At 35.0% G+C, this 72089-nt stretch overlaps 1 protein-coding gene across 1 annotated transcript; it reads right to left on the bottom strand.

Moving 5' to 3' along the window:
* Nucleotides 1-40512: 40512 nt before the first annotated feature.
* Nucleotides 40513-42130, bottom strand: LOC115225434 (uncharacterized protein DDB_G0271670-like; the record flags this gene model as incomplete). The annotated part of the gene is made up of 3 exons (XM_029796423.1): nucleotides 40513-40532; nucleotides 41021-41575; nucleotides 41998-42130. Coding segments are annotated over 3 exons (708 nt in total), but the record flags the coding sequence as incomplete, so codon positions are not given.
* Nucleotides 42131-72089: the final 29959 nt, after the last annotated feature.

The raw sequence follows: 72089 nt of genomic DNA, 5'->3' as shown, positions 1-72089 counted from the left end.
AATTATCCGCGATTTGAAATCATGGATGCCGAGTTCAGAGTCCTTTGCAGGCCATTTCATTATTATTTCGATGAGCATAATACTCATATTCTATTCTATATTTCTCAGTTTAATTCTCCAAGAATATTATTCAGACATGCTTAGTTTCAAACTAGAGTCCATTAGCCGTAAACGAGAGCATTTTCCGTTAGTCTTAGTACTTGCCAAACCTAATTCGTGATTATCTGGTTGATGTGTTTCTATACATTAACAGGTTACGTCTGACTATGAACAAGTTATTCCTCATCATCTGACTCTACTTCTAATATGTGAGGAATTCTTCATCTCCAAAGCAGTTTACGCATTCATCAATATGTTAGAAGTGGCAGTCAAATCTCTCTTCAATCGTACCCTAGCATGTTTGTTCGTGATGTAAATTGTCCAAGATGCAATACGTCCAGAGAAAAATACTAATAATAAAACAATAGAATAGTCACACATGAAACACCCTTAACCATCATCATTTTTCGCCTTTTTCAAGCATAGCCAGGCTCATGGGCCCGGTTTCCCGGTTTCTGTGGAGTATGTGCTCCCCCCAGCTGGACGGGACGCCGGTCCATCGCAGCGTTACCCAAGATGCAAGAAAAGAGCGTGAGAGAAAGTTGTGGCGAAAGATTACAACAGGGATCACCACTGCCCCCTGCCGGAGTGTCGTGGAGCTTTTAGGTGTTTTCGCTCAATAAACACACACAGCGCCCGGTCTGGGAATCGAAACCGCGATCCTCCGATCGCGAGTCCGCTGCCCTAGCCACTGGGCCATTGCGCCTCCACTTGCGCCCGTTTAAAGCCTAGCCAGGGAAATGGGCCCGGTTTCCCGGTTTCAATGGCGTATGTGTTTCCCAGCTGGATGGGACGCCAGTCCATTGCAGCGTTACTCACTTTTGCCAGCTGAGCGGACTGGGGCAACGTGAAATGAAGTGTTTTACCCAAGAACACAACGCGTCGCCCAAGCCAGGAGTCGAAACCACAATCTTACGATCATGATGCTGACACTCTAACCACTAAGCCACGCGCCTCCACTAACCATCATCTACTGATCCAGAAGTGATTTGGGTCTTAAATACAAAACAGCATCATCAGCAAGTAAAAGAAAGAAGTCTGAGTTTGTTAAATGAGTGTGGGGAATCATCAGACAGATAATATGACATTTGAAAATGAATGGGTGTATTGAATTTAGAAGAAATTCAAAGTAGGTGTTGCGGCGTTTATTATTTCCCGAACTTTATTCATGTAACTTTTGCAGATTACATTTGAACTACACTGGACACATATGAAGACAGAAAGAGTGCTGGAGAGAGACAGAGACGGACAGACAGACCGATAGACAGAGAACTTTTGAAAAATATGAGCAGCGAAACAAATTACCTATTATCAATTGGATGCGTTTATCTGTAAATATATATGTATATGCAATATGAGTCAGTTTCTTTCTTTATCTATCTCTAAACATATGCATGTAACTGTGTGCATGCATCTATACATACATGCATACTCACACTCAGACACTATTTCTCTCTCTCTTTCACACACACATAAAAAAATAAACAAGGAAAATGGAGAGAACAATTCCTTTTAAAACATCAATTTAAAATTGATTCCTGTGAATTTGATCTCATTAATCTTCTTATAAAATAATATATTATGTAATTATTGATTATTCTCTGATGTAACTGTGCTAAATTTGACTCATCAGAATTAAGTATAAAATACATTTTCTGAACGAACTTTAAGTATCTAGAATTTATATATACACCGAGCTTGATGTCGTTATAGGGTCACATTTACACATTATAAATCAGAGAAACCACTGGCGAGGAATAACGGCCGTGGAAGAAGAAAAATAGAAAAAAATACAGAAAAAGTTTTATGTTTTCAAGTGCTTAATAAATTATTGACTTGTTAGCAATTTTTACATCAGCCGGAGAAATTATATATCTTTTTTCTTCATTCATGTCTTATGGTTCTTAAAGTATACTCGTTCAACAGATATACAACTTTATATTTTTCCGAAAGTCTGCGATCCACCCAATTACACTAGTCTGCCAGACTGTCTGCCTAGTGGTCAGGTATCAACTACATCAATGACCGATGGTCAAATAAACACACATACACATGTACAAAAAATTACAGGGGACACATAAACATGTTTTCAATAGCTTGCATGACCCCTCTTACTTGCTATATATATATATATATATATATATATATATAGATAGAGAGAGAGAGAGAGATCAGAGATATATAATATATATATATATATATATATATATATATATATATATATATATATGTATATATAAAACAATAATAATAATAATAATTCTAGGATGGAATTTATGAATATTTAATATATCGCTACGTAAGTTTCCAGAAATCCCATGATTTTGACACCGGAGTCGGTATCCTTGGGAATGATACCGTATAATCTGTATTATCTCTAGTCAGTATCGTTAGACGATAGCTGGCATAACGAAATAGGAGCTTTATTGCATAACCTTAACGTTACCTTAAATGAATTTAATATATGTATATATATATATACATATATAAAGACCATTAATACTCATCACAGTTATTAATGTTAGTGGCAGCAAGCTAAAGCCATATTGGCAAAATTTATATATATATATATATGAATTATACATATCAAGGGCGCTTTAAAAAAAACCACCAGCTTTGCTAACAATTAGGAGTCAAAACACTCCGAAGCCACAAACAGCAACACTATATTTTCTCAGATATGGTTTGAAAAAAAAATGCGAAATAGGGATTGCGTCTTACCTCTGCAATACTGAAAGATGGAACGTCAGTCAATTTGATTTCATGGTTTCGAATTTATCGCCGAAACTCGCTTGATTCTGCTCAGCCAAGTCTACGAGTAACAATCTCTTATATATCCCTTCAACCAATGCCCGTGTACGTTTCAGTTTCCAAGCTGTACCGAGAAAAACGAAATAGGTGAGTATCACTATTCTTTATATATTTTCCAAAAGTTGCTATTCACTTATTTCGTTTTCTCAATGTGGCTTGGGCACTCAAACGAACAGTCATTGAAGTGATATATAAGAGTTTGTTACTAGTAGACTTGGCTGAGGTCAATCAGCCGTGTTTTGGCGCTAAATTCGAAATCATGACATTCCTTCATGTAATTTTGAAGAGGTAAGACTCAATCCATATCCTACTGAGTTTTTTTTTTTTTTTTTTGGGACCAACAATGCCTCTGAATATATAGTATTAATATTTGTGGCTTCGGAGGGTTTTGACTCCTAATTTTTTATCAAAGCCGGTGTTTTTTAAGAAAACACCCTTGTTATATATAATTCCTTTATATATATATATATATATATATATATATTGATTTTGCCTATTCGGTTTTAGCTTGCGGCCACTAACATTAATATCTCGTATGTTCTTTCTATATTTCTAAAAAATTGTATTCACTTAGTTCGTTTTTCGCAATGCGGCTTGCGCACTGAAACGAACACAAGAATCGGTAGAAGTGATATATGTGTTTGTAACTTGTAGATTTGACTGATGAAAATTGAGTGTCTTTTGGTGCTAAATTCAAACTCATGATATCAAATTAACTGATATTCCTTCTTGCTATTTTGCTGAGGTAAGACGCAATCCTTATTTCACCTAGTCCCCCCACTCCACCCCGCATCATGCCTGTGAAAATCTAAAATTAATTCTTGTGGCTTCGAACTGTTTTGACTACCAATTTTTAGCAAAGCTGGGTACTTAAAAATAAATTGCCTTTGTTATATATAATTCTCATGTTATATATATATATATATTATATATATATATATATATATATATATATATATCATACATACACACTTAAAAGGTAATCTTTTGTTATTTACATGCACAACGACAAATTAACATCTTCATTTTTACATATATTCTAATTGACACACACGCACAAACACGCATACGCATACGGTCACACACACACACTCATACATACAAATATATATATGTATATGTAGGTGTATATTTGCATATACATATATATATATATATATATATATATATATATATATATATATATATATATATATATATATACAGAGAGAGAGAGAGAGAGAGAGAGAGAGAGAGAGAGAGAGAGTACATAAATATATAGGCACTTGAAAGTATATATTTCTGAGTGTGTACGTGTATGTATGTATATGTGTCTGTGAAGGCCCATGTCCTGGCTGTTATGGTGTTGCAGACACAATCGCAAGACCGTAGTTTCGATAATCAGACCGACAGGGCGTTGTGCTATTCGGCTAAGCACTTCATTTAACGTTGCTTCTGTCTACAAAACTGTAAATGGTTATAAAGAGCAGGGTTGCATGGTGTGAAAGCTACACCAATGCAATGAAGCACATTTGTGACAAGCGATGTCTAAAGATTTTGTGTAGTCTGGTCGATGTAGTGATGAATGTATGTATTATGTATGTATGTATGTATGTATCAAAGACACGCGCATACACATACGCACTAACGCACATGCATGTATATATAGATATACATATGGTGTGTGATTGTCTTTAGCCCAAGATCAATCCTGATGGAAAAGGTCTAGGAATAACCTCTCCCTCTATATACCTCTATTGTGATACGGTGATACTGTTCATTGAAAGACACTATGCCATAGAACATATTAAACTGCAGTATGGTTGATCAGAGAGTGATTAGATTGCTATATTTTTTGTAGGCGAATGTTCTCTCATTGGCTTCCGGATATATATCTCTATATATAATCAAATTATATATGTAAGTTTGCATCTCTACGTGTACGTTGTTGAGTATGTTATTTTGTGTGCCTTGGAGAATAAGCTTGTTTGTACGTGTCAAAGATTATCTCAGTTTCTGAGTAGGTGTGTATACGTTTGTGTGTGAAGAAGTATGATTTAAATTATGAGTAGGCACATTTTTTTCTCCAGATTGTTGATGAAGATGTCTGTTTGCTTTTTTATTGTTTGTTTGTTTGTTGTTTTTATATTTCCCCAAAAGATTTGATCTTACTTTGTTGTTTCAAAGAATTTGAGCCATATACTTTCATGTTTTCTTTCTTTGAAAATCAAATACTGACACATTATTCTTTGGATGTTAGAGAAATGGTGGATGTAAAGAAAGACAGAAAGAAAAAGCAAAGAGATGGGGGAAAGAAGAGAATGAGTGAGGGTTAAAATACTCAGAAGAGAGTGAAACGGTGAGTGTCAAGAAAATGAAGGTATATTGAATGAGTGATATATATGTACGCACGCACACACACACACACATTTACACACGTGCACACACGCACACACAGAAACACATACACACACACATGTGTGTACACACGCGCACACAGACACACAGACACACACACTAAGACACACAAAAACGCGCACACATACAATGTGTTCAGGCTAAACTCGGCATGAAGATATATGTATATGTATATATATGGATGGGCATATAAATATTTGCATACATAATATATATATATTAAGATAAAATAGTGTCTCTTTCATTCTTTTGTTGTCTTACCATTTCTTTCAATACGCACGCACACACACACACACACATATATATATATACACACTGTCCCTTGTGGGTAGTAAAGAAATATATATTTTTTCTTTTTCTTTTTACTTGTTTCAGTCATTTGACTGCGGCCATGCTGGAGCACCGCCTTTAGTCGAGCAAATCGACCCCGGGACTTATTCTTTGTAAGCCCAGTACTTATTCTATCGGTCTCTTTTGCCGAACCGCTAAGTGACGGGGACGTAAACACACCAGCATCGGTTGTCAAGCAATGCTAAGGGGACAAACACACAAACACATACACACACACATATATATATACATATATACATATATACGACAGGCTTCTTTCAGTTTCCGTCTACCAAATCCACTCACAAGGCTTTTGGTCGGCCCGAGGCTATAGCAGTAGACACTCGCCCAAGATGCCACGCAGTGGGACTGAACCCGGAACCATGTGGTTGGTTAGCAAGCTACTTACCACACAGCCACTCCTGCGCCTACACACAAATACAGAGATAAATAGTTAAAGTTACTGATATCTTCTTTCTCATCGTATATAAAGACATATGCACATACGCACACGCTCACACATAACTCACGCAGACACACGCAAATACACACATATGAAGACACACACCACACACGAACCTACATACATGCACAAACACACACACACAGATATACGTGTGCAAATTTGAGGACAAAGTAACAGGAACATGAAAAACAAGTAAGAACGTTATAGTTAATAGATTGAAGTTCAAGAAATGGAATTAAGATTATCATTCAAATCTCGAGTTTATGCTCTTCGCCGAGAAGATAGTAACTCTGAAATAAATAAAACATATATATTATGTATAAAATCAGAATTTATATGAAAATAAAAGAGTTTCTTGAGCCGATTGTATTTCTGGTTATTCATATGTATTTGTGTGCTGCAACTTTGTGTATGTGTACATTATTTAATATGTATATGTTTGTTTAACTCTCTCTCTCTCTCTCTCTCTATTTTCCTTTCAGTTTTATGAATCACTTTATTAGCACACGTAAAACAATGTTTAAAGTTTACAGGTCAATATATTACTGCTTCTATACTTAGTGCTTGAGCTTTTTGTTTGGCCAGATTGTGTGCTGGTACATGCTAATTAGGTGTATAAAATTGATGACTGTCAGGGGAGACAACTGTCAGTAGCAAATCACTATTTCCGTTCAGCAACGCATTCTGCGGAAAGTTTATCCGCGTTCATTTAGCCAAGCACAACAGTTACCATGTGAACGGAAATTATTCTTTCCTTTTCCGAAAATTCTTCTCCATGTCATCAATAATGAAACTCATTTTCTTAAACGCTTCTGGCAACCATCTCACGCCCATGACACGCGCACACACAGATATACATGTATACACACACACACACATATATATATATACATATATACATTCATATATGCATATATATATGTATATATATATATGTATATATATGCATATATATATATATATATATATATATATATATATATATATATATATATATATATATATATATATGTATATATATATATAAAGATCCAACATCAGTCTGTTTAATAGTATACATTAAATATTTCATCATCTGTGGATACTGAGAACAACCCTCGGACACTAATTGAACACACCTATATGTAAGTGATACAAGCAAATGCAATCAAATAAAAACATATACCATAGAGTGGAAAGTAGAACTGATTCTGTTTATAAAAGCATTTTAGTTCTCTGCTTTCAGAGTTTTGATTCTCTTCTGAAAATATTCGATTAATTTCAGTTTAAATTTATAGTATTACCAGGGTAACACAGGTCTCTGATATAGCCTGCACTTAAGGTCACCACCGTCACTTCTCAAATTATCGTTTACTTTCTGATAATCTGTAATATATTAATAGTGTTTTTATACCTTTTGATAATAAGTCAAAGATTTCTTCCCCTCTGTAATTGCAGTGAATCTGCCTTGTAGCAGATGAAATTTATCACAAACATATTTTAACTAACCTGAATTTACGTATAGTAATATATAATATAGAATTTTATACAACGATAATAATATATGCCGTCCATTTTGTCGAAATACATTTTGCCTCTACTTTGATGAATGTCTCAGCTACTATAACTTAACACTCTATCAAATGCACATAACACAAAAAGCTTTCGAATGATAGATTTGATACAGTAATACGATAATTGAAACATCGAAGTCTATAATAACCACCACTGCCCTCACCACTCCAAAACAAAATATAACAAACATCTCCCTAAGGTAACTTCGAGAAACAAAAAAAAAACAATATCTTGCTCTCTAGAGATCACTTTCTACTGCACTCATTTATTCACTATAAGCATACAATAAACAATACGCCATCTCTCCCCCCTTCGACAACCTGTCTATCAAAATTTTACTATATTAATACATCAATAAACAAAAACCAAAGTATTTTCAAAACTTAAAAAACTTAAATTGCCCAGTGGAATATCTTTTACCAAGAGACAGAAGTAAAATTCTCAGAAATCAACAACAATAGAACCACCAAAATCGATTCTGCAGTACATTCATTGAAACAAAATATTCCCACAGGATTTCAAAAGACCTATCTCAAAAAAGTTAAATTTAAAATACCACCTTAATTATCTAACTAAAATATTCAACCTAGTAAAAACCAGTGCCAGCTTGAAGCTAGAAGTACAGAACAGAAAAAAATGCAAAGAAAAGTAGAAAAAAATTATATAGTACAATTCACTTATAAAAGTTATTCAATACAGAAAGCAGAGTAGATTATGAAATAGCTACGTACTACACAATAGTAACAGATTTATATCTAATTGTATATATATATATATATATATATATATATATATATATATATATATATATATATATGTGTGTGTGTGTGTGTGTGTGTGTATGTGTGTGTGTGTGTCTGTAAGTGTGTGTGCTTGTTTATATATAAATATATATATATTCTTTTATTCTCTAAGTTGTTTCTATCATTTGACTGCGACCATGCTGGAGCACCGCCCTTAGTCGAACACATTGACCCCAGGATTTATTCTTTGTAAGCCTAGTACTTATTCTATCGGCCTTTTTTGCCGAAAAGCTATGTTACGGGGACGTAAACACACCAACATCTGTTGTCAAGCGATAGGGGGGGGAGCAATCACAGACAAACAAAAATATACACATATACATACATATATATATATATATATATATATATATATATATATATATATATATATATCTACGACGGGCTTCTTTCAGTTTCCGTTTACCAAATCCACTAACAAGGCTTTGGTCGGCCCGAGGCTATAGGAGAAGACAAATGCCCAAGGTGCCACGCAGTGGGACTGAACCCGAAACCATGTGGTTTGTAAACAAGCTACTTACCACTCAGCCACGATACAGGTTTTCTCTGTTTAGAATACACTTCGTGGTGCTCAAGAGATTTCAACATGACCAGATAGAGGAGTAAATGTAATGACAAAAAAATTAGTCAATTTGATATGTAAAACATGTGAAATACATTTAACACAAAGAGTGTATATATGTATTAATACAAAAGAAGTCTGATTTACAGTGAATGGAAATTATAGTAGGAATTAAGGGGTTTGAGTACGAGGTTACGAGTTCAACAGTTGTTTGGTGGGGTACTTGGTGATCCAAAATAATGCCTTGATTCCATCATCGGACACCAGCAGTCACCGTCTTCAGGGAAGAAATTTACCTTTGAATTATTGATAGATGGAATTATTTTGTGGGGAACTAATTCAGGATCAATAATCGCCTCTTGAAAGAAATGCAATCTCCAATACCAATCCTCTGAACACTTAACCTCTCACACTGCACCCCATGTTAAACACACCCACTGCACCACATAGTAGCTATAACACAACCCTTAATAAAAGCCCCTCAATTAGATAATATTAGATTCAAACAACCATTTTACAATCCTACCTACGTGACAACAAATACTAGCTGCAATACCACCTCCCAACCCAATACAAATGCAGATCACACTTCTGGTTCTCCCCCACTTAATGAACCGACTGAGCTCAACTTCACTAGTTGTAAGTCCCCATCACGGAGCAGGTACGAAATTTGTAATTGTCACGTATCTCAATTACGTCCTATTGGAGGTTCTTGTCCACGCATAAATAGGATCTATGCCCCACATTAACACCACGCTCCCATCAAGCAAGGGTAAATATTGGTGGCACTGTAAATTTCAAGTGCCGCTACCGTACACACATGAAATCTTCACCAATCCAAATACTAAATTCTCAACCTCCTTCGCAACGTATATATACAACCTCCAATGCCCAAATATTCCATACACCCTATCCTGGTCTGCAATATGCGAAACTCCACCATACTTGCAAACACCGGCAATTGTAAGTTATGTCTAAAAGAATCATTAACCATTCCCCATCTTGATAACTCCTCATTACTTAATAGATTCTCTGATGTTATTTATTCTTCTAGACATAGGTTCTACTCATCTGTCACGCACTTTACCAAATCCATATAATCCCATAATAAGTTTTCATACCTCTAAACACCTTTAAACAAGACAAACTCAACCCTGCACTACTTAAAAAATACTAAACCCCGCCTTCTACTCTCTCTCTCTTACATACATCTGTTTCTTCCACTTTCTTCAAATCAACTACTTCACACTTCCCTCTTAGCCTTCCCACCCTCCCCACTCTCAAAAAGTACATAATACGCCAACTGACCAATCTACCTCTATATCAACCCTACTCCCACCCCACTATTCAATCCCATACTCCTCTATTGACCATAACTCCCCACCCATTCTGTACCCTCCCAATTCCTTTGTCCCACTAATGACTACTTTTGACCCCCTTCTCGCCCCCAGTTACTGTATCAGTCAACTTATTTCACTCAACCTTTAACTCTATAGACTTCATACAAACTAATACAAAGTTTACCTTTCACATACTATTTAAACCACCCTCCCCCTTCCTCTCACCTTCCACTTCTTCTCTCACGCACCTCATTAATAACCCTAACCCCAAGATCTATTTTCTCCTCCCACTACTCACTATCTAAACATCTCCAACTCCTCTTTCTAATACACTTTTTCTCCACAAAATCATTCCCTCTTTAATTTCCATTCTGTCAACACCTCAAATGTGAGATTCTTCCCTGACGACGGAGGCTGGTGGTATCCGATGATGGAATCAAGTTACAAGCATTATTTTGGACGACCAAGCTCCCAGAAAAAGCTTTCGGACTCGTAAAAACGTTCTCAACCCCTTTAATACCTGATATCTTTGCCAGTCTGTGTAAGTCAGACTTCTTTATTATGAATACGTATGTACGTTCTTTGTATTGAATGTATAAAACATTTTTTATATATCTACTTCACAAACTTACTTGTTCTTACATTTACACCTGTGTGTGTATGTGTGTGTGCGTGTGTGTGTGTGTATGTGTGTGTGTGTGTGTGTGTGTGTGTGTGTGTGTGTGTGTGTGTGTTTTTGTGTGTGTATGAAGATCATTAACTAAAGAATGAAATATAAGGAATGAAGCCAAGCAGAAAAGCAAAAGAAAATATCTGCATCTGATAGGAATCATACTTCAAGCAGCAAAACGGTGCACAAAATAATAATTCCAAGGTTGGCTACACAAAAATTATTTATCAAACACTTGAAAAACAAGAATTAACAGAAACTGGAACATAATATTGTGGATAACAAAACTTTGATTCCTTCCTTCCTTCCTTCTTTCCTTCTTTCCATGAAAATAAATAAATGAAACACAGCAGAGAGTAATGAAACAATCCTAAACCAAATCAGGGCCTAGAAGAATCCTTGCACTTACTAGAATCATCTGATGCCTGTATCAACACCATTGAATTCTTATTTTCTGAAAACTGCAAAAGCATCATAATCGTAAAACGAAACTGCATCAGCGTCATATTTACAAATCACTTTCGTACGTGTACTTTCAAAAATATAAGAATAACAGTACATGACATTGTGTATACATTTCTTTCTGTTTCTCACAACTTGGATTAACTCCCTATTCAAGGAACCATTCTTATAAAAGCGGCCTTCGGACAGATTTGATCATGCATATGCATTTACATGCGTAGTCCAGGACAATCTCTGATTGTTTTTTTAAATCGTTAGTTGCCTTTTTAAAGAGGTTTCATCTCAATGCAGATGCAACCGATTTTGTCCAAGGGAAAACAGGCATTTTATGACCGATATAACTTGGTAGCAGTCTTGACGCACGTACTTATTTCATGATATAAAGAAAAAGAACAGATATTACAAAACATCTCACCCGATGTTTTAAGAGTTTCTCCAATTCAGAGTTCCTAGTTCGTTTGTCTTTTACTGATTGCGAAAGAAAAAGTTGGTCACATGCCATGTTAGGATTTGCAAAGAATCAGAAAAAATACCGTGTGTCATTGTCTCCAACGCCCTATCAACATCACTAATTCATCTCAGCATCAACATATTACCCTCTATATCAGCAAACAACGCCTCCTCTTTCCAGTATCCAGTCATACATAAATGCCAACCATATCCTTTGACATCGACGTTAAGCACTATTTATCAAACCATTAGTCAGATAATTAAGTATAACTTTATACTGCAAAAACGCATTTAAAAATTTGCATTTCTCTGAATAGACACAGCTATAATCCAAATCCTCTGTTAGATCCAGGATTTTTTAACTATGAAGATCTCATATCTATACAAATCAATCACACCAAATATGCAAATGATGTCATAGTTACACAACCGCATGATTTCCTAGACGTGGTTAGCAACTACTCCAAATCGAATATAATCACACAAAATCCCGGATCACACGCAACAGATTTAAATATTCATCTCCTTAATCTACACTGTTACCAGAAACACCAGAGATTATCACATACAACCAAACCTCACACTGAAAAAAAAATAATAATAATAAACACGGCTTACACACATGACAACAAACTGCTAAAAATTATAACATGACAAATATATAAGATTCAAAATATATGCAAATTGCAATAACTAAATAAATAAAAATGGTGCATAAACGAATTAATAGCACATAACGAACGATCGAACTGGGCCAACGTTAAGACTCAACATTAAAATATCGTCAATACATTAGGTTTAATGTGGATTATGTAAGTCCTGTTCAAGCTACTAAACTTGCTTCACACACTCACACACACACACACACACACACACAAACAAGTCAAATAGACTATAAACAAATACAAAACAGCATACAACAAATCTTACGTTGCGCATGGAGGCAGACTACATTAATGGACTACGTCTGTGTTAGAAATAGTGACAAATCTTCTTTGAATCACTTTCTGCTGTTATTCAGAAACGAGACATTTTACAACGTATTCCTGCTTTCCTTGCATATAAGAAATAAGTTGGAAGATCACGTCTGAAGTGGATGCGTCTGATAATGATTTTACTCAAAGAAGGCTTACTGAGGCCAATGGATAACAACAACGGCGACGGCAACAACACCCTCAGTGGAAGCAGTAACCGCGACAACAGCATCAGCATCAATCAATAGCCATAATTTTTGGTCTTAGTTTTTCCTCTGGTTAGAATAAATATAAATAAATATTCTACACAACGACACAAAGTAGCAAACATACACACACATACGCAGAGGCACGCAGCACCGTCCAAACAGGCCCATTCGGGCGTGCACATACATATATACATACATACATACACACACACATGTACGTATACATTAAGTTTTACATTACTAAACTAGCCAAATATTTATTTTGAATTCAATCTTATAGACCATACACACGCGCGTGCTCGAATAAAGATATATGCATACATACATAATACATATATAGATACATACATACATACATATATATATAATATAATATAAATAATATATATATGCATATATGTATATACATACACATATATATACGTATAGAGATATACACACATGATTACATACGTATATATTTCATACAAGTATGTAAGGGTATAGGTGTGTATATATGTATAAGAATATCTATATATATATATATATATATATATATATATATATATATATATATGTATATATACATACACATATATATATGTATATATATATATATATATATATATATATACACACACACACACACACACACATATATATATATATATATATATATATATATATATATATATATATGTATATATATATATATATATATACTTATATATCCACATATATATACATACAAAGGCAAACATACTGAAGTACGCAGGCGAGCCAAATCTCTTTGATCGTCTGTGATGTCAATGAGGCATTAAGTGAGCACAGAGATTGATAAAAAGCGTGTCTAAATGGTAGTTTTCCTGGCCAGGTCAAATTAAGAGAGCATTTCAAAAATATGTTTATTCGGCACTTCTTTCATTTTTTGTTTGTGGTTAAAACAAATTTTATTTTCAATTTGATTTTATATCAGACTTTGGTGAATAACATTATCGCTTGATACAGTTTTCCAGCGATGCAGTCACTGTATTTATAGCGGCGAGTGTGGCAGTAAAGTATCTGTAACTCGGTGCAAAACAAATACCGCTAGGGAAGTGGTTCAAAAGTAACTTTTCTCTTTGTTTACGCTTTTCTAGCTATTTCTATATATCCACGAACGCACATACGCTCACGCCAACACGTACATATATATACATACATATATATATATATATATATATATATATATATATATATATATATATATATATATATATATATATATATATATATATATAAATGTATGTATATGTGCTAACGTACACAAACACACACATGTATACACACATATACTCACACGCACATATACTCGCACACACATATACTTATATATACTTGTGTAAATTTGATCTATTAGAATAAGCATCTATATAATATTTATGTTTAAATAGTCATCTGAATGTCTTCAGTCATTGCTGTCTTTGTGTTTGCATATATACGTACATACATATATACATATACATCTACATACATACACACACACACCCATATATATATATATATATATATATATATATATAATATAAAGGGGTTTTTAAGATTGTGTATACAGGGATATATATTATTCAAAGAAATTCCAACTGTTTTTTTAATGTTTTATTTATATTCTTTATAATATTATAATATTAATGTAGAATATAGAATATATAGTATAAATATACAGTATAAATAATAGTGTAAATAATAGTATAGTATAAATATATAGTATAAATTATATATATATATAAATATATATATATATATATATATATAAATTATAAGAGAGTTACCACTACGTGGCCACTTGGTGTTAAACTGATGGTATTATTAAATTAATATCAAATTTTTCACCCTCATTTATAAATTTATATATATTTATACATACATATATGTATATATATATCAGTGTAATATATATATACATATGTGTGTATATATACATATATATGGATATGTATGGATACATATATATATATATATATATATATATATATATATATATATATATATATATATGTGTGTGTGTGTGAGAGGTATTAGTATCCAGGTAATGCTATCTAAGTGCTATGGAAAGACCGTAGTTAAACTCCCGGTTCGATAATGACATGAGTGACGTGTCTAAATCGGGGCTTGTATTAGGATGTTTAAGTTAAATAAAATGAGACAACAAAACCAAGGTTGTGTGAAGTTTTCAGGACATTTATAAAGAGAAACTTAGTTTTACAGCTGTTTCTGGGATATTAGGGATATCCATTATTAATTTAACCATCTCACATCGTCTTTGATGAAGGGATATCCTTAATATCCCAGAAACAGCAGTAAGATTAACTTTCTCTTTATAAATGTCCTGAAAACTCCACACAGCTTTGGATTTGTTGTCTCATTTTATTTAATTAGCTTTAAATATAGCAAGATGTATAATATTAGATTATTACAAATACTTTTATTAGTTCCTATTTAATGAAATTTAAGTGTATACTAGTCACTGGCAATTTAATATTATAAATTGTAGTTGTTATGTATGTAGTGTAATGTGTATGTAGTATTTTACTATTAACTTTTGAATGATGAAATAATGTATTTCACACAAAAAAATATTACTTAAGTGAATTTCAATCATGTTTTGTTCCAGAAAGAAAAAAATATAAGATTTCCGACTTTATTATAGTAGTATCTATGGAAAACCGGTGTGATTGTTATTCATATAAACTTAAAGATGGATCGCAATTTAGCATATAATTTAGTTATTGCAGCTTACTATTCATAGCGATACAATGTACATTGGTTTAACTGGTTCCTGTTGTAGTTTCAGTAAAGTTAGTGTTTTATCCTGCCTATATATTGATTGATTGAAATAATGTGGTTATCAAGCTTTACTTTAACATTACACTACGGAAGACGGTATGGATTATAAAATTTTATGACTCAATAGAGGTGTTGCTGTTTTGTTACGTATTTAAGAGTTTTTTAAATTTATCTATGGAATATATATCTCGATTTTATCGATACGGTTGTACATTGGGTAAATGTGCTTGAAAGTTGTGGTTTCTTTGGTTTGTTTGTTCCCAAACAACACTTATTTCCGCATTGCTGACACCACCGGATTTAATGGTACTGCACAGGTGTCGAAACCATAATTATATCCGTGGAGTAGCTGACGATGGAGGTCTGTTGGGCTGTGGGTATGGCTGGGGAAAAATATTGTAACATATCCTTTTGATATATATATATATATAAATTCTAACAGGGACCCCCATCTGCAAAATATTGCACCGTTTGTCGAGATATATGTCGCGCACATATGGTTGTGATGCATGTGCCTGGTGTACACTTATCAGAAGAGTAGACATGATGGGTATATTAGACTCCGTATATTTGTACCCCAGTGTCAGTTTGATGGTATGTGCTACTCTCTCACTCAATAAAACAACAGCAGCAATTATAAGTATTAACCTAAACAATAGCTGCTGCAACAATAATGATGATGATGATAATAGCAATAATAATAATAATGATACTACTACTACTACTACTAATTATGATGGTAATAATAATAGTAATAAAAATAATAATAATAATAATAATAATAATATAATAATAATAATAATAATAATAATAATAATAATAATAATAATAATAATAATAATAATAATAATAATAATGATAATAATAATAATAGGATGAAGAACATTGAAAAGGCAAAATACACAAGGAAAACGTAGATAGTAACAAGACAGCAATGCCAAATAATATAAGCACTAGGAATGTAAAACACGAAGACAGACGTAACATGTCTAACAAAAACGAAATAACGAAAGACAACAAACTCAGACCGTAGGAATGTATAATGATAAGCAAAATGCACCAAACCAGAACACCACAGACAAAAATGTGAAAATGAGGGAACAAATCTAAGACCTGGAAACAGTGAAGGTGAAACTAATGATTGTGATACTCTAAAAATGAACGGACCACCGATTGTACCTCCCAAAACTTCAAATTGATAATGAAACATCAATAATAAATAGCATGAACGTGGACATCACAGAAATTAATAGCCACAGAAACTAATATCAATATGAGCAGGCTAAATGATATAATATATGCAGCAGCATCTGGGTGCACGGAAGAAGCTGGATACCCCCTCAAACCAATCCAAACAGGAGTATCACCACCCAACAAATCCTGTGGATAAATAAAATTCAGAACAAATAGAAAATAAGAGATAAGATCTGTTATATATACAACGTATGGAAAGTGATAGAAGCCTTATACAGCTAGAAAACTATTACAAAATAGCCACCATTAAACTACAGAAATACCTACTTCAGAAGCAAAGAAAACTAAACTTGTCTGAAAGTATGAAAACAAGGAAGCATCATACTCAGTAACAAAACAGGCCAAGAAATAACTACGTGAATTCCAATTCTAGAATTAGACGTACTAGAAACATAGAATGAGCTAAACCTATGAAAACCCGTGCTAAAACTGCTATCTTACATATTCTTACTGATAAATGGTAAGAAAAATCTCTCAGTGGCAAATACCCAAAGAGAGATAATAGTGTCTAGGTTGACAAAACCCTTACCCATCAATGGTTAATGGCTTCTCGGTTAAAATCAGAAACAGAAGGGTTTATCGTAGTATCGTAGCAGCCCAAGATCAATGCCTAACTACAAGGAACTACCAGGCCAACATATTAAAGAACGGCAATAGCCCAAAATGTCGTGTATGTCAACAGCAAAATGAAACCACTGATTATGTTGTCCCCATGTGCAGTCTTCTTGCGCCTACAGAGTATCTCAACAGGCATGATAGAGCAGCACAATATATTCACTGTGTAATTTGCAAAAGCCTGCACCTGCCCTATGATAAAAACTGGTAGGAACACAAACCACGTAAAGTGCTTGAAAATGATCACACCTCGCTCCTATGGAACTTCAACATTCAAACTGATTGAAAGATAGATGTAAATAGGCCAGATATTATATGGAAAGACTTCAAGCAAAATCTTACCTCCTCATTTATATGTTTGTACCAGTCGACATAAATGCATCTGTCAAGATCTACCAAAAACTGAGCAATTATAAAGATCTTGAAATAGAAATTGGCAAAATGTGGAATCTGAAGACTAAAACAATACCTTTTGTCATAGGTGTCCCAGGAATGATAGCAAAAGGAGCTGATTCTTACCTAGCTCAGATACAAGGAAATTCCAAAATGACAGAAATTCGAAAGATAGTTCTCATGAGAACTGCTCATATCCTACGTAAGATACCAACTATGTAATCTCAAAGTTTTGAAAAAATACTCATAATTTTCTTATGTTTTCTTAAACATTCTCTAGAACAATACTATGTGCAAAACCAAATATATGACACTGTAGGCATAACATCAACATGAACTTCTAACTTGTTGTCTCTTTAGGTCTGTGAGTGAGAGTTGGAGCCAACTTGTATAAATACAAAACAAAATTCAAACATATAATAATAATAATGATAACAACAACAACAACAACAATAACATCAGCAAAAATACCTTAGGAATCAGAACCCAGGGTTGAGTTCAAAATTCTACCAGGACACCTGATGAAGCCTGTAAAATCAGCCGATATTTTGTGATAACCACAAAGAAGATGAAGACACATAACCATCCAATGTAAATAATGTATATGATGTACAGAATTCCTCATCTCAAAAACCCAGAACAGTATTATACCTATATACACACTATAAATGCTATATGATAGAGAAAATGAATTATACTTAATACTTAAAATCATTTTCCCTGCGAATGGTGAACTAATGAGAAAGCAGCAGTTTTTGCATCACGATTATAGATTTAAATTCCAACCAGTAATTCTTGCTGGTTTTGATCCCTTGAGTAACAGTCGCAGTAGCTATCTTCAGACGCTGGGTTTAATAAAACCAGAAAGATCGTGCCTACTCAAGAGAAAATTTATGAAACACACTGTCAAAATATGTAAAACATATTGCATATTATGTAATCTACATAAGTAAAGGAGTTAATGCTTGCACGAATGGGTGCAGGTGCTTAAAACTACGCTTATGCCTACATATGCATATTCACACATGCATGTATGTGTACATGTATGCATGTTTACTTACACACATATATATATATATATATGTTTGTGTGTGTGTGTGCGTGCGCGCGCGCGTGTGTGTATGTATACATATATGCATGTATATGTACGGATATACGCCCATATAAATTTATTAAGATGATAGTAAAAGCCAAAAGAGAATGCGTTGTTTCCAGCCCCCCTTCTCTGTATATATGTATATATATATATATATATATATATATATATATATATATATATATATATATATATGGGTATAAAAAGCACGAAACACGTGTGCACCTATGTATGCATGCTTATGCTTATATGTATACATAAAGATACATCCGTGCATAGGTACATATATATGTTTATATATATGAATATATATATATGTATATATATATATATATAAATATATATATATATATATATATATATATATATATATATATATATATAAACATGTATATATATAAACATGTATATATATAAACATGTATATATACATGTATACACACACGCACATACTTTTGGACAGCCAAATAGAAAAGCGGAAAAGTCGCTGATCAATTACACTTGACATTTAAAGTCGAAACATCATTTGATATAAAATGGAGGGAAAAAATTTTTCATCTAAACTGTACACTACCAATAAAACTCCTTGTCAGTTTCGCACTTATGAATCGTTTGAAATCTAAACATCAAAAACTTAAATGTTATTCAAAATTACTTTCATCATATAAACATAAACTTCGAATCATTTTTAACCAATATTTTTTTTTTATCTCTCCTAACAGGCATACTCAGCCAATGAAACAGTCATCCGTATACAGAAAATGTGAACAAAACAACTAACGAAACGGTACCAGAACTATAAACCCATGTCACTAAGTTTATTAGTTTTACTGGTATCAGCAGCAAAAAATATTTGTTGGTAATTGAATTACATCGTTAAAAGACGCATTTATTTTCGAGAAATTGCCATGAAATGTCATTGAGCTAATGATAAATTTGTGACTATTTTTTACTCTATTATTTCCACATTTTAGAATTTCTTTTTATTTTGAACCCAGATATAAGGCACATTTATCATTACACATATATCTAACAGTAGTAACATTTCTATTAATATCAGTTGATTGGTATCATACAAACGTTTAACTCAAGGAAACCTATATATAGTACTTAGTAAGTTTTCATTATACAATCATTAAACGATTCAGTACTTAATTTTTCATACTAAGTCTTTATTAAATTTCATTTTAACTAAAGTACTTCATTTTCATTAATTGTAATGCTTAATCTAAATGTATTCCCAACTCATATAATAATTAATACTAATCTGACAACGGCATATTCGTCACTCTTTTTGCGAAACACCAACAAATTATACTTTTACACATTCCCAATTTCCTTCCCAATATCTAATGGAAACCAAATTTAACTTTCCTGTTAATAGTAGAAACATATATATCTCTAATTCTAATCTAAAAGAAATTATTTCTATTAATGCATTATAAATTCTGATTTTCCATCTATTTCCTCACATCGTTTTCTCTTTTGGACTTTGTATTGTTTGCATCGATAGCATTTAAACTCCACACATAAATATCTCCGCTGTTATAAAATATATTGACTTTTCCTTGTTTATATGTCTTATATTTATACTTAAATTCAAGTATGTTTGAGATGTTAATTCATGAAAATAATGAGATATAATACTAACACAGTCCATTATCATATTTCCATCTCTCTTCATTTCCTACAATTTTAATTAGAAGTAATTTTTAGACACTTCTTGTTAGAGCACATCCTTTAAACAATAAAATTATAATCATCTGCTAATTCCCAAAATAATATTAGCTAGTGAAATATAAGCATAAATTATTCCTTCCTTTTGCCTTAGAAATGCATTAGGGAATGTATTGCTTCTATAGGAAATTTTTCAAAACTTATCACCAAAAATATGAAAATTGTTTTAAAACTATTTATTAATGAAAATGTTGGTCATCCCATAAATAATGTGGTTTTGTCAATCATTTGAAGTAAAAGTCGGAGGGGGACGGAATAAGCTACCTGCATCAGCTTGCTATAAAAACTGTTAATAATTTTACCTTGTGCTTATTGTTAGTACAACTTTTGAAGAGTGCGCTTCGATTGTAACATTTATTTTTTCAAAGATATAATGAAAGTTATAAAGGTGCATATTCGGAATATTTTTGCTTTATGAGTTCAATAAAGGCAATGACACAACGGAATGTGCGAGGAATGCAGCATATGGGGATCGGACAATAAGCATAAGTCAGTGTCAACGGTGGTTCCAGAAATTTCGAGGCTGAAACAACAGCCTAGACGATAAGCCTCGTCCTAGAAGATCTGTAGAGCACAACGAGGAAGTCCTGCAAACACTGGTGGAACAAAATCCCATCATAATTGTTGAGGAACTAGCAGACAAGCTTGTATTTGGTCATTCAACCTTTCATCGACATCTTGCGTGCCACTGGAAAAGTCAACAGATGGGGTCAATATGTTCCTCACATGCTGTCCGAGTTTAATCGCGCGCAGAGCGTAAATGTTTGCTCTTCTTTGCTGTCACGTCTCAGGAATAAACCTTTTTTGAACTGAATAGTAACTGGTGACGAGAAATGGGTTCTTCAAAAACTTTGAACTTTGAACTTTTAAACCCAAAACAAACGGTAACAAAGGGGATCTACTGCGAACAGATTGAGCGGCTTAAGTCAGCGCTAGAAGAAAAATGACCATCATCGTTTTCAAGACGAAAGGTGTCTTCCATCAGGATAATGCTCTGCCACATACAACGAGGATGACATGCCAAAAGCTGGAACTAATTTGAATGAGAAACGATGTCTCACCCACCATATTCGCCGGACAATTCCCCATCTGATTATTATTTATTCTGCAGTCTTCAAAATCATTTGGAGGGAAAAAATATGAATTCTGTAGACGCGGTCAGAATAGAACTGGAGGAGTATTTACCGTCATGGACAAGTGAATTCTGGAAGAGGGGTCTTACAAGACTACCAGATAGATGGAAGAGCATTGTCGAAAATGAAAGAGAATATATTTTAGGGTTAGGATTAGGGTAAGGGTTAGGGTTTTGGTTAGGATTGTTTATCTTAATTTTGAAAAATAAAACAAGTATAAAGAAAGGCATTATTATGACCCCATAATAGTTTGCATAATTTTCTTTCGTGCATTTAGTGTGAATTCAAATTTGCGATATACTCAGAAATATTCATCTTATAAAGGAACGTCATTTAATTTTTTATCATTCACAAGTTCATTGTTTATCTCTAACGCATATTAGTGTTTTCTTAAATTCCAGAGGCAATTAAATCTTTCAAAAATTTAAAGTATTTAAAAGGTATTTCCACTCACATATAACCAGATACACCATTTGAAATGTTTTATAAAAGGATACGTATATTTTGTTTAAATTTTAGGATTTTGTTATAATTTTATTCAAACTAGTCATCTATTTCATTTCATACATAAATTAATTATGGCATAAATACGTACATACATAACTATATAAGTGTGTGTATGTGTATCTGTGAGTATGAGAGAGAGTGGAGAGAGAGAGAGAGTTCTTAACCACAGAATAAGGCTCGTACACTGCATTTAATTATACTCTGTAATATTATCTCACGAAAATTTCCTTTTCCAGAAACCTTGGGCTTCACAGAAATTTAATTGCCAGTAATATACAGGAAATTGACCATACAATCATTTAGTGAAATGTGGTGTTAGATATTTTTATATGAATAACACCCATTATTATTTACAAAGCTGCAGATTTTGCATCTGATTTATTTTGAAATTTTGAACCGATTTTAATGAAATTTGCAACATATTTTGAAAAACACACAAAGGACAATATGTATAATGAAGAGCAACTCAGGCTGACACGAGAAATTCTTTAATTTATATTTATTGTATGTGTATAGAACTTATTGCTTTCAAAAGATTAATTATCTTACTACAAATTTCTGCCCTGAATAAATACATACAAACATACGTACGTACATGCATGCATACATAGATACATATATACACACATACATATATACATACATATAGGCATACATACATACATATAGAGATACATTTATATGCACATATATATCTATAACCATCTATCTATCTATCTATCTATCTATCTATCTAAATATATGTCCGTCTATCTATTTGTCTGTCTGTCTCTCTCTCTCTCTCATTCTCTCATTATATATATATATATATATATATATATATATATATATATATATATATATATAAACATTATTATTAAAGCTGCAAAAACATCACAGCAATATCATAGAAATCTGGTACTCAGAGTTTCACGTTCCCGTTCGTCGGATAGTTTTGATTCTCAGACAAGCAGTTTTTTGTAATATTTGTCTGATGTTTTTTGCAGCTTTAATAATAAACACATTAATCTACCTTCGGTATTAGTGTATTATTTTTTCTTCTTTGTTTCATACTATATGTATCCAACATAGGTTTCTATTTTCATTCTCTTATTTCCCTTTCTGCTTCCTATATCTCTCCCTCTCCAAAATAACGTCTTATATTGAGCTCTAAAATTTCTCTCAATAAAACTCACTCGTATCGTCTCTGATGAAGGGATATCCCTCATATCCCTGAAGCAGCTGTAAAACTAATTTTCTCTTTATAAATGTCTTAGAGATTTCACACTGCTTGGTTTTGTTGTCTCTTTCTTAATAGACACACACACAAAAGCACACACGCACAAGCACGAACACACACACAAGCACGCGCACACAGACACAAGCAGGCACACACATCCGCAAGCACACACACACAAGCATATATACATACATGCTTACATGCATACATACATACATACATACATATATATATATATATATAAGTATATGAAAGAATGGAGTTGAACGACTAGTTAACAAATATCCTTTATTCTCGACATATGTTTCGAAGGCTGCATATTCCTAATTCCGAAGGAATAAGGAGTACGTTATGCAGATTTCTCATCAGGATGAGAAATCTGCATAACGTACTCCTTATTCCTTCGGAATTATGAATATGCAGCCTTCGAAACATATGTCGAGAATAAAGGATATTTGTTAACTAGTCGTTCAACTCCATTCTTTCATATACATATAATTTTAAAATAAACATACAAATTTCCGCACGAAGACACGTAGTCTATGCCCTAGGGACGTAGCTTCAACCGTGTTCTTTCTGATGTGAATTTGCTACCCTGGTATCGGTTATCTTTCGAATTATCCTTAATAAGATAATTCATTCAATTATTCAAATATATATATATATATATATATAGATAGATAGATAGATAGATAGATAGTTATGTTTCTTTATTAGCCACACAGGGCTGCACACAGACAGAACAAATTACAAGGTAGAGCTTTTCTTTTGGGGGTAAAAAAAGGGGGTTGGTTTTCGATCAAAAGGGATCGTAAAAGGAAAGTAAGAGGACAAAAAAAGGGGAGGAGTTAAAAAATAGGGGAGGAGAGGGAAAAAAAAGAAAAGGGGAGAGGAAAAAAAGTTGATCAATAGGGATTGTAATCACAGAAATGTCAATGTGAAGTGTAAAGGGGAGGACAGGTGACGTTTATCCGTGGAAGGAAAAGCCTACGGAAAAGACCACGGTGACCTCGGTCAATGAAGTCACATGTTATATTTCTTTCTTTTTTTTTTGCAAATAAGCAACTCTCTGTATTAATTTTTACGGTTCATAGTATCATAGACAAGGTGGCTTCGTCATTCATACGTGCCATCCTTGCTACATTCACCCATCTTTTTTTAAAACATTCACTAGACAAAACTTGCCTCTCTACTCTCACTTTCCTCTTCAAGTGATACTTGAAGAAGTTGATGAGAGATTGACCAGAGAGAAAAGTGTTTGTCTCTAATCCTCGCGGTGCCATTCGCCCTTACTCGGCCTCTTTTTCATCCACGACTGCAGTTCGGTCATGGAGACGAGTTGCGGGAATGCGTGCCTCACAAACGGCGACCACACCTGTTCACCATCGTCTACATAGAGCCAGAGATGTCGCAGTCTCAGCGCGTGTCTGCGCATCATCAACCACGGCATGCCCAGCCCTCCTTTCAACGGGTGTTGACAGCAAATGGATCACCTGACCATCGGGACGCATCCTTTCCACAAGAAGCGGAAGAGAATGCGTTCTAGTTTGGTGATGGTAGGGTCGGGACAAGGTACGACGTTCAGGCGGTAGTAGATGATGGACGCGATGTACGCGTTCACCACCTCCGCCCGACCTTTTAGGGACAGTTTCCTCTCGGCCCATTGCTGGGCGAGAGTGACCACCCTACTCGTTATCCCGTTCCAGTTCTTCTCCATTTGGAGGTCCGGACCGAACCAGACCCCGAGCAACTCAACCGGGCCGTCTGTCCAGCGTCCCACGACGGAGGTACTGGTGGACGGCATGGGCTTGCTTCTCCAGGTGCCGAGCCGCAAGCCCACTGACTTTTCCCGGTTGATTTTTGCTCCTGTCACCGCTTCGTAGTCTTTCAGTGTCTCGCCGACCCGCTCGATGTGCTTGTGGCTTGACACTATGACGGTGACGTCGTCCGCGTATGCAGACACGCTCGTCTCGCATCCCAATTCTCGCGGGATGCCCCTCAGAGTCGCCAGCTTCCGCAGTAGTGGCTCAAGAATCAATACGTATAGAAGCGCCGAGAGGGGGCATCCCTGACGGACCGAACGTGCAATGTCGAAAGGTCTCGATAGATGTCCATTTACGCGAATTACCGAACGGATGCTTCTGTACAAGGCAGCTATCCAGCCGCGGAAGACGGGACCGAAACCAGCCGCTCTCAGGACTGCCTCCAAGTATCGATGGTCTACCCTATCGAAGGCTTTCGATTGATCCAAGTTGATCAGGGCCCCACCCATGCCAAGTTCGTTAACTACCCTGTCTATGATGTAGCGCATCAGATGGAGGTTGTCATGGATGCTCCGGCCCGGCACGGCGCACGTTTGTGCGTTGTCGACTAGTTTCTCGCTGACAAGCGCCAACCTCTTGGCTAACACCTTTGTCAAAATTTTGAGGTCTGCATTGAGCAGAGTGATTGGTCTAAAGTTATCTATAATGTTCCCCTTGTTTGGATCTTTCTTCAGCAGTGTTACAGCTCCTCGACTCACAAAACCGGGTGTGCTCCCGTTTTGCTGCCAGTTGCAGTATACAGCTGCCAAGACGTCTCCAAACAAGTCTGGCATACAATTGTAAAACTCGTAGGGCAGACCATCCAAATCCGGCGATTTGTCTCTCGAGCATTCTGCCATCGCGTCCCGCACATCCGCCGCCGTGATGGCATCCTTCGCAGCACTCTGCCTCTCTTGCCGAGAGTCGTGGTAGGCTGTGCAGGTAGGCACTGAAGTCCACCCTGCGTTCACGCTCACTACTCGTCCCGTACAGTCGGGCAAAGTGCCGCTGAAATGTCTCAGATAGATAGATAGATAGATAGATAGATAGATAGATAGATAGATAGATAGATAGATAGATAGATAGATAGACAGATAGATAGATAGATATGTGATAGATAGATAGATAGATAGATAGATAGATAGATAGATAGATAGATAGATAGATAGATAGATAGATAGATAGATAGATAGATAGATAGATTGATTGATAGATAGATATATACACATACATATGCACGTGCGTACATGAACATGGAATATTTATATGCGCATATATATCTACATAAATATCGGCGCAGAAGTGGCTGTGTGGTAAGTAGCTTCCTTACCAACCACATGATTCCGCGTTCAGTCCCATTGCGTAGCAACTTGGCAATTGTCTTGTACTATAGGCTCGGGCCGACCAAAGCCTTGTGAGTGGATTTGGTAGACGGAAACAAAAAGAAGCCCATCATATAAATGTGTGTGTGTGTGTTTGTCCCCCGAACATCGCTTGACAACTGATGTTATTGTGTTTAAATCACCGTAACTTAGCGGTTCGGCAAAAGCGTCCGATAGAATAAGTACTAGGGTTACAAAGATTTGTTCGAAACAAATATATTGAATATATTGAAACAAATATAAAAATCTACACTATTCCAATATATGAAGTGGTTTGGAGATATAATATATATCTCCGGTTACCCTATAATAAATTCAATGCGAACTTTTAATGTATCCATAAATTTCTAGCCATCCCAAATACATTGCTGGATGCTTAGTTAGAAATATATTTAACACAATTTTTTCAGCAATTGACCAAATTTCCATCCATCCATCCATCCATCCATACATACATACATACATACATACATACATACATACATACATATATATATATGTAAAACTTTATATATTATATATACTTTTATATATGCGCGAAATTTCGATATAGGTATACATATACCGTAAACGAGAAAAAGAAAGACATATCAATGTGTATGCAAGTCTATATGCGCAGTAAACTGTAACATAAAAAAAAAATCTAACGGATATGTTTAAAGAAATAGTAATAAATCGAGACATATATATATAAGTGTGTATATATATATGACCTCGTGAGTACCACTGGCGATTTATTTCCTCTGTCTTCCCTTGTCGGGATCTTTACTTCTCCTATGTTTCCGACGAAGAGCTCCGCTCGAAACGTTAAACCCTCCTTCTTCCCTTCTTTCCTGAGCGTCCAATAATACTTTATCTGTTCCACGTCCTCACGTTGTGTTTTTTTTTGTTTTTTTTTGTGTTTTCTTGTTTGGATTAACTATATATATATGTGTGTGTGTGTGTGTGTGTGTGTATGCATGTGTATATGTATGTATATCCGTCTTATGTGAATACGTACTCCTTTATTGTATTATTTTACTTGTTTGTATCTTCCCTTACACTTGCACCCTTATATATGTATGTGCGAGTGTATGTATGTGTGTATGTATGTGTGTGTATGTGTATGTATGTCTGCATATATGTAAGACTGTATATCTTTATGTGTTAAGTGTATAGGATTTTTAAATCACTTGTAAATATATATTTTTCTCCTTCATACATTCGTTTTTGTTCCTATTCTTTTTTTACTGTCTCCCCTACCCCGGGTTAATTTTTGAGTAAGGTAACTCTCTTGAATACACCGACCGGCCTTGTCTGTATTTGTTGTTTCTTTTTTGTTAATTTCGTTTTGTTTTTTTCTCTGCTTGTATGTACATTGTTACTTAAATATTGCATTTTTTCAAACGTAGCCTTGTCTATCAGTTTTAAGCCTCTTGTAATATATATTTTTTTCAATATTAATATGTATACGTATAACTCTCTATGTTTCTTTTTTCTGCTAGTGTACCTGTTGCGGTCGGTGTCAGGGCATGCAGTAAAACTATTAGGCATGATGCACCCCTAGCGAGGATATCCCTAGAGGAGGCAGAAATACACTTGGCTGTTGCCACGATGCTTAGTAAATCCAAAGGGACTGACAGACCCTAGTTATTGTCAACATCTTTCTGGAAAGGGGACAGTCTGGAGTAGAATCTGCGGTTTCATGTGATTACTGGTCGTTTTATTGTCACTAGGTATAAATCAGAAGACTCAATACTGCTCATGTCGTACAAGCGTTTATCACTATACGTGTTCAATGATGTACAGATGCTTCTTTACGGTGACCTCATATCTCATCTTATCTACTGGAAGATATATGGTGATAGAAGAGTGATGAATTGTAAGGACATAATTAGTTGGAAGTGCACAAATTTCATACGGACTGAATAGTCATCAGAGATTTCATGGATGGTAAGTCGTGAAATATCATAGACAAAGGAGAAATACAAGGTGATAGCAATCATGTGAAGACGGTGCAATCACCAAACATATATACATACATACATAGGCATAGGAGTGGCTGTGTGGTAAGTAGCTTGCTTACGAACCACATGGTTCCGGGTTCAGTCCCACTGCGTGGCACCTTGGGCAAGTATCTTCTACTATAGCCTCGGGCCAACCAAAGCCTTGTGAGTGGATTTGGTAGACGGAAACTGAAAGAAGCCCGTCGTATATATGTATATATATATATATGTGTGTATGTGTATATGTTTGTGTGTCTGTATCTGTCCCCCCAACGTCGCTTGATAGCCAATGCTGGTGTGTTTACGTCCCCGTAACTTAGCGGTTCGACAAAGGAGACCAATAGAATAAGTACTAGGCTTACAAAGAATAAGTCCTTGGGTCGATTTGCTCGACTAAAAGGTGGTGCTCCAGCATGGCCACAGTCAAATGACTGAAACGAGTAAAAGAGTAAAGAGTACATACATGCATACATACATACACACATACATACATACATACATACATACATACATACATACATACATACATACATACATACATGCATTCACGTATGTACATATGTAAGTGTGTACGTATGTATATATGTATGTATGTATGTATGTATGTATGTATGTATGTATGTATGTATGTATGTATAGATGTATGTATGTATGTATGTATGTATGTATGTATAGATGTATGTATGTATGTATGTATGTATGTATGTATGTATGTATGTATGTATAAATATTATCTTTTATCAGTCATTAGACAACATCTATGCTGGCGTACCGAACTGAAGAACATTAGTCGAACGAATCGACCTCGGTAATTATTTATTTTAAACCCACTACCGCTGTTTATTATATCCATATATATATATATATATATATGTGTGTATATGTGTATGTGCGCGTGCGTGTGTGTGTATCTGTCTATGTATCTACACACACGCACACACACACATACACATGCACTTATAGATCATGAAAATAGATCATGATAATCCTGGCTTATCAGTGTTTATCTGACAGATGTTTATTTTTTGGTCTACTCATATATAGCGTTTTGCTAAGGTGTTCATATGGAGGATGAAATAATAGAAATGAAAAATAGGTGTGGTATGCTTATAAATTCGGCGGTGAAGAAGAACAGGAAGTGAGCATATGTTTTAGTGTATGTAGGTGGAGAGGAAAGGATGGTTTGGTAAATGAGGTTTGTTATTGTTTGGGTTCAGTCAGACCTTCATATAACGGGAGGTTTTTAGAAGTAAATTTTATGGGAGTCATGTGGTCATTTTCAGCTCACAATTTTTGTGTTGGTTGAATGTGTTCTTACGACAAATTAAGATTCTTTGATTACAGGATGGTCTTATGCTATTTCAATTTCATAAAATAACGTTTATAGAAAACGGACGCAGGAGTGGCTGTCTAGGCGCAGGCGGGACAGAACGGTGAGTAGCTTGTTCCCCAACCTCATGGTTGTGGGGGCGCGTAGCCTAGTGGTTAGGGTGTTGGAATCATGATTGTATGATTATGGTTTCGATTCCTGGACCGGGTGATGCGTTGTGTTCTTAAGTAAAACACTTCATTTCACGTTGCTCTAGTTCATTCAGCTGGCAAAAATCCTGCGATGGACCGGTGTCCCAGTCAGGTGGGGGTTACATACGCCACGGAAACCGAGAAACCAGTCCTATGTGTCTATATGACTCGGGAAGGAACTCATACTTACAGCCCCTTTGTTCCGGGTTCACTCCTACGGCGTGGCACCTTGTACAGTGGTCGATTCATTGGACTAAAAATTTCTCAAGGTGGTGCCCCAGGATGGCCTCAGTCTCATGACTCGAAAGAGTAAAAGATAAAAGAACATCAGTTCGATTATTGCCTCATCAATATAATCACACCATGTAGGTGGCAAGCTGACAAAACCGTTAGTACGCTGCGAAAAATGCTTAGCAGCATTTCCTCCGATCTGACGTTGTCATTTCAAATTCCACCGAGATCTACTTTGCCATTCATCTTTTCGGGTTCGACAAAATCGTACCAGTTGCACACTGGAGTCGATATAATCGACGTAGCCCTCCCTCTAAATTGCTGGCGTTGTGCCAAATTTGAAGCCAATAGAATGCTCCCAAGGAATGTAAAGTTCTAGCTAACACTACTGCTTGGATCCTTCCAGGCTGAGTTCTATTTTAGCCTTAACCATGCTGGGGCACATTTTCGAAGAGCTTTCGCGGCACACTCCGTTTTCTAATGTATACGCTATATCAGTGCTCCGCAACCATTTTATTCGTTTGCGGCACAGTTATATTCTTTTCAAAATTCGGCGGAACACCTGAACAAAAATTATAACTGAATGTATAAGGGGAAAAACATTATATTCAGGTTACAATGTGTCATACCTAGCATTCTCTCGTGGCACACCAGTGTGCCGCAGCATACCGGTTGCGGAGCACTACTCTATACGAATCGTAAAACCATCATCATACAGCAGTCTGTGCTTTCTTGCTGGCGAAATCATCACGTGTTCACAAGCAATTATGCATATACACGAATCTATCCTGAGATATTAAGTACTTGTTTTAGAAGTCACTTTCTATTTTGAAGTATCTCTAAGTTTTAGCTATAATTATGAATCTGTCTCTCTCCCTCCCTCCGCCTCTCTCTTTCTTCACACACTCACACTCACACACACATAGAGTGATGGAGAGGGTGAGACAAAGATAGCTAGATAGATTAATATAGGTACTTATATACGTACATACAGACGACTAAAGCACTTGTATGTCTATATATTTTTAATGTCTTACATATTCGGTTGCTACAATATATGTAAATATATATAGTAATATCATCACATAACTACATACGCAAACATAACACATCCCCTATACATATATAAACACAGATACACACACACCACACACACACACACACACACACACACACATAAATGCGCACACATTAGTATTTGCTTTTCTCTGTGTTTATATGTATGAGTGAATGTTGTGTGTCAGTTGTGGATGCATGCATACAATTAATGGGGTTTGTATATGAAAAAGAATGAGGGAATATATATTACCGTTGTGTGTGAGCATAAAAGACAACAAGCAAGCAGACAAATAACAACCTCCAACTTTCTTGAAGAATATAGTGAACATTTTATAGTAGGAAGACAGGTGTATGTTTTATACATGTATGAGTCTATACATTAATTTGAATCATAACTGCGGCCGGCGCCACCACCATCACCAGCCCTTCTCCCTACTACTACTACTACTACTACTACTACTACTACTACTACTACTACTACTACTACCACTACTACTACCACTACCACACTACTATTACTACTACTACTACCACCACCACCACCACCACCACAACCACCACTACTACTACTACCACCACCACTATTACTACTACTACTACTACTACTACTACTACCACCACCACAACCACCACTACTACTACTACCACCACCACCACTACTACCACCACCACCATCACCACTGCCACCACCACCATTATCAATACTACTACTACTACTACTACTACTACTACTACTACCACCACTACACCACCACCACCACCACCACCACCACCACTACTACTACTACTACTACTACCACCACCACCACAACCACCACTACTACTACTACCACCACCACCACTACTACCACCACCACCATCACCACCACCATTATTAATACTACTACTACTACTACTACTACCACCACTACACCACCACCACCACCACCACCACCACCACTACTTCTACTACTACTACTACTACTACTACTACTACTACTACTACTACTACTACTACTATTGCAGCTGTCATGATCATCACTGGTACGAACCTATTGTGACTAGTTATTACAGGCTACAGACTATCTCCGTCATCACCGTCACGACCACTAACACCACCGTCAACTCCACTATCAGAACTAATAACGAACTTCGCTAGAATCAGTAGCTTGACGACCACATCCACTTCCATCGTCATCTGTACTACTTCCACCCCCAACAACTGCTGTTATTACATTCCCGCGAAATTCCGGGGTAAGTCAAACAGTCACTCTTTCTAAATCCACTACCACCGTCCCATCACCTAACATTCATCAGCCTTCGCATTCGTCCTATCTCCACTACTTTATCGTCATTACATCTCACAAACCAACTCAGCTACCTTCATCCACTGGCATCATCATTTCAGCAGCAGCCATTGCTTGGCACCGCCGCATTCACTAAATCACAAGCATTACGACCCCTCTTCTCTAACAACATCATCTATACCCCCACTTCTTTTACCAAAATACAACCACTACCCTCTTCCATCATGAAGCCCTCACTACCGCCAGCATCACCACAACTAGCAACCACCAAATGAACCAAACTACCACCGCTGCCACCGTCTTAGCATCAGCAAGAACAACACTACCGCCATTGCATACACTCAACCACTACATCCAACACCACCACCACCACCACCACCACCACCACCGCTGCAATAACAAAAATCACCACCACCACAACCACCACTACTCTTTCCACTACACGACTACATTATTGGTATATTCTCTAGAAATTCGGAAGGAAAAAAAATATAAGACGAAGCAGTCACGAGAGAATATGTAAAGCGTTTTGACAAGGCACATGCTGTTCTGATACGTTATCAGAAAATCTTCAAGCGTGGTATTGTGGGACATTGTAATTTTCGGAATGTTAAGGTGGCATATGGTAAACAGTTACGTTTTACTATCGGCTATATTAATCCTTCCACAAACGTACGAGGTTTTCAGTAGTTTTTTTTTTATACTTGCCTGCTTTCTACGAAGTGAATAGAGGAGAAAATACTATCGACCTTGGATGGGCCAACAGTCCTTCACAAACCGCTATCTTACAACTTCTGCTGGCTATTAAAATTTATGCTGCATGATAACGCATAATACGTATTATGTTTTACTATATCTGCCTTCACATAAAAATGAATTTCGAAGTTTTCGAATGATTTCTATAGACGAGTTGTTTGTAATGGGTTATAAAATTATGGAAAGAATTTTTCCAGTTAGAAACCATAAAGAATTCGTGTGTCAGTCTGTTTAGATAATTCCCTTTAATTTCAAATCCATCCATGAATTAGCTTTGGTATAATGGAAATAACAAAGTACATTATTTGAATTAAACTATGTGGACATTGATATGATAATTAATGACTATTTGTAATAGCATTGTGATGTGATAATCATGTGATAATTAATCAAATAAATCGATTTTTCTTCTAATATTATCTTTACTGAATATAATGATGGGACAATGAATTAAATTGTCCGTGATTCATTGGGTGGAGATTCAAATGAAGACGTCCCGTAAACTAAGTGCGTTGTTGGTCCACTATCAAAGACTTCCTGCTCAAATAGTTTCCTTGCTGACCTAATCTCATTCTGTGCTACCGATTATAAATGTAAATATATGTATATATGTATATAAAAGATCTCAGAGCGAGTTATAAACAGTAGTTACAACAAATCGTGACGTTTATTTGCCATATAAGTATGGCTAACCCCTAAGGGTAGATGCTACTGTAGTTTTTAGCCCTAGGAGGACACCTCCTCCAGCCGGCTATAGACACACTTTCTGTGCCCTATCAGTATTTGCAAAGGGAAGCCATCCTTCCCGTCTTCAACTTATGATACACACGGACTCGAGTTTCTGAGTATTGACCCGTTATCGACGTGTGACAATCACAGTTGTTGATGAGAAGCAGGTTCCCTTCACAAATACTTAAACCTTTTTCCAGTATCGATAGACACTGATATCGAAAAAGTGTAAACAAGCAATAATAAATCTCAGAGCGAGTTATAAACAGTAGCTACAACACATCGTGACGTCTATTTGCCATATAAATATGGCTAACCCCTAAGGGTGGATGCTACTGTGAAGCATTTGTGAAGGGAACCTGCTTCTCATCGACAACTGTGATTGTCACACGCCGATGACGGGTCAATACCCAGAAACTCGAGTTCGTGTGTATCATAAGTTGAAGACGGGAAGGATGGCTTCCCTTTGCAAATACTGATAGGGCACAGAAAGTGTGTCTATAGCCAGCTGGAGGAGGTGTCCTCCTGGGGCTGCAAACTACAATAGCATCTACCCTTAGGGGTTAGCCATATTTATATGGCAAATAGACGTCACTATATATACATACATATATATATATATATATTCAATATGTGACCGCGTGTTTATCGTTGGCGATTTTCATTCTCTGTCTTCCCTTCATTGGAAATTTCCTTTTTCTATGTTTCTGACGAAACGTTAAATCCTACTTTTCTCTCCTTTCATGAGCGTCCAATAACACTATACTTGTTCCACGTCCTCGCGTTGTTGTGTTTTCTCATTGTTCATGTTTGGATAATATATATACATATATATATGATCAATACGTATCAGACTGTTTCTATAGTATCGAAGCTAAAGCACGCAGAATAAAGCCGCTTGGCACAGAGTGACCATGAACGCTGTTGTGCATGCGCACTACGTTTTCGCGTTCTAGTTCACTTCCGCTGTTTACAGCAGCGCTTGGAAGGAAGATGTGTAACGGGTGAACGTCGTAGTGAACGTGGCAGAGAAAGTTGTCATGGTGATACCTGCTCAGAGGCCTACGCAAAGTTGCAGAAAGTGTATGGAGAGGAGTGTATGAAATTCTTAGAAGTGTACAAGTGTTTCAGACGTTTCCAAGATCGCCGAAAAATGTCGATATTGCTGAGGGTTCTGGGCGACCCGCAATCAGCAGAACTGAGGAAAACATCACAGATGTGCGAGCAGCTGTGAGGGGAAGACGTCGAATCACCATCTGTGAGTTATCAAAGGATGTGCAGATTAGTTACGGTTCCGTTCAGTCCATTAAAAGCGAAGATTTGAGTATGAGGCACGTGTCTGCCAAGTTTGCGCGAAAACTGCACTCAGTTGACCAAAATAACACTCTGGTTTCAGTTGCACAAGATCTCCTTGATTGTGTCGAGAACGATGTAACCTCTTTGAAAACTTTGCGTAGTCTTCTGAGTAGGTATTACCAAGCTTATGGCAAAATTTGATGCAGGTTCTCTGCCCAATTTTCTCTGCAATAGTCATTGCGACAATCACACGCTACACACTTTCCTTCCACGTATATATCAGTTAGTAAAACGAAGCAACTGTAAAACAAAATTGAATCTTAAAGAGTTTACTTCTGCTTCTATCTGTAAAATGCAAACGAGTGCAAATTCCTCGATGCACTGGTGGTTGAGCTGATAAGACAAGATTATTTTGTTTTTTCATCTAAACCGATTGTCAGCGGGTGTTATTCAATTTAGTTGTCAAATAATTAGGTCGTGGTGTGTTCAGATTTACAACTTGTAATGTGCTGAAATTACTTTGGAGAAGAGGATTTGATCCTGTCGGTGATTCTTCACGAAAGCACAAAGTTCGCACAATATTGTTAGCCTTTTCGATTTAAGCTCCAAGTAAATAAAAAATTAACACGGTTTCACGGAAAGGACGCTTATTAGTAACTATTTCATATATTAGTCACTAAAACACTTATATACGCATCGCCTTTAGATAATTACATTTAAATTTACAATGTATTAACATCTTGTTAAGACAAGGCAAGAGATTTAAATCTCTAATTAGAAAGAAGCAAGTTTTCTGATAGGCGATATTTGTAATCTTTAATATATCTTATATTAGATATCTTCCATAAGTCATCACATATATATTATATAATAAAAGAAGCTTCCAAGGTATTTACATTATAAAAATAAAGTGGATTTTCGTCGGTTTCGACAATGAATATTCCTTGGTCATAATCTACAGAACAACTTCTTCATTAAAGCAGCATGTGATTGACTGAGTATTTCATGCACAATTGTTTTTCTCTGCTAGAAACAGTATGGCATCATACGACAAAACTGACCTATTGAAATGTACGTCCAGTTAGTGTGACGTACCTCTATACTGTTTCAGACAGTGTAGAGGTACAGATTTGAGTCAACTTTGACGTTGCTTGTGAAAATTACTTGTTTGATGCTTGCCTTGTCTACGATGCTTTCTGGTTAATGTTTCAAGCCGATAATAAATATTCGTAATTTGTACATTAATTACATTATTTACAGTTGACGGATATTTGTCCTTATTTTGTTCCTTTTCGTCTGTTACACACTCCAGCCTTCATCAGGTGTCTTTTAGGAAATTTCGAACCTGGCTTCTCATTCCTAAGCTATTTTTCGAAGTTGTTGTTGTTGTTATTATTATTATTATTATTATTATTATTATTATTATTATTATTATTATTATTATTATTATTACGGACATATGGCGTAGTGGTTAAGAGTTCGATTCCAGGCAGTGACCTGAATAATAATAATAATAATAATAATAATAATAATAATAATAATAATAATAATAATAATAATAATAATAATAATAATAATAATAATTATGATGATGATGATGATGATGATGATGATGATGATGATAACAACAACAACAACAGCAAAAGCAACATCGAAAAATACCTTAGGAATGAGAATACAGGTTCGAAATTTTCCCAAGACACCTGGCGCAAGCTGTGGAGGGTATATCAGCCGAAACGTAGTGTTAACAATAGATAAGATGAGGACAAAAATCTGTCAACTGTAAATAATGCAAATAATGTACACAATTCCTCATCTCTTAAATATAGAACTGTATTCGTAATTTGATTCTGATGTAACGTAAATTTCTCAGAGCTGTAAGAATCTCTACGAGGCCACCAAGTTAGTTGGTAAATAAACTCTCGAAGAAATCTGCACAATTCTGGTAAAAAAAAAGTTAAATTGATAAATTCTTTGTCATGAAACCACCTCAATTCTGGGAAGAGGGTATTTTCAAGTTAAAGGAAAGATGGAGAGGCATTATGCAACAAAATGTTTCATATTTGGTTGTTTAAAAATGTAATGGCAAGTATTTGTTGACCTTTTACTTTCCTTTAAATATATGCACTAATTTTCCGGACAACCCAATACAAAGTGGGCTAAAATTACTCGGTGCAACGTGGCAGTAATGTCATAGTAAAGAGAGGACACTCTCATAAGGTGATGACTAAAAACGCTCTAAGTTTTACCTGACAGCTGCTGAAATTTTTTGTTTCTAATATTAATACGCTAACACGCATCAAAAAAATAAACACGTATGTTCTGATATGAACTCTAACGGTAAAAAAAAATTGAGCGAAACAAACCAATCAACACGTGACTACTGACGTATAAAGCTAATGCGACAATGACTTTAGCGGAAAATTCCCCTTGAATTAAAGCACTCTATAAGAAACACTTCTTGAAAATGAGACCATGTGGTACTGAAAAAGTTGAATATGGATTTAGGAACATTTTTGTTCGAAACTGTAAAAAATTAATAAGTAAAGGCGAAAAGTTGAAAGCAGAATAACTGACAAAACTTGGACACACCCATGTATTTAATGAGGCAGACACTCACACACATATTCACATCACCAAGCACACAGTCACATATACATAGATACATAGGTATATACTTTTTCATATATAAGTATATAACATACAGGCACACATACACACATGCACACGTTCACCACACATACATATATATATATATATATATATATATATATATATATATATTTTCGTTTAATAATGAGTAAAACTGAATCAGTGGGTGTATCAATAATATTGGCATAATGACTCTACCTAGACACAACAATATATATATATATATATAGAGAGAGAGAGAGGGAGAGAGAGAGAGAGATAGATATAGATAGATAGATAGATAGATAGATAGATAGATAGATAAATATATATATATATATATATATATATATATATTATATATATATATATATATATAAATAAATATATATATACATATATATATACATATATCTTCCATCTGGAAGATCCTGGAGGGAAGTGTCCTGAACTTTGGCATCGAGAGTTACGCAAATGCCAGAACTGGGCGCCACTGCGTGGTGCCTAGGACTCCAAACCTGCCATCAAGATGTAGGACAAGATTCTGTGATAGCCTGGGCTTCCGAGGCCCACAGCTCTTCAATATCCTCCCGAAGAACCTGAGAGACCTACATGGGGTGGATACAGATGTCTTTAAAATGAAGCTGGATCTCTTCCTGTCAGGTGTCCCAGATGAACCAACTTCAAGGCAGGAGGGGCAGATGAGGGCAGCTGCATCGAACTCTCTCATGCACCAAATAGCAGTTGCTAGAAAGCCTCCATGAAGTGAAACCAAGTAGCAACACCAAATGGCGGTGCCCCAGCATGGCCACAGCTCATAAGCTGAAACTAGAATCAATCAATCAATCAATCAATATACGAGGTAGCATTGAAAGGTTCCCAGCCTAGTTATGCTGAATAAAAAATAGGTTATATCCCTAAGCTTTAATATTATCTTCTTCGAAATTGCCAACTTGCATAGTAATACACCGTTCCCAGCGATCCTGCAAACTCTTGGAATTCGGCTTGGTAATTGTACTCTGTAAGCGAATCTTAGACCTTCTGCGAATTGCTCCCGATCTCGACAACGATGTTAAAACGGTGACCTTTGAGCTGCATTTTCATCTGGGGAAGAGATGGAAATCTGCAGGTGCTAAATGTGGTGAGTACGGTGGGTGCTACACACATACACACACACACACATACACACACACACACACACACACACACACACACACACACACACACACATATATATATATATATATATATATATATATATATATATATATATATATATATACATGTATACATATGTATATATATATATAGAGAGAGAGAGATAGATAGATAGATAGATAGATATATACATATGTATACATATATATACGTACATATATATATATATATACATATGTACATATGTATATATGCATATATATATATATAGATAGATAGATAGATATACATATATACATATGTATATTTATGTATATATGTATATATATATATATATATATATATATATATATATATATATATATATATATATATATATATATATATATATATATATATATATATATATATATATATATATATATATATATATATATATATATAGGTAAACAGTAAAAATAATTACAGACATGGACAAGAACATGAAACACCACAGAGACGACACAAGAACCACAGGACGGGACATACGAAGCCCTCAGTCATCAGTCAAGAACCAGATCATCTTAGCAATTTCGGCTGATTATATATATATATATCCGACATCTAGCATTTTACAAAATATCCGCTTCTTATGCTTAGCTACGAACACATACTCATATATCAAAAGGCTGGTCATTCTACCAGTTAATGGTGGAAGAAAGGCAAGTTGTCATATCAATTCCACCGTGGCGTCCATTTTACAAGAAATATGTATCTACAGCAACTAAAACTACAACTGTTATATTGATGTTTAGAAGAGAACGTTGGCGCCTGTAATAACAACAACAAACAAAATATACTTAAATATAATAAAATAATAATCATTGACGACGATAATATTTACATCGATGACGCCATTTTCAACAACGACGACAGTGATGGCAAGAAGGAAAATAACATCGTCTTCGAAGATGACAAGCTTATCACTAACAACGGCAGCAAAATCATTGGTAAAATGATGTTAAGTAGCAGACGACAAAACATCGTTAACAACAAAGAAGATCAACAAGAAGATCAACAGCTCCGACGATGACAACTAGCGACGCAACTAAAACAACAACGGTAAAGATAGCTTCATTTACGACGATCACTGTGGAAACAACAGCTGCAACCAAAATGACTAAAACTGCAAAGGCATGACGATGATATAACGATGGCGGTCCAACTAAACCAACATCAATAATATGAGTAGGGAAAGAATAGATATCTAATGGTTGGTAGAGAATTTGAAGGGGTATTGAGAATGATGATGATGATACCGATGCTGATGCTGGTAGAAGAAGAAGAAGAAGAAGAAGAAGAAGAAGAAGAAAAAAAAGAAGAAGAAGAAAAAGAAGAAGAAGAAAATGAAAAAGAAGAAGAAGAAGAAGAAGGAGGAGAAGGAGAAGAAGAAGAAGAAAAAGAAGAAGGGGAAGAAGAAGAAGAAGAAGGAGGAGGAGGAGGAGGAGAAGAAAAAGAAGGAGAAGAAGAAGGGGAAGAAGAAGAAGAAGAAGGAGGAGGAGGAGGAGAAGAAAAAGAAGGAGAAGAAGAAGAAGGAGAAGAAGAAGAAGAAGAGGAAGGAGAAGAAGAAGAAGAATAAGAAGAAGGAGGAGGATGAGAAAAAGAAGGAGAAGAAGAAGGAGAAGAAGAAAAAGAAGAAGAAGAAAAAGAAGAAGAAGAAGAAAAAGAAGAAGAAGAAAATGAAAAAGTAGGAGAAGAAGAAGGAGAAGAAGAAGAAGAAGAAGAAGAAGAAAAAGAAGAAGTAGAAGAAGGAGGAGAAGGAGAAGAAGAAGAAGAAAAAGAAGAAGAAGGGGAAGAAGAAGAAGAAGAAGAAGGAGGAGGAGAAGAAAAAGAAGGAGAAGAAGAATAAGGGGAAGAAGAAGAAGAAGAAGGAGGAGGAGGAGAAGAAAAAGAAGGAGAAGAAGAAGAAGAAGAAGAAGAAGAAGAAGAAGAAGAAGAAGGAGAAGAAGAAGGAGAAGAAAAAGAAGAAGAAAAAAAAGAGGAAGGAGAAGAAAGAAAGAAAGAAAAGAAAGAAAAGAAGAAGAAGAAGAAGGAGGAGGAGCAGGAAAAGAAGAAGAAGAAGAAGAAGAAGAAAGAAGAAGAAGAAGGAGGTGGAGGAGAAAAAGAAGGAGGAGAAGAAGAAGAAGAAGAAGAAGAAGAAGAAGATTGAGAATAAGAATAAGAAGAAGATGAAGAAGGAGAAGAAGAAAGAGGAGGAGGGGAAAAAGAAGGAGAAGCAGAAGAAGAAGAAGAGGAGAAGAAGTAGAAGAAGAAGAAGAAGAAGAAGGAGGAGAAGAAGAAGAAGAAGAAGAAGAAGAAGAAGAAGAAGAAGAAGAAGAAGAAGGAGAAGAAGAAGAAGAAGAAGAAGTAATACGTGAAAGAGGTGATTTTTTTAATTACCCACAAGGGGCTATATACAGAATGGGATAATACAAAGCAAGACAAACAAACTCGGTGAACTTAAAATACAAAAAGAAGATGAATTAAGACGAAAAGATTTAAGAAAACGAATGGAAATATGAAAAGATATAAATGAGGCGCAATGCTCACTCGACTTCTGAAGTCGAGTGGTTACATTTCGACATTTTTTTTTTTTCATAAATGAATTTCACAAAAACTACAATTGTATTTTTCTTTTTAGTTTCTCATAGGCCATTGTGTGAAAGAGGGATAGTGAAAAGAGGAGGTAAAGAAATAAAATCTTTTAGCGAAAACCCTATTGTGATAAAAGTTAACGATTGTGTATAAGTTATGGAGAGACGGTGCTGGTGAGAGCGGTTTTAGTGGTTGGGGTTTATTATCTCTTTTCTTTCTCAAGAAATTAATTTGTGACCCTTCCTTGCGATTTCATTTAATACCCGTAGTCTTTCTCTGTACTCTCAGTTACTTTCACTTCCTTTCCTTCTAATAAATACACTCTATTACTCACTCTCTCATTCTCACTTCCTCTTTTTCTCTGGTGCCTTTATTCAATTGCTTTCATATACTATGATTACAAAGGTCTTTTTTTTAGCTACTTTGAGAGACTATTTCTGAAATTTTTTATTCTATAACTATTTATCCAAATTACTTGGAAACTTTTCCCTTCAAGTCATATATATATATATATATATATATATATATATATATATATATATATATATATATATATATATATATTATATTTGAAATTTTATACTTATATCTCTTTGTCTATTTACATTTACTGTATATTTTGTATAATGCCTTTACTGATATGTAATGGTATAATAAAGTATTGATTGGGTATCATCTGATAGTTGATGTTTTATTGATTTAAGTATGTTTCTCCATTTTCTAATTTTGTGGTATATATATATATATATATATATATATATATATATATATATATATATATATATATATATATATATATATATATATGTATATGTATATGTTTCACTTCAAGATATTGGCAGGTATGCGTATCATAGCAGTTTCTTAAAATCAAATGTAACATGCTAGCAGAAAACCGTCTGGGAAGTTTTTTGCCACTAAGTGTAATGACGCATCATTTAATGTACATGATAGCAAAATAAGAATAAAATGAAGAAGAATGACACATTGACTATGAGATTATTCAGAATAATAGCACAGGAAACCATATTGTTGCTGTGAAAGAAGTTTGATCTCATCCATTTAGACTGTTGACCTAAAGTATGTAAATAAGTTACTTATATGCAAAAACATTATAAGGAATAGATTTTCATTAAAAAAGTATTACTCCGACTAACCTATCAAATATTTTTCGGATGATATATAGTATTTCGTGTTTCCTCTTAGTCACTTGCCTTTTGTTTAAAATAATAGGAATTCCTCGTCTTTCAACAATCCTTGAACAGTATTTCAAAAAACTTGTGTATGACGTAAATTTTGTGGAACTTCTCATTACTGACTAAATTTAGACAGGATCATGGGAATGGAGTGGTGACATATTCTGATTTCTTATAGCCGGACATGAAATATATACTTTTTCATTTAACTCTTGTCGTCAGATTTCTTTTCAAAAATCAAGAAATTATTTTCTGTGGTGTTTCATGAATGTTTGTTCTTAAGCTTATACTATTTGTATAATAAGATATTTCGCTGCATTTTAACACGAATATCGGCTTCATGATCAATTTTCTAATTTTTCTTGAGAATGCTATATATATGATAAAAATGTAAAAATACAACCAAATACTAAATCATGCTAATAGGAGCATGAAGGCAATGATTATCACGTATAAATATGAAATGGTATTTATAATATCTGCTTCATGAAAAGACTTTAACTATTACTTCGTCACACAAAACATTAAAATCACTACAAAAATCTATTAATTCAACAACCGCAATGCTAATCAATAAATGAATATGCTAATAATTTAGTAAACTAGCAAACAATACAGAAACAAAATTAAGACAATAAACACGACAGATGCAACGCCCAGGAAAACAAAAACATTGAAAAATTTAAATACATAACCTCGCAATAAAATGAATAAAATGCCACTTCGAAACTATCATTAAGCAACATATCGCGCATTACATATGATCAACCAACGCATATTAATAATAATGCACTAGAAAAATAAATACGTTAACAATCATTTCAACATCAACAAACCGCAGTGGTGGGAGCCACCAAAAGCACATATACGCGCACTGAAACACCCACAAACACACACACGAACACATACACGCATTATCTTACGCGCACACAGACACATGCACACGCACACACGAACACATACAAGCACGCACGCATGTGCGCACGGACCGACGCACGCACACACATTCGACGACTATCACTCACAAATTCATCCGCAATCCTGCTGTATACTTCACGGTTGTAATTGTTCTGTTCGATAAATATATATCCATATTATCACCATAATTTATCATACCTCCACATCAAAGAGGATTAGAACATGCTCCATATGATAAGAAAGAAAATAGGTTCAGAAATGCTTGGTTGATAACAAAAGTAAATTATTTTAAAAAATCTCCGATATCGGATTAGGAATTCAGGAACAATGAATCAGAAATAACGACAGAAACCCCTTTACATAGAAAATAGAACTTGAAGGTTAAGATTAGCAATTTTATTGTTTCAAACAATTTGGGAATATAATAAAATTCCTATTAGCAAAGATGAGATTTGAACATGCATAGTAGTGATTATTTTTAAGAATAAATGCAAATATAAATACAAATATAAATATAAATACAAATATAAATATAAACGCATACACCTATGTGTGCGTGACTGTGTGTATATGTGTGTGTGTTTGTATGTATATGCATATACATACTCATGTATTTACGTGTGTATATGCATGTATGCTTCGTAGCAAATATGCATTTAGATTTTCAGTATTTGTGTGGCAGTTGGATCGATTCTTGTACTGGTAAATTACCTTAAATTTACGCTTAAATTGAACTAGAAATTATACTAGTCCTTTAGGAATGTGCCTCCAAACTAATGTTCACTTAAAACCTAATTACTCACTCTACGACAAGCATATATACACAATTCTTAATGCAATGGTAATCGTATTGTCTATTAATATATCTACAACAAACTGCTATAATCTGGAACTAACATGCTGCCGATATTAAGAGTAAAACATTACTCATCATATTTATGACCCGTCCTAAAAAGAATTGGAGTAATTATCTCCCGAACAGGTTCATATTTCTCCTGCTGTTTAACCGAAAGTAAATAAAGGTCAGCAACATCTGCACATGAAGTAAAGTGTTGCTAAGAAAAATATTGGAAATATATTGAAATCAATTCAGAAGCAAATGAAATCGATATGCAGTTACCAAGAAATATATTTTGGGATGTTAACATGCCAAAATTTAGACGACTCTACAAACAGCACAAAAGTGCACGTTAAAATGTTGTTTACAAGAGCATGCCAATTAGTTTTATTTTTGTGAATTACACCCTTAGAACTTTTGAATATATTTAGACACAAAGACATAGAAGAAAGCAACACCACCATTGCATGAACACTGCTAAATAAACTACAAGCGTTTAAGAATGTACTGACATGCCTTGACATATTGGAAAGTGCATTTCATTATATTTTCTTTCTAAACTGTTTTCCCCGAATTTCCTTTGCAAAGAAACGATCTCAGTTGCTCGATAGAAACAATGTTAAATTTAAATATGTTTGTATGCGAGTTTTGAAGAGTAGTAACATATCCAGAGGAACTGTGTCTTCTGATTAAAAGAACTTCAATGAGGCTCCACCACAGTAAGTAACCTCCCTCAAATCGCATCATATAGTATAAAAATAAACAGCGATATACTGAATATGAAGTCTCCACTATAAATGAGAAGTATATTAGAGGTACGGCTGGAAAGGTGTTCATCACAGTTCGGATTCATCAGGATTTACGGTGGGTTAAACAACTATAATACGAAAGTAACAACAAACTTTTGATAAAGTGACATTTCACCAAACCAGTTTGTTCTTGTATTCTATAATAGAAATGACTTAATATACAGGAGCAATGCCACGAATTGTGAAGAAAGACAGAAGTCTAAATCAACTTTAGCTCTTATTCGATTTTAGTGAGATCATACATTCAAGTAGAAAGTCGAACTTGATGTACTTGAAATAAGAACGTAAAGGGATGTAACTAAATTTCACAAAGTAATTTTCAACCATTTGCTCGTGGTCTTTAATATTGTGCTCAATTACATTGATCCTTACCATAGGCACATGGCAAAAGATTTACGGATGAACCGTTTATTAGATCGATAACAGTACTTGAATAGTGTTTAAACAATGACACTTAAGGAAGAAATACAATAAGGTCGAATATACTTCAGTTTGAACTCAGAAAATAAAGGCATATAACTAAACTCGACCAGTCATTTTGTCCGCCGTTTTAACGATTCTAACACTGACTACTATTTCTAATGTTGCATTGGAATGCAGCCAAACTAATGGAAAATTATATTATATAATTAGGAAAATAACGAACCAACGATCTAGACACCTTGTTTTACTTCCTCTATAGGGCTGTCATAAAGGTGTTATTGTAACAAAACATAATGACTTGTAGTAATAGCCCTAATTCTAATGGCTAAACTCATGTCTCTCTTCCCCCACCGTCTCACCGCCGTCTCATTTCCCATCTCACAATCACCATCATCATCATCATCATCATCATCATCATCATCATCATCATCATCATTTATTCAGTGGTTCCTTTGGTATTTCACGATTTCAAGTATTTTCACACTCCGACAGCCTCACCTTTAATATGCACTTTCTGTTTCAGCAATACCTAGAAAGTAATGATTGTTCTCACACACTTCTACTTGCAGTTTTTATTATTCTCTAATATATAGATAAAACTTAGAACTTAGATATGTTTCGACCAGAGATTGGTCCAGGCCATGTCTAACTTAATAGCACCACCTGATAGGATTATTCGAATCCTGTTTAAGTCAAGTTTTGTTCAAGTAGTGAGTTCTTGTTGGGTGAGTTGTATCCAATTATGGGTGGCTTATCTGGTATTCTTTGAAGGAATCTATCCAGACTCTGTTTGAAGTTGATGGGATCCTTTTCCTCTTTGATCTCCCTCGGGACAATGTTAAATAGGGCAGGGCCTGTTGAGGAAAATAAATTATGTTGCAGTGTACATGTATGTTGTGATCTTGAATTTGGCAGGGGACGCATAGCCCGTGGTCCAAGTCTCGGATGAACCTTGAAGCTAATGTTTAGGTCGTTTGGGCAAAGTTGGCGGTATATTTTCCACATCGTACAAATGATGTACCGCTCACGGCGACGCTGGAGGGAGTAAAGTTTCAAGGCTTTAAGGCGATCCCAATAGTCGAGAGCAGCCATGCCTTCAATTTGTTTAGTGAGAGCCCTCTGGGGTAACTCAATTCTGGAGATGTTTTGTCTTGTGTGAGGAGACCACAGTGGGCAGCAGTATTCAAGGTGTGGCCGTACAAAGGATGAAAAAAGTGGTATGATGACACCTTGTTCTCTGGACCGGAAAGTTCTTAAGATCCAGGAACTCATCCTACGAGCTGTATCGACCTTCTTGTTGATATGTGCACTCCAACTGAGATCGTCATCAACAATTACACCCAAGTCTCTGATATTGTTAGAGGCTGTGAGCGGTTCCCCTGAAGGAAGAGAGTATGGTTGTTTTAGTGAGGAATTTCTTCCAAAATGCATCAGCTCAAATTTTCCCTCGTTCAGTTGCATTTTGTTTCTGTCTGCCCATTGACTCACAGTATATAGGTCAGACTGGAGTTGAGTCCGGTCTGCTTCTTCATTGACGATTTGCTGGAGCTTAGTGTCATCAGCGAATATTTTCACTTTGCAGTGATGTACGACACTGGAAAGGTCGTTTACATAAATTATGAAGAGTAGCGGACCCAAAACAGTTCCCTGGGGAACACCGCTGGTGACTTTTGCTGGGTTTGAGTGGACTCCATCAACTACAACATGTTGTGTTCTATTCGCTAGGAAATACTGAATCCAGCGTAGAACTTTTCCACGGATTCCAACATTTGCCAATTTTGAGAGTAGGATGTTATGGTCTACCCTGTCGAACGCTTTACTGAAGTCAAGGTATATGTCGTCAGAGTTCGAACCTGTTCCCAAGGCTTTGAGTACATCTTCAATGTGGTGTAAGAGCTGTGTTAGACAGTCCCTGCCACAGCGAAAGCCATGCTGATTTGAATTTAGGAGTTTGTGGGTCTCCAGGAAATCAGCTATCCTTGATCTTAACACTCTTTCAAACACTTTAATGATGTGGGAGGTGAGTGAGATTGGGCGATAGTTGACTGCGAGGGATCTGTTTCCCTGTTTGAAAACCGGGATGACCGACTGGGATAGAAACTTTTTCGGTATATAACCTGCGTCTAACGAGTTTCTCCAGAGGTTGGTCAGAGGGACTGCAAGTTGATATCTACATTCCTTCAGGAGACTGGCGGGAAATCTATCAGGGCCTACAGCAGAGTAATGTTTGACCTCATTTATTGCTGCTACGATGTCGGTGGCAGTGAAGGTCATGTCTGCGATTTTGTGTTGGGAGTCAGCTTCGTTCGTTTCCCTCACATCAATATCAGTGGGAACACTGAAGACAGAGCAATATTGTTTCTGCAGTATTTCTGCCATTTCTTTAGCATCGTGTTGGGGAATGCCGTTTTCATCAATCAATGGCCCAATAGGTGAGACAGTGGTTCTATGCTTATTTGCATAAGAATAGAACACTTTTGGGTTCTGTTTGATGTTTTTGATTACCCATTGTTCCTCCACAGCTCTTTGATTTTCAATGGAGGTTTTCATGTTAGTCTGCAGATGAAGTTTTTCCAGCTCTAGTCTTTTCATTGTTGTTGAATGTGGATGTTGCGTGTGGGAATATTTTAATTGGTTGATTTTTTTGTTGAGTCTTTTGATGCGCCTGATGAGTGTTTTTTTCTTTTTAGGGAGCCGGTTTCTGTTTGTGTTAGTAGATTTCTTGGGAGCGTGTTTAGAGCATGTGTCGGTGACAATGGTTTCAAAGTGCTGCCACGCGGTCTCAATATGAGGGGAATTGAGAGTAAAAGACCAGTCGATGGAAGACAGATCCTTTCTGATTGTTCCCCAGTCCGCTTTGTGGAAATTTATGTTGTCAAATGGGTGCCATGGAGTGGGATTGGCTGGTTTGGTTTTTATACGTCGGGAATTGAGATTGCAGAGTACCATGTCGTGGTCTGAGAGGAGAGTTTTTTCGACTGAAATGCTGTGAACGTAGCTAGAGTGATTGGTCAGTACCAGATCCAAGATCGTTTTATTCTGTCTCGTTGGTTCAAGCACTAGCTGAGTCAGGAAATACTCATCCATCAGATTAAAGAGCAGTTCTGCTGCTGCTCTATCTGATGTAGAGCACTTGCCTAACTTCGGAGTATTTGTGGGCCAGTTCACATGAGGGAGGTTAAAATCACCCATCACTATTATGTTTCCGGAGTGGTACTTCCGAAGGAAGGACTTGACTTTGCTAAGGCACTCTTCAAAGTACTCTAGAGGTGCCTGGGGAGGCCTGTAAAGACCAACAATGGTTATGTCCTTGGCTTTGTTGTATACTGATACCGATTCACAGTAGCCATTGGGAAATGTGTCCTTGGCATCAAGTGAAAAGGAGTCATGGATAAAGATGGCTGTCCCTCCCTTATTTCGGTCTGTGCGATCCGCACGAACAATGGTGAAATCTTTTATTTTCACCTCTGCGTCCATATGGGTGTTGTTCAGGTGAGTCTCGGTAAGGATAAAGAAAGGGAAGCAATGTGCCATTTCGGCAAGCCAACTCTCTATATATGGGATCTTCCATTTTTGGGCAATAATTGATGGGTTGATGCCACGTACATTTAACAGGAATGTCGAGGTAAGGGAAGTTGGTAATGGGTGAGTGGTCCTTGTGATTTGCATAGATGGTTGGTGATGGCTCGCTGGATCTCCTGGCTTAGGTCGGCCTTCATATTTTCCAGGTATGTCAGTAAAAAAGAGTTACTTGTTTGGTTTGCCACTTGGTCAGAGGATACATATTTCAAGTTGGCGTTATTTGGTGTTTTTTCCTGGTTCTGTCTATAAGTATATAAGTATATATAAATGTATATATAATCGAAAACCAAGAGGAAGGTGGAGATTTATTCATATCCCAAACATTTTTTCTTAAAACGTTTTCTACAACTTATACAACAATGACCAACATATGTTTCTACTGCAGCAACGACACATTACGCTGTATGCAATTATGCATCCTGGTCACTGCAATTTCAACAAAAACCCATCACGACGTTTTTCAAAATGAACTAATTCAAACAAGCTTCCTAGCCTTATAATTACTTCTACTGGTATTACAGTTGAATCGTAGTTTTAAAATGTGTATCTATATTACAGTTAATTGTAGCAGTTTTGTTTACGTTTTAAGGTATGGAGCACATTATTTATTCAATGATATTTCATGTATTTTGGGTTTATAACTCAAGTAACATTGCTGTCTTCATTATAATTTTATTTATTAGTATTATTTGCATAAATATTAATTATTACAAACATTATTTTAACTAGTATAATTATTATAGACTGTAAGTTATGTTTCTTTAAATCATTTAAACGTATATTTTATCCAGAGCGGATATCTCATAACCTGATCCTGTCTACTGTTTATAAGAGTAAATTTAAAAGTGAAAATTTGGTACATTTCTTACACACAAAAGTCACATCGGTTATTGCCTATTCTCTAAGGATTTGCTTAACTAATCCTTTACCAAGCAGTCCTCCGTGTGTTAACATGGGACTCCTTACGAAAAAGTAAACTTCATATTATCAAGATAAACTTAGCCTACGGTATACACCTCGCTTGGATATTTATCACTTCCGCATTTCCTCTTGATATGAAATATATATAGCCTGGATTTTATCTACTCCATTCCTTGACATTTTGATTTACACACACGCACACACACACACACACACACACACACATACACATATATAAGTATATACATATAAATATATATACATACATACAAATCTGTATATATGCATAAATATGTATGTTTATATATACACATATATTTATATATATAAACACACACACACATATATATATATGCGTACTCAGACACGCATACACACACACACTCACATACACACACATATATATATAAATATATACACACGCATACACTTTCATATATCGAGCATGGCCACTCACTTCTTGCAACTGTGTGTAGATTTATTATCTTTTTAATGCGTTTTTACAATAAGCCTTAAGAAGACCTGCTTGCACGACACGGCCTTCAACCTTTCAAGATTTATATAGTATATAATTTAGTCAATGTCATGAGCAACATTTTTTGCACACTTGTGCTTTTGTCCATAATGTATTTCCAATTCAGCAATATTTTTGCAGATCTTGGGGCATAGAGTATAGCAATGCCTACTTGATGACCGTCGGGCTAGGTGAACATAAGCAAGTTAGTTTCGTCCTACGATAATTGATCCCACCTTTTTAACTAGATCGGCTTTTTGTAGGACTAATATGGTCACATTCAGTGACAAGAGAGACCCAGGGATTCATTTGTCCAAGATATATATTCAGCACGGCAATAAATACCATTAGCTTCAATAATAGACGTAAGTAGTGCTGGTATGGGGGTTTATGTGCAGAAATCCCTTCAGTTAGCCTACTGAAATATGATTTCTCATGGTAAACAAGACCAACATTTGAAAGAATCATGCGACTATTCTTAGTACAAATGAAAATACTTCTGCATTCTTCCACCGTAAGAAATTTCAGTATCTTCAAGTTTTTGGAAATTTCTCTCGATAATATTCCTAAAATAAGTGTTTTCCAAAATCGAGGACTATGCTCCCTTCTTACAGACATCCGTTCATTTATACTCACTGCAATTTATTGTAAATTATTAGTATTCAAGTACGTTAGATTTTCTTTTATGATGAAATTTCAGCTGTGCACTACTGGCTAGGTTGTAGTCTCGAGTGGTAATTTCATATCTATTCCCTCTGGTCTTGCCCACTTCCGCCACTTCAAGTGTTATTCAGATCACTCATTGTTGTTGTGTAAATGCGTTTACACATATAAATACATACTTCTCCACAAATATGCATGTTTACGTGCATACGTACACGTTATGCGTACATAAATATATAAGCGTGCGTAGACACACACACACATACGTATATACATGCATACATTGATAGGTGCGTGAAAATACACTTTCACACACAAGCAAACACATACATTGTATATGTGTATGTACATTTATATATCATTCATACAAACATGCATACATACACACAAAAGCACACATATATATATATTTGTACATATATATATATACATATATATACATACATACATATATATATATATATATATATATATATATATATTTATATATATATGAAAATACATATTGACACACACACACACACACACACATACACTCACACTGTGTGTAAGTGCGTTTGTGTTTAAAGCCGAGAATATTAGATGACCCTTGAGGAGAAAGGAATTCATTGGAAGTACATGAAAGTTTTAATTATAGAAACGATGCTTGAGCGGGATTATAAGTATTAACCTAAACAATAGCTGCTGCAGCAATAATGATGATGATGATGATGATGATGATGATGATGATGATGATGGCAATAATAATAATAATAATAATAATAATAATAATAATAATAATAATGATGATGATGATGATGATGATGATGATGATGATGATAATAATACTACACCTAATAATAATAGTAATAATAAAATTTTTGTTTCAGGCAGAAGGGCATCAGATTTGAGATGAGAGTTAAATATAATTGTTGTGCTCAGAGTTTTGATTATGTTTCCTTTTAGAATAAGAATATATTTTTAGTGTTGTCAATTAATATTTAGAGAATTTTTATTTTACTGTTCTGAAGTACCTACTTTAGCTTTTGTGCTACAGTTTTCTATTGTGAGTATGCACACACAAACACACACACACAAACACACACACACAAACACATACACACACAAACACAAACGTAAAAAGAAAAATCAGGACGGAAATGAACCCTTTGCTTTAACGTAAAAGAAAATTTCTTTCCGATGAAAATACTTACATACTTATATATCATGTGTATAGATATATGAAACCGTAGTACATACAAGAAAATACTCAAGCACACTCACACACAAGCATGCAAACGCTAATACATGCACAAACACATGTACGCAGAGAATAGGATTATAAAGAAAGAATCAGAGAATATGGTTTATCATGGCATATGTGACTCTTTTCCTCTTTTACATTTATATATATGTGTAAACTAAACAGGGCAAAGAATGCACATTACTAGCATATATATATATATATATATATATATATATATATATATATATATATATATATATATATATATATATATATACTTAAATGCATGTACGAATATATATAGTCGGCATGATAGATCGGTAGCCACTCACATTTTTTCTCTCCTTGTTTTTTCTGTGTCCCTTTCTGTAGAAGAGCGTAGGCTCGAAACGTAAAAGACTTCTTCAATTTCTGAGCGTTATACTAATACATCTGTTTGTTTTGTACACCACCTGTCTTCGTCTTTTGTTTTTTTCGTGAACTTTCCCTATCTATCTATCTATCTAACTATCTATCTATCTATCTATCTATCTATCTATCTATCTATCTATCTATCTATCTATCTATCTATCTATCTATCTATCTATCTATATATCTATATATATATATATATATATATATATATATATATATATATATATATATATATATATATATATATATATATATGTAAACATATATATACTTATACATGCGAAAACATATAGTCTGATATATATATTTATATCACTTTTAGTGGATTCCCTCTCATATATGTATATATATATATATATATATATATATATATATATATATATATATATATATATATATATATATATTCATCATTAAAATGAATGGATAATTTAGCAGATCGCTAATGAGTATGCAAAAAGTTAATAAAAACAGCTATTTGCAATATTATACCGTAAAAGAAAATTATAGTCGCCAAGTAAACGTGACTAAGGGTGTGAATAACACCTACATTGCTAGAAATAGGCGCTAAAACGTTCTAATGCTGTTACAAAGCACCTAACATATACTGTAGGGCTGCAATCGCTCCGATATAATATATATGTATATATATTTTATAAAGTATTGATCTTTTATAATTAGATTACGATAGCTACTTTTAAGTCTTGAGCGTCACGTAGCTTATTATCATCCAGTCTACTTCTCGTACAATGGCGTGATTATTACCGTACTAATTAGAATTAATGAGCATAATATACAGAGGAAATGTAGCACAATTTACAATTCGCACTAGTTTTTACTATTTTTTCCCTCCGTACGTTTCTCCATCGATGTTAGCGCCAATTTCTGCATTGGACGTTCAAAGTGCAAATCAGTGCTGAAACAGATTACCAGAGTAGTACTACATTGTATTATGTTGCAAAGATTAAATCGGAGGCATTTGATCTCTGTAACTTAATGAAATAAAGTGATCCTCTAGTGAGATGCTGTTGCTGAGCTTTAAACTGACCTTCCTACTTCGATTGCAGATATTACAGATAACCATAATGGGAAAACATACGTAGGGAATAAAATGGTAAAAATGTGTGTATATCGCAGTTTCTTTTACATATATTATTACCTCTGTCTGTACATAGAAGTGTGGTTCTTTGCGTCTAAGAAGCTTTTTACCTCTTATTTTTGCAGCGTCAGTCGCAATTAGTGACAATTCAATTATTCCTTTTTGATTTTATATTGCGTATAGCCGCCTTTATTTACAGTTTTCACATTACCATTTTGCCCAATCAGCCATTGATTCATATAAATACGATACACCGACAGCCGGGATTTTACCAAACCATTCAGCAATAGAGTAGCTATCACTGAAGAGCTTTAATTTCAAGTGAATCTTGATGATCTCATTCGTTGTGGGGCGGTTAACTCCCCTGTCAGTACATAGACTTGTCCTTCTTTGCAGTTAAATGGCTTTATACATCTTATTTCTAACAATGTAGGTGATATCCTGCTCTGTCAGTTACATTTTGCGACAATTGAATTCTTCCTTCGTTTTTATATTATTTATAACTACCTTCGTTTTATATATATATGAGTTGTAGATTGAATGAAGAATTTTTGTTTTGCATATTCAAGTGCTACCAGTCGAAAGCTCCGCATACCGGAAGCCAGCAAGTGTATGGGATCATCAGGAGAGAATGTGCGCCATTTCGAGACCTACCTCTCGACGGCATCAATGCGTACTGTACCTCCTATACACACTCACTGATATAAAACCCCGCTTGCTAGATCAACTGGTTACCAAATAAGCTCATCGTCTCTTTTTACCCAAATCCAGTGGTTAACCTTTTCCACTGTAGTCTGGATATGGGTCATGAGGATATTTACTTAACGATGAGCTAGGCCTATCGATAACAACAGTCATCTCACGCAGCGTAATTCTTTTCCTGTATCGTATATTGAACTTGTTAACTTTCCCAGTTTCTCCACTGTAGACCCAGTCATTTTATAAAGAGCTCGACATACCTTGTTTTCAAACTCTTTATAATTTCCTTTCTCATTAGCAGCAGGCCACAAAACCAACGGTTTCCTCCGAGTACTATCTAATGCACGTGTTTCATAACCTTCAGTTTCCTGACGAGAAGAGGTCGTTGCTATAGCAATTATCGATCCGCTGTGGTTTGAGTCCGGGGATGATTTGCAACGTGTTTTATGATCAGATTATCTACACTGATCTGTCCTCTTCTTACAAGCCTTTCCCCGATGTATCTTCAAGCTTCTCTCGGTTGCAAAGGTCCTACAGCACAGCTTACATCCAAAGTTGTTTGCACTAGGTTCGCTGTTCGAAGGAATAACCGTATTCATATCCAAGGTCATTTCCGTTTTTACTGGGTTTGTCTGATTCTCGACTCCCTACACTCGGTCAGTCATGGGGTTGTCATTCTCATTGTAATATCGAAGAATGTAAAAAGAGTGAAGACAGACAGCTTTTGACAATACGGAAAGTTTAATAAAACCTTTATATTTCATGCTCTCAAAGGCATAGAAGTAAAGTACAATCTAAGAAAAGTCCAGTTATGTATAATCCGTTAATCCATTCAAACTCTCCAGCGTTTATGTAACGGCAGCAGTCGCACTCCAAACGTAGGTGTAATCGACGTCCCACACATTGGTGTAAACAAAAGACAAACATCCAGCTGTTATCATAAACTACTCACCATTTGTAGTATGACGGCGTAATATCAGTAGCAGCAGTGGAAGTCACCCTTTAAGTGTTGTCGGCTGTCCGACTGTTGGTGTAAACAAACCTCGGCTACTGTTGTAAGCCATTCACCATCTGTAGGTTTGCTGTTATAGGAACCACCGGCTCAACTATGATTGACAGTTAATTTTTGGTTTCAAGAAGTGGATCAGCAGAGCGTCTTTTAGAAATAAATTGCCAGTGTTATTCTCAGTGCCTAGTATGGAGGCGTCTATCTCCTTCGTGGTGTTGCTACATATGGTCAGGTATTTGCAGAAGGAGGATGCGTCGCTGGTAAGACACATCTTAATTCGGATGTGGAGTGGTCATGATGTGCTACTGATGTAGTGGTTGCCGCATTTGGAGAATCTTATTTGGTATACCAGGCATGTACATAAGCATATGTTAGTCACGAATGGGGTTGTTTGTTAGGTGCAGAGCTGTTGTAACGCCTTTGACCACCTCGTTGATAAGTGTTTGCGTAGGAAATATCTTGAATGGGCCAAACAATTGTTGAGCCATACCCTGAAGATAGCCTTACAGTCGGCGGACTTAGGGTCATTGAAGTGGAGTTCTTCAGGAAACAGATTTTAGAGAGATCCCTCTTGCGATATTTAGCCGGCCTGTGTTCCTGTACCGTTTGCTTTAAATATCAAGTACAGAGAGGAAAAAGAAAAGCAGAAAAACTATCTGCTTCGATGCTACGTTGGTGTTTTGTAACTATTTGAATATTTTATACTACAAACTATGGAAGAAACTGAGTATGTCTTCTCTGAGGAACGGTCAACAAGCAATAAAATGGTTCATCACGGGATACGTTTCCTTGTCCATCAAAAGAATAGAATGCGCTTACATAATCAGTTCACACGCAATAATCTATATATATATAAAGCAGAGTTTGTGTGTGTGTGTGTGTGTTTGTGCTTATCCGCCCACCGCTGCATGACAACCGATGTTGGTGTGTTTATGCCCATGTAACTTAACGTTTCGGCAATAGACACGATAAAATTAGTACCAGGCTTAAAGAGAATAAGTCTTGTGGTCGATTTCTTCGACTGAATGATCACTACAAAGTGGCGTCCCGGCACAATCGCAGTCTAATGACCGAAACATGTAAAATATAAAAGATACATGAATTCAGGAAAAATAATATGCTGCAGAAAATGTGATAGACACTATGCATTTACTCCATTTTCAAGATAGAGCTGCTAAATATTACCCATATTGAATGTATTGTTGCTGAAATAGGCTGTAGTGGAGAGCCACGACTAGAACGCATATATGAAACTAAAACCAGTATCATTCAAATTCAGGCTTGTTTATATAAATCCATAACTATCTCTATCAACAGAGTGACAAACACAATCACGCATACACACATACATGTGTATATATATATATATATATATATATATATATATATATATATACGTATATATATATATATATATATATATATATATATATATATATATATATATATATATATATATATATATATATATATATATATATATACGTATATATATATATTTATATACGTGTATTTATATATATATATATATGTATATATATATATATATATTATATATGTACACACAATATACAATGCATACAAAGCTAAATAATTATTGCGGAATAAAATAGAAAGAACAGAAGCGTAATATAAGATATTATGTTACAAATAAGTATAAAAATAATAGAAAGTATTGGAATAAAATACATGCAGCTGTAAATTTTTAGATACAATTATTGGCATGTAATATAAATATTTTATTGTATTTTATTCTGTGGTGACAAACAACAAGTTCTGACAGTCAACATATATCAAATGATATTATGTTGAAAAGGTGATGGTGCAATAGTACACGTATGAATGAAGTATGTATGATTGGAAGGATATATATGTGTGTGTGAGTGAGTGTGTGTGTGTGTGTATGCGTGTGTGTGCGTGTGTGTGCGTGTATGTGTATGTGTGTGCGTGTGTTTGACTTTTTATGTGTGTGTGTCTATACAAATAAACACACGATCAGATTCCTCCATGTATTATTAGCTGTGAATTGCTGAATCGGTATTGCTAGGAAACTTCGAAAGACTTTCAATTCTACTGGCTGACCTCACTGAAATATATTACTAAATGTATTTTGAGAAGTAAATGGGATAAAGAGTAACTGGCTTCTTTTAGAGAAACTATTATTAATGGTATTACTTGCTGTACACAGTTTCAGCATCAGTCTGACGATACTTTAAATAAGGTTCTTGTTTCTCTTTTTTCCCCTTTGGTTAGGGAGAGGATTCAACTACAGATGTTATACGCCTTAATGAACCTGGAACAGTCGAGCGGTTGAGAATTTCGCGTTTCAATCAAGTAGTTCGCTTGTCAAATATTCTCATTACAAAACAAAACTGGATGTCCCCTTGTCAAGATGTCCCGGATGAATCTACCTCACGGCAGAAAACACAAATGCGGGAAGCAAACCCAAATTCCCTCATTCACCAAGTTCTACATATCAAATGAGGTTTTGAGTAATAAAAGTGTAGCAAAATTAATGGCGGTGAGACTGAAATCGGATCATCGATTTTCCAATCCGATCCCACTACGAGGAATGCTTATCAAGTTTCTTTTAATTCAGGTCGAGCTATAACTTGGGCATGAACCTAGAAAACTGTAGAAGCTCCTCACAGGAAGTCTATCAGTGATTCAAAGAGCCAGCATTGCCCACTATGTCTTATACCAACTCTGCTTAACGGTTACGTTAATCTTTTCCTTTCTACTAAAGGCACAAGGCTTGAAATTTTTGGCGACGGGGCTAGTTGATTAGATCGACCCCTGTGCGTAACTAGTACTTAATATATCGACCCCGAAAGGATGAAACGCAAAGTCGACCTCAGCGGTATTTGGACTCAGAATGTAGCGACAGAGAAATACTGACGGTTACGTTAATGTTGGAAATGTAAGCGGAATGCTCAGTTAAACTATAATTCATTGAGTGGGCTGCTCGCTATCACATCTGACATATGTTATATATACATTCACGCTATTGTTATTAATGAAGTGGGGGTAGCGGGGTGGTCTTTAAAATCAAGACATGAATAGTGGCTTCAAATTTTAGCACAAGGCTAACAATTTCCGGGGAGGGTATTTGTCGATTGCAACGACACCAGTGTTGTACTGGTACTTATTTAATCGAACCCGAAGGGTTGAAAGGTAAAGTCAACCACGACGGAACTGGAACTCAGAAAGTAAAGATGGACAAAATGTCGCTAATCACTGGCCTGCTAATTATTCTGCCAGCTCTCCGCCTTCAGACAAACCTAATGTTGGCTTCAAATTTTGGCACAAGGCCAGGAGCTTAGTGAGAGTGCTAAGTCGGTCAGTTAACGATTCTGTCAGCTCGCTACATTAAGAAAAACCTAATATTGCTACTGCGAAAATAACTAAAATTAAAGATGAAAATTTAAAGGAAGGCGTAATGGTATTTAACAAAGAAGCGTACATAAATGTATTAGTTGAATTCTGAAAGAAAAAGTGGATAAACAAAATACAGAAGGAAAATCAGAACAAGCAAAAAAGCTCAACATATTTATTAGACCTCTCGGTCTAATACATATGTTTCGCCTCCCGCGTCTTCTTTAAATATACATTTTTATATTTACTTAGTGAGTTTCTCATAACAGCGTTGGTAAATATATTTAAATCTATTTGGTGCTCGGGTTTGTTTAATAATATTAAAACCTTCTATAACTGTCGAAGGAATGAAAATATATATTTAATCGATGACTTGTTTTCTAGTTAGTTGTCCAGTCGTTAACACGACTCCACTATTAAATATAATTTAAAATTCAAGCAAATCTTCTAACTCTTCTCTCCATAATCACACTTCTCTCTAAGAGTTGTTGACTTTTGTCGCGCCTGAAAATCATATGTCCTCACGTAACGCTTTCAGAGGGACGTGATACTTGTCTGACCTCTTTCTTATTTTTTTGTATAATAGTCCACAACATCGCATTTTCTGATCATTTGAACGTAATTTTCCTTTGCTTTTTGTCCAACAAAATAGCTAATTATGAATGAAGTCAGAATAAAAAAAAAAGAAGCACAAATTTCGACCAAAACATTGTATACATCTAATAAGATTAACGTCACCAATTTCACTTTATCGTTCCTTTAAAAAAATGTTGCTTAGTGGGCATTTAGCTCTTCCACATTACAATCACAGATGTTTGTGTTTCATATTACGAAAATACGTGCTTCAAGTAGTTTTATATTAGATTTGGTCTTTTCAGGAGTTTACTCGCCAATAACACTGGTGAAATCATAGTGTTTAATTATAATTTCTATTGTAAACATTTGACATTTAGAACAGCTTCGATAAATTATATCTTATTCCGAATACTTTTCACTGTATCCATAGCATTTAAACTGTAGAAATATAAGTATCATTCACAGCTTCTTTTTTGACAGTAAATCAAAGTAGACACGCTGACATGAGACACCTTGGTGCGACTGAAATTTCTCCCAATGAAATTCAAGGTGTTGACAGAATGAAAGTAATATTGACTTTACAAAGGAATTCTTCCAAGTTAAATATCTGAACTGAAATGGAGCTCATTTTCTTAGACAAGCTGAATCCCTAATTGACTGCTGATTAATGCTTTCAAAATGAAGGATATCAAAAGTGTTACGTAATCTCTAATGTATTTTCAAAAATATTTTTTAATAACCTAAATATTTATGTTCTTCGTGATAACTTGGTTTATTTCATACTCGATTATATCTCAATGGGTCACTTCATACATTGCTACCGTTCTTAATTCAGATGTCAAATGAAACACCAAACATCTGACTGAGCGCTTCTAAAATCGATTTATAAGATGTACGAAGGCGTCAACTGAAGGATTATTTCAGACAATTATTGATATCCTTCATTTTTTAACGTAAAAGAACTTAAATTATTTTACAGCAAATTGAAAAATATAATATTACAGTATATTGTGCTGCACATTAAATCAAACAAAATTAACCTCAAATTTCAATCACTGGAATTGATTTTCTTGCTTCATAAACAATGATTTTTCCTTTTTGTCAGTACAGATCAAGTTCTTGTTCGTCATTGGGTGTGGTTCGTTATTCTAGAATCCTCATCCAATTAGGCAGCGTTAATTTTGCCACACTAGCTTTCTATGGAATACACGTAATTGTATGTTTCCATGGACATTAGTAATGACTTTGATTAACTGAATCGATACCATTTCTCTTTGTGACCATCTCGAAACTAAATATTTCTTGATGAAATGAAGGCACAAATAACATAAATCTCACATAAATTTAAACGCCATTTTCTTCAGATTTACCACTAATAAATATATTTTTCTCCCTTAGACACAAAGCTGAGTTTCATAGAAAAGTAGTGTATTCGGGCAACATAACTAGTATTTGATTCAGTGACTTCTTAATGGCCTTTGTTGGATTGTTGATGAGAGTGAGAGACAGCAAAAACTACAGTATACCATTTAAACTACTCTTCCGTTGAAATTATCCCGAACCTAACGAATTCACATTTTGCCTGCATTATAAAATCTGTTTACAAGTGACATAGGATGGCACCAGCGCAAGTATTAATTCGGATAATTTTTCATATTCTTCGTTTGTCTTAACAAAACACAAAATCAATTATTTTGCAACAAATTAAAAAATAGATTATTACTGCACATGGAAAGAAAGAAAATTAATCAGAAATTTCAATCATTAAAATTAATATTCTCTGTTCAAATCTAATGATTATCCTTAATACAGAAAAATATTATTTTCATCCTTTCGACAAGTATGGTGTACTTTTATGTAATATCAGAAACATATCTGCGACCGTGGCAAAGCAGAGTTGGCCATACAAGCAAAGAAGTACTAAGAGAAACACAAAATAGTTATGAAATATGATACACAGTTGCCAATGAAAAAATAGATAACTTCAGATAATAATCTTGTACAATTTAATAACGTAGCTCTACATATCCTTAAAAAGCTGAGATAGTCATGGTTGGATTGCCTTTGATCATACATAAACATGTTCAATCAGATTTTTATTTTGTGCTAAAGAAAAACCGCATAAACAACAGTCACATACGAAATTCTCTAGTAAATAACAAAGCTAATATGAGATTGCAGCGATACATCAATTATGAAGTTAAATGTTACTAACATATATCCTGCTAGCTGCCATATTAGCTTCCTGTCAAATCCATTTCTTTTCTCTCTATGGGCTTTTTTAACTCTACTTCTATATTATATTAACTTTCTTCTTTATGATGTCTCAGTTTCTTTAAGTCACCAACCGATTTACATCTTTTTCTCTCTTTTGGACCTCAGGTCATATTCTACCTATTTATTTGCATCCCAACTCATATATTCTGCTTCTTTCTTTCCTTCATCTTTCGTTCTTCTTTCTTTCTTCTTTCTTTTTCTTTCTTTCTTTCTTTCTTTCTTTCTTTCTTTCTTTCTTTCTTTCTTTTTTTTTCTTTCTTTTTATTTGTCTCCTTTTTCTATATATATATATATATATATATATATATATATATATATATATATATATATATATATATATATATATATATATATATTTGTATATATGTATGCATATGTGTGTATCTCTGTGGCTATGTGTATGCAGGTGTATTTATATTTATTAGTAATGTAAAAATATATTTCTTATTATAAGAAAACAAACACCATGTCTGAATTTTAGAGAACTCAATGTAGACAAAAGCTACTATCTATTCCAGAGTGTATAACACTCATGTGTATATGCATGCATGTATGTATGCACACACACATACACACACAAACACACACACCTATATATATATATATATATATATATATATATATATATATACATTGGCATTTACAGTGGTAATATTAATAATAATATTAGACGGATTATTAACAGTGGTAGTGTTAGTGGTAACAACGACAGTATTTCTAATAACAGTGGTAGTATTGATGATAACAACGGCAGCATTTCTATAGTCAGGGATATTACAGGCGATAGTACAATTAATAATAATAACAATAATAGAAATAGTATAGTGGTCAGTGCTAGCAGTTATATTAACAGCAATCATAACAATAAAAACTCCGTCTTAGTCTCGGAGATAAACCCTAACAGATTAAAGTTGTTGTCCAGTAATTCCAAAATTAGAAATTCCATTTACCAGTGTAGGATTTCTTCCGGTACCGGTGTCTTCTTCTATGTTGGGGCGACTTCTAAATTATCCCAGAGGATTTCCAATCATTATTCAACTTTCCGAGATAAGAGGAAACAACAAAGAACAGGACTAAGTAAATTAGTTTGGCGTCTTAAGGACAGCAATATAACTTTCAAGCTGGAATGGTCCATATTGTCTGTATCCTATCCTTTTGATAAGGGCAGAAAAATATTGTGCCGTCTGTAATTCCGAGCTTTTCGATATACTTTTCGCCAAATTCCCTTTAGTAAACACAATGGTAGAAAAATCCTATAGATGCATGCACTGGCAGAAACACACCTTCCACTCATATGAATGATGATTAATATAGATAACCTCCTTGAATTTAATAATTTGGTTCCACATCTACAACAACACCATAGACAAAAAATTTTTTATACTCCGTTACTTGAAGGCCTACTACCAAATTCGTTGGGGTATGTTCTACCTTTGTCTCTCTACCTCTACCCCCTCTCTCCCTCTCTCTATCATAAGCACAATCAAACACACAGACACAAACCTGCAACTTCACCACTAGAGGTATTTGGCATTTATCCCCCCACACAAACAATCACGCACACACATACACACACATAGACACGAATGCAGTTATATACATACACACACATAGGCACTCAATCTCATTGGCAGAAGCAAACAACAACGCATCACCATACATACGACTTGAACTCTGTCACCCCCCTATTCTTAGATCTTTCCCCTTCCAACCATTTTTGAACTCTTGAAATTCTTAGAATCTTATCCATCCAACGAATTTTGACGTCACTGCTTATAACGGAATATTTTAAAGAAACACTCATTATCACTATGGACTCCGTGTGGGCAGTCATTTAAAAGTGTTTGTTCGTCATGATGCTGACATAAGTTCCTTGTCTTTCCTGATGAGAAGACGGCATAATGCACCCTTTATTCCTTCGGAATTTGGAATATGCAGTCTTCGAAACATATGTCGAGAATAAAGGAATTTTGTTAAATCGCCGTTCGACTCCATTCTTTCATTTATCTATAGTAAAAAAACACACAAATTTTCACACGAAAGCACGTGATTTCTGCCCTTGGCATGTAGCTTCAACCGTGCTTTCTGACGTAAATTTGCTACCCGCGTATCGGTTAACCGAATTATCCATACTAGGATAATTCATTCAACTACTTAAACATATATATATATATATATATATATATATATATATATATATACATATACACTTATTCATACATCCTATGCATATGCAGGAGTTCACGTATCAATTAAAACCTGCGTTTTTCTGCCTTCGGTTTACTAGCATATGTTAAAAATAACCGTTTAAAATCGAAGATTTTAAGCTATATTAATTATATAAGAGTCTACCTTATATATATTTGAACAATAGATGATACCCTTTTGTATTTTATACCAGCTCTATGGTCGATATTGATAATAACCGTCTGTACAGTTCCCTTATTTCTATAGACAATGATCACCTCTTTGTGAATCCAATTGAAGCGAATATATTTCGGTGCTGAGATATTGAGCAAGCTTGAAATATGATCAGTGTTTTCATCAATATTCTTTAGAGATAAGGTCCCCTTTATTTGCTTTCTGAATATTTTCTATAATTTTCACTCGCTGATGACAATCGAAAAATATTTCTCGAACAGTCTTGTAAAGCAGACTATAGAAAGATTTGACCACGTAAGGTTTCCACTCTTGTGAGTGTGTGTGGAGTAGGTGCGTGTGCGTGCGAGTGCGAGTGTGTATGTGTGTGTGATCGATGTGACGTACAATTAAGATATGACGGCTATAGGAAAAAAACTGAGGGAAAGAAGAAATTCCGGGTGAATTGTTGTTAGGAGTAGTAGATATTGGTGGAGAAATGGGTAAAGGAAAGCCTGCAGAAGTAAAACGATATATGTGAGGTAAACAGAAGAAACTACTGGTTCAGTGTTACAGTGTGTATGGGTTGGTATAAACGCAGCTGCAATCAAGGAGAACTGTGTTATCGGTAGAAAACGAAGAGGAATCTCTCAGCAGTCTGTAGGACAGAGGCTGCTCTGTTTGGAAACGACCTTACGTTAGTTATTCGAGTATCATTGCACTATATTGTTTCAATGTCAAATCCATATTGACATGTTCATCATTAAGTGACTGAAGGAGGCTTTTTCGACTTAAAGTTCAAGCAACTAAACACATGCACACAAGCAAACAAACACACACAAAAACACACACACACACACACACACACACATTCAGATATACACGCATACATGCACACTCATATGTATTCATTCATTCGTTCCCCAGGGCACATGACTCTCTGTATCTCTCTCTCTCTCTGGAACACTCTCTTATCTGTGCCCAACAGCAAATATATTGTGCTGGCATTGCTTTCGAGGAGTTACCTTACTTAGTAAGGTTTTGTAAGCCTTCTCTTAAAGCTCCTTGGTGGAATTTCACTCAGAGAGCAGAGATCCTGAAGATATAAATGAAGGCATACGGCCTGGCATTCTTAGAGTTACTCTATTTCCTTTCCTACGGATGCCACTTATTTTCCCCGATTCTGAAAATGTAATCATTACCTTCGGCATGATTTGAGCATCGACTGCTGGGAGTCGATATCAAATACGAGGTATTCAATACCATTTCGCCGCTAATAGAGGGCAAACTGACATAAACGCTCGAAAGCTGCCTGCTAATTCATTATTCAGGGTTTAAATATCTAAGGGCTAATATTTACTTTTAGTCCTCTTTTGAGGTTGATAAAATAAGGGGACAGTCCAGGGTCGGTAACTGGATGGAATTGGCAGAACATTTTATGAGATACCTTGCGATATTTGTTTCGAACATTTACGCCCGAAGCCTAGGGTGTTGGACATAATCAGTCTCACGGTTTAAACCCACAACCTGGTCCGTAGATGATTCGAGCAAATTTTATTCCTTTGCATGTATTTGGATTGTGCGACTGGTTTCATGATAGCCTACATCCAGCAGTCTTTGGGGCCTTGCATAAAAGAAAGCTTCAAGGGTAATGCTCCCATTCCCATCTTCATTCAAATATATAAAAGTGCCGTTGAAGAGGTCACAGATGTGTGACGAAAGATTTCCAGACAATGGACATGGGTTGAAAATTTAAAGTAGTAATAAACGAGTGAAGAAAATATATAGTACCTGTGTTTATTTGGCAAGAAAGCAAAAAGAAAAAATGACTATCTCGAAATACAGTATCTGTTTCAACACGATTTCAACTGATAAACACGCGCGCAAACACACACATATACAGGGTGGGTGAAAAGTAACTAGGCATTAGAAATTGCTTAGAGAATTATTAGTATCACTGAAGTAATGAGGAAAATATTTTTTTAAACAGACAACACTAGTGGGGAATTTTTTTCTTTTCTTATTGTTTTGTTTCTAATGTCTTCTTTTTCCGAAAGCCGGGCGTTTGACTGTTCAGGAGCAATTTAAGATAGCAGCATGCTATGAAGTGTAGAATTTCATTGCTTTGGTTCAGAGATGGTGGCGTGCATACAAAATTAAACATGCAACACTACGCCCAGAGACAATAAAAAGCTCTCATACAAAGCTGATGACAACGGGCTCTGTATATGATGCAAGAAAAGTGGCCGTCCAACCACATGCCGATCAGCAGAGAATGTGGCAACTGTGCGGCAAATGTTTAATCACAGCCCGCAAAATTCAGCACATGAAGCATATATATATATATATATATATATACATACATACATACACACAAACACACACGCACACATACTAGCATTGCACCCCGACGTTGTTCGGTTGCTATGACGTACAGTCACATTGTATTATTTGTTCCTTTCTTATATATAACAGCAGAATATATAACAGCTGTTATATAGTGAACTGGACTACTAGTGTAATGGAAGTTATTGTTTGTGTAAAAGTGTAGCAGAGAGGTTACAATTTGCATGAAAGTGCTTTTTGTTCTTAAGAAGGATCACAAACTAATTATAGTTTCTTCATATAAATGGGGGTTACTACAATTTTGCCCAGAAATCACGTCTTCAAAAGTTTAATTTAGCCGCGTCTCAACTACAATTTTTTAATTTGTAGCTTTAAAAAAATTGTTTTCATTCACGTAGAAAAATCCAGAGATTACGAATCTGGGAAATAAATAAATTTTTATAAGTTTAATTTTTCTTAAAGAGACACTAAATGCTGCTTTCCCCAGCTCACCCACCCATCACCTACCAGCTTTCAAAAAGCTAAAATCACACAATGTTTCACTTTCGTCCGAGAAAACATTGTGAGAATGTGTTTTTTGGGCGAAATTCTAACCTCCTGTATCGAAAATATAGGAATCGAAAGAAATGTATGAGAAAAGAAGTTTGTGGGAAGCGAAAATGTGACCTCGGACATGCTAGAAGCAACAGGTAAAGGACAGGATTTCTGGGAAAACTTCCTTTTAAGTTTATATCGAAGATCAGGGTTTTAAATACGCTCATCATAAACACAAATGCAGAAGAGAAAAAATCATTTCAATTGGATTTGAGCTGTAATTTTGTGCGTGCACACAGCATGAAATAACATAATTCATACAGATGTTTTACACTGTGCGTGTGTGTGCATGTATGTTTGTGTGTGTGTGTATCAAAGGAACTTATTTTATGACATTCTTTCGTTTGAAGCAGCAAAGTTGCCAACTCAATCATATGATCGATTATATGGGATCACATGATTGTCCGTTAATTTCCGTAATTTTTTTTCTTTATGCATTGAAGAGAGCAAACATTGAAAGAGAGGAGAAAGGGAAAAGGCGACATTTGCTTTGAAATGAGAGCAGAAAGTGAAATAGAGGAAGAAGTGTGCGTAAGAGAGAGAGAGAGAGAGAGAGAGAGAGAGAGAGAGAGAGAGCGAGTGTGTGTGTGGGTGAAAGTGTGTGTTGTCATTTATGTAAACTTTTGCATAATTAAGTGGCATTCACTCGCCCTCTCTCCCTCTCTGTCACACATACACATTATCTATACTATACACTTACACAAATACATATTTTTTATATGTATGTGGGCGTATGCGTGTACATATGAGAAAGAGAGTGAGTGATTGTATTTCATTATAACTTATAGAGAAATGGATGTGTTCTAATGAAAGGTTTTGGTTGTAGCATATCTTAATACAATATTTTTGCCTACTTTTTCAGAAATATTTGAGTAGCAGTCTACGCATGCGTGAACCATTGAAAGAAAGTAAAACATTGAAAGCAAATCGAAATATTATCCGAAAATGACCTCGAAATTGTCCGACCCGACCTCGTCTCTGAGGTTATTTTACGAGTAAAAAAGAGAAAAAGAGTTGTTCTGCCAGAAACAGATTATTTGTGAGAGGATAAGCAGCTTTCTCTATTATAGTACAAATGTGACTAATTTGGAGAAAAATTACTTTCATTATTTACACACTGGCACTCTCATAATGGAACGCAGTAATTTTGCTTCAAACTGAAAGTGTGAAACTATTTGTAACGAAACCTGCTCATTGTAGAGCATTGTATTTCAAATAACTATTGCTGGTTGTTGAGATAATGTAGGGAATATATCAATGGAAATAAACTTTACTTGGCAGCGAAAGGTTACTGAGTCTGTTGATACCCCATACATCAAAATCAACAACACAGTTTTCGAATGCATAAGGAAAATATATACAGACCAGACGCACACACACACAAACTCATATATATATATATATATATATATATATATATATATATATATATATATATATATATATATATATATATATATATATATATATATATATATATATATATATATATGTATATATATATATTCATATATGTGCATGTGACTCACACCACATGCATAAGAATGTATTTTCGTCTTTTACACACACGCTCTCTCCGTTTATGTGTTTGCGTGTTTGTATGTGTGACTCGGCGCGCGTTTGTGTGCGCAAGCGTTCATGAGCATATGGCCATACGTGACCTGCATGTCTCGTGAGACTATTGATTATCATCTGGAATATTTCTTTGTAATATGCAAACATTGTCAAGATTTTCTATTCACCATGGAATATCAAAGACCAAGTTTGCACTCACTTCTACATTGTACACACATTTCCTTGTTCAAATGAAAACAATCGCCGAAGTCTTGGTAGCAATTCCATGCTAACTGGTGTCTCCAGAAGGCAAAGAAACAGATAAAGATCCTACAAATCACTCCGTCCGATTGGCTTGCAATTCTGCCAATCCGACAGTCTGAGCTTTAATTTATTTATCGACAGAATATGAAAAGCAAAGTTGATTTCTTGCAATACTTTAGATCTAACACTTCAATGATTCAGCCACCGTATAAAGCAGTAACTATGACTCTTTTAATAAGCACACATACACGCTCAACAAATATACTGCACTCTGGTAAAATGACAAAAAGAATAAAGAAATTAATATAAAATTAAAACATTTGCTGCTAATGTAAAGTTTATAAGAATTTACCAGTGTTAAAATTAATGAGGTGTTAAAATACATAAAAAGAAATTGCAGAAAAAATAAACAAGTAACCACAATAATAAGCAGCAGTAAAAGGCATAGAAGGAACGAAAGATAAAGCTAAAGAGAAAATGTGTGTATGTATGTATAAATATATATATATATATATATATATATATATATATATATATATATATATATATATATATATATATATATATATATATAGTTTTAAGCACAAACAAAAGAAATCAAAGCAAAATCTGAGGAGTTTGTTCCGATAGACGAGTGTGAGACAAATTAAAATATTCGTATATGACATAGGAAGTGTAAAAAGAGTAACATGAAAAGATTAAAACACAGAAGAAACAAGATCCACTAATTAGAATGACTAACACTGACATTTACAGTTATCACAGTTATTTGTCGGTGTTGACTTACACATCAAACGGAAGCAAAAGCCAACAATGTTAGCTCGACAGAAGTTCGAGAGAAAACTCGGCGTTAATTTCTTTCCGTTCATTGTGGAATTATTTATTAATATTACATATTAGAAATTATTGTTTCTTTTTTTTTTATCATTAGTTTGCATGTATATTTTTTTTATTATATTGTATATATTTTTTTGTTTGTACATAATTTGACTCTGCGTAGAACACCTCACTACCGTTCTAGTAACTTGACCTTGTAACGTCCCCTGCAACTATCGCCCCGTGTCATTATTATTATTATTATTATTATTATTATTATTATTATTATTATTATTATTATTATTATTATTATTATTATTATTATTATTATTGTTGTTATTTGCTATTTGAAAATATGCTGTTTTTTATAGTTAGTGTGTGCATGTGCGTATGCGTGCGTATGTGTATATAAATGTGTCTGCGAGCATACATACATGAAACTTCACACACTCATACATATTTGTTTTTATACACTGGAGAATATGAATTCAGTAAGAGATCCGACCCCCGAGCAATAAAATGTGTATAAGGTGACATATGACAAGTGACACATGTAGATATTTCTTGACAAAGTCATGCATTTATTATATTTTCAGTTGTTTCTTTTTTTAGTGAGTTGTTTTATTCCATAACAGTGTTTGTATTTCTCATAACAGCAAAATAAATAAATAAATAAATAATCATAAACAAAGCTGAAAGTATAAATAGACGTAATGGATTCTCCGTCGGTTACAAAGAAGATTATTAATTTTTTCAATCTACAGAATTCTGGAGTATAAAATTAACGTCTTAGTAGTTTGATAGTCCACAGACACGAATATCTCCAAAGCAATTCTTAAAGCAGATTGAAGTGAATTTTTGAATGAGAATAAAATCCGTAAGAGAGAAAATAAATCAACGTTAGTGTTGGACGAGGGCTTTATCTATTGCTTTATTTATTGACGCCCAAAGGTTTGCAAGGAAGTGCTAACCCCAGAATGAATCGAACTGCATGAAGCGGAACGATTACCGGAAGTTATTCTTATCCGACGAGCCAATAACTCCATTATTTACCAGCCTTGGGGGTGAAGATAAAAATATAAAAACACAAACTAAAAGATATGAATAGAAATGACAACTACGATTAATGTCGTACCCTCTTTCATATAATTATAAAAGAATGTACGATAAAATAAAATGAAGATGTAACTGAAGATTTACAGCGTCGGTTGAACAGTAGTTGAAGAATGTGTAACTAATATTTTGGCTGTTCGTGGGAGCACGGAACCAATCCCCCGCACATTA

This window comes from Octopus sinensis, linkage group LG1 (assembly GCF_006345805.1).
Source record: "Octopus sinensis linkage group LG1, ASM634580v1, whole genome shotgun sequence".
In the NCBI taxonomy this organism is placed as follows: domain Eukaryota; kingdom Metazoa; phylum Mollusca; class Cephalopoda; order Octopoda; family Octopodidae; genus Octopus; species Octopus sinensis.
Note: the sequence above shows the minus strand (reverse complement) of the source record. Positions and strands in the feature narration are given on the sequence as shown.